This window comes from Hyalella azteca, unplaced genomic scaffold (genome assembly GCF_000764305.2).
Source record: "Hyalella azteca isolate HAZT.00-mixed unplaced genomic scaffold, Hazt_2.0.2 contig8315, whole genome shotgun sequence".
NCBI classification, from domain to species: Eukaryota; Metazoa; Arthropoda; class Malacostraca; order Amphipoda; family Hyalellidae; genus Hyalella; species Hyalella azteca.
The window spans coordinates 171,697-237,486 of record NW_025938412.1 but is presented as its reverse complement, the minus strand read 5'-3'; the positions used below and the strand labels follow the sequence as shown (position 1 = coordinate 237,486).

The following is a 65,790-nucleotide window of genomic DNA, read 5'->3' as shown; positions in this document are numbered from 1 at the left end:
TATTTACATTTTTTTCACATGTGAATGCATTTCAATATATTTTCTATATATTTTATTATTTTATATTATGAATATTTTATTCAATATTTTCAACCTTGGCAATTATCACCGAGCGAAATCATTCCGATAATTCTTATTTTCTTGTCCTTATTCAATCCGAATGAAGATCTGCTTAAACTAAAACCGATGTAACGTTAGCCAGAATCTAAAACGATATGTTGCATGAGTTATTTGAAAATTTTCAAATCAAATTCAAATTAGTTGCAGTCGGCACTTAAGTTTACGCATGGCCGTTAATTGCCTGCCGTTTGATTATAATTTAAATGAGACATTATGAGTTCACTGTATATATAAGGGCAGGAGACATAGTCCACATTTCGGAACCATGTAAGTAATAACGATTCATGATTCTCGAATTTTCGATGAAGTTCAAGTTACCGTAGCGGTTATGAAGCATTATGTGTATTTATACAAAAAGTGCTTCCAGGGAATCAGGAATATCGACTGGTCAAAAAAGTGATTTATTAAAAGTTGAATTGCGTCAATGAGCTTAGATGAATAAAATGTCCTCAAGCGAGAAGTTGCTCAGCGACCTCAAGTTTGATACTCATATTCCACGCAGCAATAATTAACGAGTTGTGAACCGCAATAATAATTTCCAGTGACAATTAAACAGACTAAACGAACTTATTGGTAGTTTGTAAAATGAAGCTAGAAAGGAAAATAGTTAATAAAACTCGATATTGCAACATAGTTAGAGAGCGTCAAAGCTTAGTGTATTGACAACGATTAATTATTCGTATTATATATTTGGAAGCATTAGGTGTGCTGTATAAAAATACAATCGCAAAACCACTTGTGCAATTTGAAAAGAGTTGCCTCTTTGAGAAGTTTTGAAAGGAAAACAGGTGTCGAAAACATTCGATTTTCACTCTTGAATTTATACCTGAATTTCACAGAAACGCTTCGATTGCTTTCCTGGAGTAATGCGTTGTAAATGCTAGGTTCTTCAGGAAGAAACATCAACTCTCGTGCTTACGACAATTTAATGAAAATGCAGAATTCGATTTAATTTTAATATTATGATTGATAATAAACATCTCTATGACTGTGATTTACATTATACTTGTATCGTGTTTCGCTAACGTCGAATGTAGGAGCAATCGCCCAATGGCACCAATATGCACTAAAACTGGTCATGATATGCCAGGTCACTTAATTATTATGCCATTAATTTTCTCGGATTGCTAATTGTGACTGTGTATAAGTGCTTCATCCAGTACATAATTTATTACCCTGGGCATTCGTTAATGTGCTTGGAAACTGGTTTTGGTCTAAGCGAACCTATAATACCTAAAAAATAACCTTTACACACCTACTAATGTTTAAGATATCGGGTGATTAATGTTTAGAGTAAAATTGATTAGAGATGCTATTAATTTTATTATTGATTTCACTGTTTCGAACATGGAACTTGAAATTATGCCCCTTGAACAGTGAGACGTTGCATGTTGTACGGCACTCGTTTGTAATAGATTGCGGTTACATACTATTCCATTTAGTATTGCTATTTGTAAGAATACTGAAAAAATTATCCTTCGATCATTCTAAAGTATGATCTATCAAAATGAACCGGAATTTATTATATTGAGTTATAAAGAGAATCATTGTCGCTGAAATTTTGACGATTCTTGCAACGATGCTGAAATTTTTGTTTTCGTGAAGTGAGGAGATGAAGCTGCAACGTGTGTTTATTAAAACCAATAGAACTGAAACACCATTAAGTTAGCAAACATCAACCCAAAGGCAAACGAGTATTTCTGCGCTTAAAAGTTCATAAGTTCAGAATATGGACTTTATTTGATTTTGGATGAAACTTTTTTGAACTGTTGAATGCAAAGCTTAGAAGCAGCGATGCAAATTCATGCAGAACGACCAGGATCGTCATTTTTTGCAGGAAATATTCTGCTTTTACTAATCACTCCAAAGTCCAACATCTATATTAGAGATATTTACATTATAAATGTAATATTGCACTATGCCAGCCAACATATGTAGAAATTAGTTACTTATTGCAAGACTTATCATTTAAACTTAAAAGAAATATTATTTAATTAAATTTAATTCGGTGTGAAACCGTATGTCTTGTCTTATAGAAAAGACATAAATATAGGTTTCATTCTGAAGATACTTAGTGGGTCTATTAGTGCAGAAGAAACATTAGTTAACAAATATGAGGAGGCTCTAGTCTAAACGATCAATCATTTTGATCAAAAGCACAAATCAATTGCTTGACTCATTGACCGCGTAGAAACTTGTTGATAAATGATAATTGTGATTGATAGAAAGATTGATTGATGGAATTGATTGATAGATATAAGACGAAGATGAATATTTCCGTAATCGAAATCATTGCTCATTACCAAAATCAACACAGAAGCTCAACAAACAACCTCAAGCGCATGAATAACAAGTGTGCACTGATGCCATTTGCGTTGATGAGGAGAGGTTCAGATCAAAAGATTGGAGGCCTGATTGAGATGGATTAAAGAGCGCGTCAATCGTTTCATTTAGTGGGTTGATAGTTTGAGGCCTCCATAATTCCTAGAATATATGGTTTTTGGATGCAGTTCGAAGGCGGTGTTGGTATATGATTGGTTGATACTTCCTTATGGCACACAGGACACGGGAAGCGTTTTGGCAGGCCTTCGTGGTAGAGGTAGGCATGTCGTTGGAAAGAGTAAGACGTTTTGAAAGTTTTATTTATGTGGATCCTTTCACATTCGACACATTTGTACACGCCGTTTTCTAATCTCCCGTAGCGCATTAGGTCCAGGCCTCGGACCTTGATACCCATTTGTACGCCAGCTTCCTCAAGTCCATTACAGTCCATTCCAAGCAGTTCTGTACCGGGCAAAGACATAATTCCCATTGAAATTGAAGATGATAGGTTAGTATTTAGGCAAGTAGGTAAATTCGACATTTCTTCGTTCATTGTTGACGAAGTAGAATCGCCAATTTTAGTCGCCGTGTTTGATGAGGTAGATGAGAAGTTTGGCTTCTTGCCTAATTTCATTGATACTGTTGATGAATTTGAGTATGCGTTGGTTGTTTTAACATTGCCCGCATATGTTAAAGAGCTGGAAGAGGCGTAAACATCATTTGATGATCGATGCCTGCTCGCTGATGGGTTGGACAAAGCCATTGAATTTTCCAAGAACAGACTTGGGTCCTTCAGCTCTGGAAAATCCAGTTGCAGATCCAAATTGTTAAGAGAGAGCGGTGGAATAAGGGAGACTTCTGGGCTGAAAAGGGGAATTGACCAGCCTGCGGATAAATGTACAAGTTATTAGAGAATAAAACGATCCCGTTGGAATTATAAACAACTGAAAATTTGCAAATGTTAAGGTCTTGTTGACGATTTGGCAAAATTTTCACAATTGATGGTCATCGCTGTAAATTTCGCTTACCCATTTTAACGAAAACCAATTGTAGAGAAATTCACGTCTAATTCGGTTCAAAAACCATGCAATATTATTGTTATTGATTTTGGAACAAGATCGTGAGACGGTCAATATGAGATTCATTTTCTGCATTTTAAATATATAAACTTGGTTGATTCAAGATTGAGCGCAAATTGAGGCTCGTGCACTGAAATTGAAGAATTAGAGAATAGAAAATGTATATTTTCAAAAATATTTTAAGTTTGATAAATTTTCGACAATATGCAGATAATCGTGTCCCATTTATCTTTTAGTTTCGCCCAAGTTTAAATTGGGAAATTGAAATACTGTACACGCATTCTCTACCAGACTTTCGAGGTTATTGAAGTTTGTGTTACGGTAGCATTGTTTGTACAAATTTTTAATGACCTAACGGTTTTAATAATCTAATACTATTGAGCCTCAAAGCGATGAACATTTTGGAATCGCGTACTGTATCGTTTTTACTCAAATTGACGGACGCATGGAACCAAAAATAGAAACTCAGCTTACATGTTCGGAATATATAGGAATGACATTTCAATAATCGGCAAATAGCAGATCTAACCAAAGAAGGAGTACTTTAATATTAGTTCCATTTATCGAAGACCATTAAATTTTGCTTGGTACTATGCATAAAAAGAATACCGACTACAGGTCATCGAAAATCGGCTAACGCAGTAAACTTAACTGATACCAAAATTTTGCAATTGTTTGATCTGAGGGCGAATAGGCTAATCTAATAGTCAGTCGGAAAGCATACGGCAGCGATGATAACTCTTTAATTTTAATATTATTATTATTCAAACCTAGAGCACGGTGGACATAAATTGAAATTGTATTAACGTCGCCAATTACAAAATTACATAAGAGTCAAGTGAGAGTATAAGGGTAAATCGAACTTAGAACAAACTCGAAACCTGTACACAATAAACTGATAATACGTTGAAGGGTATATTGGGAGTATCTATGATACTCACAAAATACATAATCAACTTGAATCTAGACACAATAGTGACAAAATTGTTTTCAGTTTTTTAACTTGAACTCATTATAAATGGAGGTTCAACTGAGATTGGGACCCAAGTTTTTTAATTAAATTTTTGAGGCATCGCGAACAAACTTGCGAGCTTGACTCGGAAGGTAGTCGATGGATGGCCGTAATCGAGGGCGTTCGCCTTGTCAATGCGCAGGAAGAATTATTTATATATATTTTTAATTATCCGCAAGAGTCTGGTATTTAAAATATTAATTTGTTTTATTAACTTGTAAAAAATAAGAATTATCCTGAATTGCACTCACAAACCTGAAAATTGACTTTGAAAATCCGTAAATTTTGGAATATATAAGAATAATTATTTGTTGAATGATGTATTAAAATGAACTGATACTAGACTTATATTTTTTTAAAAAGTTTGTGTACAAAATTTTCAGTTAACATGTGAATTTTCACATTCAAACCAAATTTTAGTCGCCTGAATTCCAAAAATACACGAATTCGTTGTACGAGTTGATTTCATATCAACTTTGTTGAGCCTTCCAATGATGAAAATTTGGTGATAAAATTCGAAAAATTAGCTATAAACTCAAGCCAACTCTCATACAGCCACCTGAAAATATCGTTCAAGAGGAATTGTACTTATTCAGTAGGAGAAGAAAATTCAGTATCACAATCCGTTTTATTACCTCAAAAAGTCACACTACAAAAGTAAAAAGGTGCCTACAGAACATCTATCCATTTTCGTTAGCTCCTGGGCCGAGGTGCCCAGAATCGCTGTTCTCGTTCTCTCCCGCTACCCGCCACTAAGGTAATATTTGGTCAGAGTCTATAAAATACCAGTAGAAAGAGGCGATGAAATTCGCATGAAAACAAAAACTTTTTGAATATGTTTTCGAACCTGAAGAGTTTGAAGCCGAAATTTTCAAGGCAATCCCAATTTTTGATGTATATGAATTCTAATTAAAGCAATACGAATCCATTGTTTCCAATTTCTCAATTATTTTCCAAGGCCACATAAAATTTCACTCAGTTGTTTTAAATTTTAGGCCTTTATTGAATTTTAGGCCTTTATTTCTACGGAGAGAGGTTACAAAAGAATTTGCGACTCTAGTCTAGAATTGATCACTTTCCGAGCTCGCATGCAGATCGAGTCGAGTATTGTTATGATGACAAGACAGTTTCAGAATTGAGTATTGAACACGTTCATCCCAAACATGCGCTGATAATACGCAAACAAATGAAACAAAAAATATTGTTTAAATAACGTGGCACACTGCAAATAAATATTAATAATGTAAGTAAAATGTTGATATTCCAACAAATCCAATAAACTTTCAATGACTTAAAACAGGCTGTTTCAATAAATAATAAAGCAATAAAACATTGAGTGCGTTTCATAAAAAGTGAGCATCGTACATCATTTCCGTTGTTCATTCACGAATTCAACTCTCGTTTGAGGATTGAGGAATATTAATTTAGTTACTATTACATGCATATTAAATATTTCAGGAGCAATATTTAGGCAGTGCGTATTTTCATATTGTTAAGGGGCAAGAAACTTAGGGAAATCAAATTTATTACTATAACGAATGCATGCACCTGCGATAATATAGAATAAAGTTAAATACAAATCAAAAGACCGAATTTTCTTCTCGCAATTTTCCGTGCAATTTGAAATGTCATCCGAGGGAAGAACAAATTTTTGTTCTGGTAGTAAATCAATTAATATCGTTAGCAGCCGTTAGAAACATAATCATTGATTAATTAATTGATCATTAACGAATAAATCGAGGCAATCTCCAGTAAAAATTTTTTTATATAGAATATCATGTTTTGATTGTTTTGTATAAAGAAGATACCAGTGCTTCTTCACATCATAAATACTGACATGAGCGAACAGAAATATGATAAACGCAAAGTTATGAAAATATGCAATAAATAAAGAGATTTAGAACAATATATTAAACTCTCTATACACGTCAACATAAAATATACTTTTCTTGAGAAAATGTAGAAGAAACGAACAATTATACACAAACGGTGACTAAACTATTTACAAGCCAACTACGAGAACTGAAAGGCAAGATCTAAATACCCACGAAGTTGTCGAAGAAAAACTAGATGACTACGGCTGTTGCATATTGTAAATAAGGAATAAATCTGTCTGTAAAATAAAATAAAAAAAACTAACGAAACAAAAAGATCTCTCGTCTAAAACTACCATTGTGAACCAACTACCTACAGCCTATTCTTTGAGTGGGGCCAAAATCTTATATATAACGTATCTATTTTAGTAACAAAACCATTGGTCAAACATCACACTCACGCGAAAAACGGCGACTCGAGAGGCGGTAATTTGTTGATCATTATTCGAAGAACACTTTACGGTTGACTCGTTCATTCTTTGTGTCATGAGGAAAAATTTTCGGGGAAAGGATAATTTGCAGCTTAACTCGCAAAAATTAACAGCTCAAAATTCGAAAAGTTTTCTCGTATTATAAGAAACGAAAGAACACTTAATGTGGGGTGTTGATTATTCCCATGGATTTTTCGGAATTTATTCGGTAATACTTAATAAATTGTATGGGAAGTAAACGATTCTACCCTTTTGCTCAACCGCGTTACTTGCTTGATATTAAATTTGGCGAAGAAAGCTTATGTTTGCTGTGCTATTAATGCAGACTTAAAATACATTCGTGAGAAAAGAAAGGGGATGAAATACTAATGCATCGGCAACTAAATTTGATACTAGGCCAATTTTTGGTTAGTGAACACAACACTCATCACACTTTATTCTTACATCGATTGAACGAAGTATTGCTGAAGAACTACAATAATCTTCAGACCATTCTCATTTTCGTAGGTAAATCCCGGGTCTACCTTAACATCTTGTCCAAGTTGTGGCAGGATGGTAATCATTCTGCTCTTTTTCAGTCAACACATTCATTACATCCGCAAATTTCATTGAGGAATTAGATAACACATCGTTTCATAGAGATCAATAAGGAATAAAGTATACTCCGTATATGCAACGAGCTAATTTGTGAAGAGCGGCTCTTCTGAACATTGAATATCATTCAGATTGGTGAGCGTCGGCAGTAACGTTCACAGCAAAAGTTTGTCATGGCTCTTACTTCATTTCCTAATAACTTTGTAAATGGATACCTCGTTGAAATGTATCCATGGTCATCCTTTTCAAAAACAAACGCTAGGATTGTTTTGTTAATGTAAAATATATTGAAATTTGTGTTTAGCCGGATAAAAATTTCCAGCAGTACAGGATCTGCGTACGAGCAAGACGAAACGAGCGATTTACTGCCCTATCATCGGAGGATGAACTTTCTCCAATTTTATTGCATTAATTTCACAAGATAAAGAAGGCGATACAGAAGAAACGTCTCTATAAATTGCGTGGCCCTCTCGACCAGGCCTATGTACAGATCTCATATGCGACATCATGTTATCTTTTCGTTTGAACTCCTTGCCACAAACAGTGCATTTGTGATTTCTCCTGTCCGTGTGGACTGTGATATAGTGCCGATGGAAGTTCGAAGGATGAGTGAAAGTTTGGAAGCACTTTGAGCATTTAAATCCATTGTCCTGTATGCAGTAACTCATGATTGGAACTGAGACGGACTTGCTGTTGGTATTAGCGTGGGAGTTGGGAATACCGGCGCTTCCATTAGCACTGCTGCTGCCGTAACTGGACTTCGCGCCCCCATGAACGCTGGACGCCAAAGATCCCGGTGAAGGCAAAGACGTAGACTGGGATGGCTTCTGTGGAGAAGCATGGGGTGAATGTGGGGACGTGTCCATGTAATCCCTTTCGAGGGCATCCCTTTCCCCTGAGTATACCCCTTGGAAGGGTCCGAACTTCAGAGGTGACCGCAGACTTGCCAGCAGGATGCTGCCATGCAGGTTGTTGTCCCCTTTAAGAGCATCGTAAGGATTCTTGCGCATGGCAGCTTCCAGTAAGTTTTTGGTGTAGTACAGCTGATCTATGTCAGTTACAGGTGAAGGATGCTTTGGTATGGGGGCCACTAGGGCCAGAGGAGATGGATGACTCGTTATCCCCGACAAACTGCTTGAGTCGTCCTGGTCATATTCGGGCATCGGCGGTGGATGCCAGGAGGTTTCAGGATGATGGGCTGTCACTGCAAATTAATTTGAAATTAGTTATGACGCAAAATTAATTTGGTAGTTTCAATTATTTCATGTTGCTCGTCAATTTGTATGCATTAGTTCTAATTATCAATTGTATTCACAAATTCTTAGACACTAAGGAAATATTTCATTGCTAATGTACGAATAATATCGTTTTACAATGAGCAGAAATGGATATTGGAAATCATGCGAAGCAGAAATTAGGTTTGAAATAAAGCATTTTACACGACATGAGTATCCAAACAATATTCGTGAGGCATTCAGCATAAAGAGAACATATAAGCATCAAATAATAAAACTATGTGAAGAAAAGAGATTGAGCCAGAAGGAAAAGAAAATAACTAAATAAAAATGTATTAAATAACAAGAAAGTTGTGAAGAAGATAGATTGAATCAAAAGGAAAATAAAATAACGATATAAAAATGTATAAAATAACTGGAAAATTATGTGAAGAAATCGATTGAACTATAGGAAAATAAAATCGAGAAGTAAAGAGCATATTAAGGGTGTGCAAAAATGTTAAACCACTAACAACACACGAATGCAAATCTTCAAATAAATTCTAAACATAACTTCACCTAATACATGCAAGAAATAAGATATAGAAGTTTACAATAAACTAACCGAAGGAACCAAGATATGAATTTATTATTATTAAGTATAAATGGCTCCTAAGTATGCGAAAACACAAACAAAAATTAAATTATACAATTAAGATAACGGCCCAACAGCCGAATAAATTAAAGTAATAACTCACATAAATAAACGAGTACGCGGCAAGAAAATACGGTACACACCAATAAGCCATGACAAATAACATTTAGTGAATGGAACAAAATATTAAACACATCGAATTAGCTGCTAACGATCCTCACCTTTTGTCATCGGTTAGTTTAGCATGTTAGTCGAAGCATGGAATTTAAGCTATAAAACAGTTGATAATTCGGTCAATTTAATTGTTTCAATCTCACTCATTTTTTTCCATTGTTTGAATTGCCTTAAAAATAAGTGAACTTTTGTTCCGCATCCAAAAACGCAAACGTCACATATCGCTTAAATTACTTAGAAAATTACACTTCGCGTTCATAGCCGCGAAGAGAGAATTCCGTAAAAATTTTTCGGGCCCAATGATATTATCCCCTATTGGAAGCATCACGTCATCAATTTCTTGCATAATATTTTGATTTGTGGTTTCAAAATGGACAAAGAACTTTATTTAGCTGATACCGGAAATCAAAATTGTTTGAAACCACTGCACCGTTTTTTCACGATTTGAAAAAAAAATATTTGGTAATTGAATAATACCATCTGATCCGAACCACAGTAAAAAAATAATTGAAAGTCAAATCTTAAGCAGAATATTTCAATGTTTTTATAGTTTTTTAGGGGCTTTGAGCACGTGACCTGACTAGTCATATCTTCACCAAGTTCCGGCATTGTATGGCGCGCTTGGCTCATGGAAATACCGATGAAAACTATGCAAAAACATTGAAAAACTTTCTGCTCCATGTTGTATATTCGGATATTTCGGATATTTGTTACTCGAAACTAATTATCTCTCAAAAATTTGTTCTATCATTTTAATATAAATGAATATATAAATAAAAATCAAACTGATCTCCCAAAGTAACACTGAAATGCATCATTTTATGACGTCACTGTAGCGCTAAAAATTTGAATGACGCGCTAAAAATTTGAATGACGACGTGAGGTCAACATCTTCTTAAATTTATCTGTTAGAAGTTCTTTATTAGCGAAACCTAATAGGGACAGATTTTCCTAGACGCGTAGATAAGAAAGATGTCGCCGGTGACGCATGTACGAAGCGCAAATTCTCGTAAGCCATAACGCATATCAACAATTAAATTTGCAGATACATTGGCTCTTTTTTTTACTAAACTACTAGTATTTTACCACAACGCGGGTCTCTTTACAAGTAAAGTTACCCAAATATGACTTAAATGTAGCATTTTAAAATAAATTAAAATATGGTATTGAGAGTACCTTATTTTGTCACTTTCATTCCGCTATAAAGCCTTCAAAAATGAATTATTACTTCCTACAAAATGAGTTATCAAATAATATATATACCTGCGAGAACGTGCATACTTAAAGGTTCTTATGTCAACTTATGGTTAAATTCTTCGATGTATTTTCGGCATGCGGTTATTTCTAGCTAATAATTAGCCGAATATTATTATTTGTTAGCTAACATTGTTATGATGAAATACAGCCATGAATTTTAATGTTATTTTCAACCTTCAACACCATAAAAAACAGTCACAGAATATAAGCACCGTAAGCAAAAAACCATGGTTAAGATCCCACCAGAAAACACCAGAGCCAATGAAAAATATACATTCCTTTGTGGAAATTGTAAAACCAAATCTAGACCAACCGCAAGCGTTTTGTTCAGTTATAAACTATTTTTACCCCCAAAAAATTCACCTATTTCATTCAAATGACTCGATATTTGTTTGGAAAATATATTCTGATAAATTTATAATTCTCTCCGAGAGAATCACAATTTTATACGGAAATATTGAGGTTCAAAACATAAGTTCTTCACCTCCATTGTTCAAACTATACTATTTATCTTATCCAGGGAGAAAAAATCTAGAAACTTCAATTGAACACACTTGTGATTGGTTCTTAGATTTCACCTTAAATTTATTTACTTAATTTCCATGACGCAATAATATTTAGTTTCCCCTACCTGAACCAGGAGATTGTCTTATACTTTCCGAGTCTTCAGTCGATGATTTGCTCAAATCTGTTGAAGGAAAATGCCCGTGAGTTTTTTAGCGCAAATGCTTGCACTGATTTTGTATATATAAATTCTTTCATCCATCAAAATTGCTTTCATGCATCATTCATTCATTGATCATTCATTCATATTTTTGGCAGATTGCAGCCAGCGCAACAATGCTATAGCCCAAAAGTGGTATATGACCAATATTATTTTGGCTATAATGTTAACTTCAGTTAATTCAAATTCATTTCGAACCAGATATGATTTTTGTTGACAATAAAGCTGGAAATATTATGTATTTCTTCATTTCTTTATTCAAGCGGAGGAAATTTTCGAGGACACGAGTTTGCACTCGCCTCATAGTTCTTGGTGCTTTATTACTCGTCAAAGTGCGAAATCATCCTTAAATATATCAAAATTTTCACAAATTTCAAATGATAAATCGGACATGGTTTCTCAAATTTGAAGTTAACAAGTATCGACCTTATTCAAACCTGACACTTCTTAAATATTAGGAATGATTTGTCATGAACAGTTGAAAAACATTGAAGAAATATTCCTTGATCAGAAAGTTGATATGTTATAGAATATATATTATATGTATATTCGAGAATAATATATTATATACATAGATATTGATTTTTTCCAATAATTACCACCCCGTCCCTCAATTACATAAAATCGTCCCGCTATTGACTGACTTATAGAATATATTATATGTTGTAGAAATATTTTCGCATGAATAGAAAGTCGTGAAGCATCAATTTCTTAGAGAGATTTTCTCTCATGTCTTTCGATGGAACATAACCGATATTACTTTTCCATAGTTCATGCCATCACCGAAATGCTTTAAATAAATTTTTAGCCTTCGCATTTTTCGAAATATTAAATATAAATTTTAGTGCCGTTATGAGATTATTTAAAAATTTAAACTCAATGCAAGTAAACAAATTATTCACATTAACTGTGTTAAATTATGCCAAATAAATATATAATTCCTTCTGCAAAATTAAAATCATCATTCTGCTAGAATTCATAAACAAGATAGAAGGCCTCAGACAATTTAAAACTAACAGATATTTGTGATGATAGTAAATATGCTACTATATTTGTTCGGATATTTTCGTTCCTATTGATACTAATTTATAATAATTTATACATCATCGTGTACGTCAAATAGGTAACTCATTTTAACGAAACTTTGTTTAAAGTTCGTTTTATACGTAAAGCAGCGAAGCAATTCACTTATCCCTTTCTTAGAAATATTTCAGTAAAAGTTAACTCAAATTGGGCGTTTTGGTAAAAATATTTTGAAAAATGCAGGTAATAAGAGAATTTCGCCGAATTTCCCGGTAATGAATAGTGAAATTAAATCAGTGATATCAATGAATTTCATTCGTTGATTTAACCTATTGTTATTTATAATAATATTTATGGGTGGAAACTACCCTTTTATACGCTAAACTGAAAACGATTAGCTACTAATTGTTATGCACGATTAAAACTTTTCGGAACGCGGAAGTGAAATGCTGAATATAAGGTCAGTTATTTGTTAAAAATAAATCCATAAGATGAACAAGCGATTGAAAGTGAACAATTGCATCTTCAGGAATATATGTTAATGAAATTGAAAATCATAATATAAGTTAAAATGAGGAGGCAGATATAAATTAACTGGATAAATTCGAAACCAGGAAGCCTATTATGTAGTCTGATATATTCGAATATAGGAAACGAAAAATTTCGAATACGAAACATCTGGATAATTTTAGATAATGATCATTTAGGAGGCTGGAAAAAGAATTGGGATGCTCTTCTTATCTATAGCATAAATGTTCAAAACGAATAAAATTCAATCTCTCTTTCTTGGTTATCAGAGTCAACCGAGGTAAACATAAAATACTGACACCTATTGGAAAAAATCGACACGTAGAGGACGTGAAATATCAATGGAAGTCCAGATTTGGAATGAAGGAGGCCATCTCTGTCGGAAACATGGAAGGGGGATGATATCTTGAGATTATTTAGACCTCGAGGTATGAAGGTCGCCCCATCAATGCTGTTTCGAGAGAAGTTTAAAATGAAATTAGTTATTTAAAAATATAAATTTTACTTGCTCGGAGATAATGCAATTTAGATGTAATGAATTAAGGTGGTTAAATTATTTGATATAATATTAGTAGAGAAAAGTAGAGCATGATACTGCTTGGAATCTTTTTTCTAACTCGTTTCGTTTTTCTTTCTTTTTTTTCTTTCTTTTCTCTTTCTTCTTTTTATCATTTGGTTCCCCGCAGGAATAAGAGCCGCCAATAAACTGATTATTGATATCTATTCAGAAAGATCTAGAAGTTTAATAATTATTTGGTTCGGCATGAACCGAAATACGGGACGAGAGTGGAAATATTAATTGACATGAAAATCTTCAACGATTTTTTAATGTCTTCGATAGATTCTATAAAGTTTAATAAGAAATGTGTAATTAGCAAGAAAATATTCGGGAAAAAATAACATCAACGGAAAATATAAGAGATAACGATGCTTGTTTAACTTTAATTTAATTTTTCGTGCCGTAAACTGTTACACATACCATGTTCATAGACGAAACTTTTAATCTGAGAGCAGAAATCACGACAGAAACATTGTTTTGCGGGAATTTATCGCACTCAAACTTAATAACAAAAAATAATTACCTGAAATAAGCAAGCATTCTAATGGATATTTGCGAAATTTTTCAGTAGAATCGCTAAATCAATCCTTCACGTTTCATCCTTAGTTAATTTACACTTACTACGATAATCGTGATTATCACTTGACGTTGTCTTAAACCAAGATACACAATACTTTCCTCTTTATGAAAATGAATAAAAAGAAATAGTAATTCAAAAGATTTGGTTAAACGTTCGTTCGCATTTTCGATCGTAACTTTTTATTAATGATTTTAGGCAATTGATTTTCACTTCATGATATAGATAAAAGTATTTTATCTATATCATATTTTTAGAACTAATAAACTTAATTTATATTTTTTTAGAACTGATAAACTTAATTCATAAGTTGAATTCGTTTCATTGGTGCTGTATGAGGATTTATTTATATTTCTGATGGACGAGTTCACATTCGAGAAGTAAGGCTTAGTAGCTGAATTATCTAATGACTTTCCTCATAATTCAACAGTAACGATGAAGAAAATACTGAACGCTGCCATGCATGGAGTGAGTGCCCTACGGTGAATAAAGACCACAGTATTCAACAGATTATGTAGTCAATGACAGAATGCTTAATTAAATGCTTAGCTTGAAAGCTAGTATTGATACAGGAACGTGGGCATTGCGTGCGGGCATTATGCCTGGTTGACACGTTAGCGTGCCCGACACAGACAGAATCTTATGCCTTGGTTCGATATGAGGTAGTTTGGCTCTTCGTATAGATTTTTGCCGTAAACGTTAGTTCACGCATAAATCTTCGTGCTAGGCTCACTTTTGTTCATTCTTAATGCTAACGCCTGAACGATGCGATGAGGAATACATACTTTGCGCTGCGATTGATATATGCGGTGAAGGTAAAAAAAATATTAAGGCTTAATTATTGTAGCGAATTATTCGTACATGAACTATAATAGCCTTATGGCTAATGAATATGCAGCTCCTATCATTTGAATAACTTCGCTTTGTTCAGATATAATTAGGCGGAATCATCGAGAAAATTTTACCGCGTCGCTCATTAATTCAGGGGAAGCGCCGGGAAGCGCCATAAAGTTGTTATATTGGCGCAAAAATTAAAAAATCGGCACTCTATGATGGGAGTCGATACAGCTTCCAGGGAGTTATGGGAGTTCACAAATTTCTTGCCACAGAATACTCACTCGAAAATTTTAAAGAAGGAAGTCATGGTGGAATTTGCAATTGATGTTACAAATAAGTAACAAGGTTGTTGTTTTGTCGCTATGAGGTTCGCATATCGGAAGCTAACGATGAGGTTGCGTTTTCGCTATTCGTCGCTATCGACGTCTGGTGTGCCGCACTCGCTTGCATACAACGGAATGTATACTTGTATGTATGTATACATGTATACCCGCTTGCATACAACGGAAGAAGCGTGCTGGGTATCGACCAGCCTTGCGTGCCCCTCTGTCGTAGAACATGCAAGTCCGGGGTATTTATTTGTGCTGAGTGAGAGAACCGAGACGAATGTCATGTATATATAAGCATTTGCCTATCGCAGGTACAAGATCCATGGTCTTTAAAGTGGGAATCGATGCTTTCAGTGTTCTAATAAAGGAAATATTTTTCAGAAAATTAAGTGTAAAAAGTATGTATAATAAATTCACGCAAGTAAAAATTGCAAGACCATGCAAGTCCGGGGCATTTATTTTTGTGCTGAGTGAGAGAACCGCCCCGAATGTGATGTATATATAAGCATTTGCCTATCGCAGGTACAAAATCCATGGTCTTTAAATTAGGAATCGATGCGTTCAGCGTAGTCACTGGTCTACACACAGAGGATTACCTTGTGTACACAATGCAAAAAATTGTTGCACAAAATATGTTGTCATTTGGGTACACAGTGCAGTCTGTTACATCAATGAAACTACAGTTGATCCGGAAATAATAAAATCGAATAATTCATTAAGCAACGAACGCTCCTTTTCAATTACTAAGCCCACTATTATTCACGCATGTGGCTATTAGAGCAATTCGCTCCATAATTTGTATGTGGCAATCGAAGCAATTCCCTCCATAATTTTGTCGCATGATCCAGTATAAGATAGATGGAATCTTCACTATGTCCTCAAATTTAGCCCCATGATTGTATCGCCCTCCAAAACCTCATTAATTCGTATGGCAATAGTCTCGTGAAATTGACACGGCCACGAGTAGAGGATTATTTTCAACGAGACATTATACATGGGAAATATGGGAATGCGAACATCGATGAATTGATTGCTTTTTACTAATAAAAATTTTGCCTCGCTTGATCAATGAAGAAGTTAAAAATTCATAAAATAATTCTTGAGATGATACTGCGCTGACAAGAACGACTGTTCATTGATATCATTGAAAAACGAGTTAAATTCGAATAATTTTTCTTCAATATTATTCAACAATACTGCATTTAAAACGCGACGCATTAATCAGTTGTAATGGGCTAACTTACAGATGAACAGAACACGGAGCTCTAAGGCGGAATGATTGCCTTCGATCGAGCGCCAGAGTTCAGGTCGATTATCGTCAAACTTTGAACAAAAGCGCGCCGACAGATCGCTCTGATCACGCGTGACTTCCAACTTGCGAAGGAGTTCATTTCAAACTTGTTTCGTCGGTTTCAATGTTTTTCGTGCGTCACGTAAAACAATTCTCATGCAGAATTGCAAGGTTTCTATCGTTTTACCTTGCAATTAACCGTATATTATTTATTTTGAGGTTTGTATCGAAGACGGTTTGAATAACTTGTGCCGAGTTCCAACAGAAATACAAAGATCATCGATTGCAGTCGATTGGTTGTTCGATTTGAAAGTATTTGCCCCAGAATTGGCCGAACTCTTTAGCGATTCTTTTCAGTTTAACCGAAGACTGCGACAAATTCCTGCATGGCAGAGCGAGGCAGTGTTCACCATTCAGTACCCTCCATGTTCCAGATTGAGAATGATGCCCATGTAGTTAATAAATATACTGTTAAGAATTAATTAATGTTAGCATTGAAAGAACATAGTTTCCACAGCTAACGATATGAAATAAAAAGTTCAGTAAAGGTTTTTCGTGTATGCGGAATTAAATTGAAAATGTAAAATAATCATTAACCACATTCATTTAGTGTAACTTATGATCTAGTCCGGGGTAAAAAACGAGAATGTTTTTTAATCAAACCTCCAAAAGTTTCGACTGCTATTAAATGACTTGTAAACGACTGGTCTGCTGGATATAATAGCGCAATGTGATTTCTGGTCAATTAATTAACACAATTAAACGCAGCCGAAACTTTCAAAAGACCTGCATTGCAAGAAAATAACTGGCTGAATTTTGTTTTGCTCTTCTGGGTTGTACTTGAAACCCCGTATAATTCTGGGTATCAATCAGTGTATATATTCCGAGCAAAAAACAACTCATGTTATGAATAACTGAACTTACTCACGCAAATTAATATTATCATTCGTTCAAATATGCTTTATTTTATTGAAATATGATTTCACACCCATCCTTCCAGTCATTGAAAAGGTTAGGCACCAATAACAAAGAATAACAAAGAACATCGGATCGCATTTTATGGATGTTTGTAGATAATGCGATCAAAATACATACTTCATTAACTCTTATTAAACCAATTTTGAAGCAAATTCTTCGGCAACCAGCTGTGTTAATGGGCGAGATTAATAATACTCTTCTGAAGACCTGATGAATCGATTGCTGTGGAAATATTTCCGAGACACTAGTTCTAAAAACTTCAACCAAACTTCCGCATTTCTCGCGAACAACACATTTGCGTACTTTGATAGCCACATTTTCGTGCTTAACTTTGGCGTGATACGAAGAGCGGAGAAAAATTTCAAAGAGAACGCGCGCGGTGTTCGATCTGTCTCTTATACACATCTAGATGTGTATAAGAGACAGGTACAGATCTCATATGCGACATCATGTTATCTTTCCGCTTGAACTCCTTGCCACAAACAGTGCATTTGTGATTTCTCCTGTCCGTGTGGACTGTGATATAGTGCCGATGGAAGTTCGATGGATGAGTGAAAGTTTGGAAGCACTTTGAGCATTTAAATCCATTGTCCTGTATNACACCGAGGCACAAATTCACCAGAATATTTAGCGCCGCACGGACCGCCATTCTGGCCACCGCCTGCGACGACGCGGGACTGCGGTGTGAACCCGTGAGTAGCGAGCCACTGTGGCACCGAGTGGCAAGTGCCAGTGCGTGATGTGGGGCATGGAGTGGCGAAAGGCATGGAGTGGCAAATGCTGGTTCGTGGTGTGGAGAATGGAGTGGCAAATGTCAGCGCGTGTTGTGGAGGATATAGTGGCAAATGCTAGTGCATGTAAAAGGCCTGGTGTGGCAAGTGCAAGCGCACGGTGTGGGATATGAAGTGGCGAAAGGCATGGAGTGGCAAATGCCAGTACATGTGTAGGGCATACAGTGGCAAGTGTCAGCGCGTGGTGTGGGATTTGGAGTGGCAAGTGTTAGCGCATGTGTAGGGCATGGAGTGGTGAAGGGTATTCATGACAAAGGGCATTCAGCGGAGAGGTACAAGTATCAACGATACCTATACATTATTGAATGAGTTATGCATGAGTTATTGTACGATTTATTATCAACGTATTATTAATTATTATTAGTATCAACGATACTTGTGGCACCTTATTAGGCAGTTTGTTCTGTAAACATACTGTAATAAACCCAATTACTACTGCAATCCCTGCATTGTTTCTTTCTTCATGCCACACACACTCTTACTACAGAAATCCGTCCTCCACCCTCATCCACCAGTTCGCCTCCTACACATTCACCTACCATTCCCCTCCACCACCTCAACCCCCAGTCCCCATCCTTCACCTTCACCCACAGTCTATCAAGCTAACCTTCACCCACTATCACTTCCTCCACCATTTCTTCTTCCACCATCCCTTCCTCCGCCATCCCTTCCTCCACCATCCCTTCCTCCACCATCCCTTCATTCACTTTCACCCCTCTGCCCTCTCCCCCGGCTCGCGGGAAGGCCGTTCTCGGTGGATCGTTCGCGGGTCCGCAGCAGAAGAGGCGGGCGGTCCGCGCAATTTCTGCCCCCAATAAAACACGGCGATAAAAAGAAAACGTGCGCCCAAGCCAGCCAGCCTAGGTCTTTGAAAAAACAACGCAGTATAAATAGGGAGAAACAAAAAGAAACCCACCGAAAGTAAATTGATAAATAATATAAATAATAATGATACGGAAAAGAAAAATAAATTTAATACAATATTAAGTTTGAAAAAAACATCTATGGCAGTTGAAAACATCCAATCAGTAGGTCCCCGCGAATAAGAAACAAAAATGAATATACATGAAAATTTGAAAAAAAACGTGCAGTAATAAACTATCAACAATTATTTGTATTAATACAAACAGAAATGGGTGACTAATAAAATTTCAGTTAGGTGGAAGCTTGCAGAAGTTAGACGTAGGACGTTTTCAGAGAGATTGGACCAACTTCCTTGGTGAAAAGTAAATCAATAAAGAATATTACGCGCGTTGTGAGACGTCGAGTCAATAGTAAGAGTAATGGAGTGAGCAAGTGTAGAAAATTGATAGTCATTTGTAGTTGCAAACGAGGCAAGTGAAGAAAAAAAGTAATATGGAAGACCCGATTTTATTTCTTGCGGAGTGCACAGCATGCGCTCGTTCCTGACTCTTAAAATAAGTAATATGAGGGAAAGTTGTGCATTAAACAATTAGTATAAGATGGCAGTAAATGGAGAAATTGGTACAAGATGGCAGAAATTTCTTGTTTACATGTGTACAATTAATGACCAGAGAATGCATTTTATACTCTCTGAAAATTCTTTTTATATTTTCATTGGAAATAATAATGCATTCTCTGGTCATTAATTGTACACATATAAACAAGGAAAAGTGAAAAAATTAAAATAGAGGGATGTGAGGGATGAAGTGAAGGGGAAGAGAGAGTGAAGGCAAGGGAGAAAAAGAGATGAAGGGAGAGAAAGAAGTTTGTGTTATTGGACAATGTGAGGAAGTGAGGTAAAGTAGCAGGTTGAGGGGAATAAGTGAAGGAAGTAAATGGGAAAATTCGAGGAAGAGAGGGAAGGGAGTGACGGAAGGAAGTTGAGAGGGAAGGAAGGGAGGTGCACTGGTTGTGCTGCAGTACCCTCTACAGAAATACAAAGATCATCGATTGCAGTCGATTGGTTGTTCGATTTGAAAGTATTTGCCCCAGAATTGACCGAACTCTTTAGCGATTCTTTTCAGTTTAACCGAAGACTGCGACAAATTCCTGCATGGCAGAGCGAGGCAGTGTTCACCATTCAGTACCCTCCATGTTCCAGATTGAGAATGATGCCCATGTAGTTAATAAATATACTGTTAAGAATTAATTAATGTTAGCATTGAAAGAACATAGTTTCCACAGCTAACGATATGAAATAAAAAGTTCAGTAAAGGTTTTTCGTGTATGCGGAATTAAATTGAAAATGTAAAATAATCATTAACCACATTCATTTAGTGTAACTTATGATCTAGTCCGGGGTAAAAAACGAGAATGTTTTTTAATCAAACCTCCAAAAGTTTCGACTGCTATTAAATGACTTGTAAACGACTGGTCTGCTGGATATAATAGCGCAATGTGATTTCTGGTCAATTAATTAACACAATTAAACGCAGCCGAAACTTTCAAAAGACCTGCATTGCAAGAAAATAACTGGCTGAATTTTGTTTTGCTCTTCTGGGTTGTACTTGAAACCCCGTATAATTCTGGGTATCAATCAGTGTATATATTCCGAGCAAAAAACAACTCATGTTATGAATAACTGAACTTACTCACGCAAATTAATATTATCATTCGTTCAAATATGCTTTATTTTATTGAAATATGATTTCACACCCATCCTTCCAGTCATTGAAAAGGTTAGGCACCAATAACAAAGAATAACAAAGAACATCGGATCGCATTTTATGGATGTTTGTAGATAATGCGATCAAAATACATACTTCATTAACTCTTATTAAACCAATTTTGAAGCAAATTCTTCGGCAACCAGCTGTGTTAATGGGCGAGATTAATAATACTCTTCTAAAGACCTGATGAATCGATGGCTATGGAAATATTTCCGAGACACTGGTCCTTGAAACTTCAACCAAACATCCGCATTTCTTGCAAACAACACATTTGCATACACTGTTAGAAAAAACGGTGAAAAACGGTCCCACTGGCATTCTAGTGGCCGGTCGCCCCGTGAAAATAAACTGTTTCGCCGTTTATATGAGATGTTTCACGGATTTCTAGTGTTAAATTGGAATAAAAACGGTGACACGATGTTTCTTTTCACGTGCCGACCGGCCACTGATACGCCGGTAATACCGTTAACGGTAATTTTTCTAACAGTGTACTTTGATAGGCACATTTTCGTGCTTAACTTTGGCGTGATACGGAGAGCGGAGAAAAATTTCAAAGAGAACGCGCGCGGTGTTCGATTCGCTACGCTTTTGAGACCTGCAGAAGTTCGTCTTCGTGTTGTTTTCTCGGTTATCGTGGGATCGATGGTTGACAGGCGGGAGTTTAACGACACGCGATAGTACCACACTACATCAACACTTGAAAAATGCCATAATCAACGATTCTGTTTCTAAAAGTGAAATAGATTTATTTGAAAATTTCAATCGCCGGAACTTTTTTGGCATGACATGATATAATTAACCGAGTGTTTACACGATAATCGATATGTTCTGCAAATGTTTGAGTTATAGAGTCATTGACGAAATAATCGAAGCGGAAACCAATAACGGACATAGGATTCGATTAAAGTATAATTTTGCCTCCGAATTTCGTAGCAATAGTTGCTTTCTGTAAATAAATGCACGCGGCACGATGGCTGAAAGGTATCAAGTGAAAAAGGTCATTTTAATTGAATCCAAACTTAAAAAATTTTTTTTAAAGTTTTTAGAGCTTAAATTTGTCAGATAGATTTACCAAAATTTATGGGACCCGTTGGAAAATTTCGTTCACGATAAACCTTTGCTAGCCTTTTTTCAAGGTACTAAAAGCTACATTCCGCACACCGCACCTTATGTATTGCATATAACTGTCGTTTTGATTACTTATTTATGTTTTACTCATTTCCTACAGAAGTAGTGAACATCTGCAGTTATTATCATCAGAGTTGTGATAGATTGCGATAAATAAGCTGAGCGAATAAGTTTTTTTTTGCCAAAAAGTGCGAACTTTAATCAGCCAAGTGCGCATGAGATATTTAAAAAATAATTATCTTTTGCTCTGTGGAATGCTGTTGGCTTTTATAGTAATAAATACAATACTCTAACGTTAATTGTGATGATAACGTAACAAGAATTTCTTTTTGATCGATAATTAATTGCCTTGATATGCGAAGCGAGCATATCCCTGGAATTTTAACAGCTTACAGCGCATAATACAGTACTAAGCTTATACAATTATCGCTATCTGATACGAGTGAAAAAGTTCTCACCTGATGAGATGGTGGACGCGAGCCGTCCGAATCCTTGTTGTCCATCGGGTCATCAGCCTCGACTTTGATTTCAGTTTCAACCCTGACGCTGCCAGGCACGCAGCCTGGAACGCTTTGTCCACCAACGCTTCCTGACCTGCTCTCTTCGTCATGGCTAACACCGATATCGGTTTCAGAATCTTCGCCGGATATCTTAGGCGGCCGACCTCTTCTTCTTTTAGCACCAGTGCCTGATGGACTCAATGGGGGTCTTTTCAGAGGGGGCGGATCACCAGGTAAAGGCGTTAGGGGGGCCATGGGCAATGTGCTGGGGGGTGCGATGGCTATTCCGCCGTTGCTGACGTTTGTACTATTACTGTTGTTGCTGGCGACGCTCGTATGCAAACCCTGTTGTATTAGGTACGGCGAGGGTATCGAGTCGCATCTCTTGTCGCCTACTTCAGTAAGGCCTTTAATTCTTAGGCATTCGGCGACACGGAGAAAAGTCTGCAGATTCTCCTGATCAACGCTCGCTTCGCCTCTGTACATGAAGTCCAATAGGTCCCGCATGTCTGTGTAGCGTACGTCCTTCAGTATCACGATGGGGTGCTTGTCTGGATGCGATGCCAGCACAGCCTATCAAGAATGGTATTCATTAACTATTTGGTCCATGCTGGAAAAATACATTATTCAAAACTGGTACAATCTCGGGACTGAATCCAAAATATGTTAAGAAATTGGGTAGAGTCGTAACTGTAAGGTAGAGATGTAAAGTAGCAACCCAGATGTAGAGATTGAAACAAAGTTTGATAATACCCGCGTGATGCGCGTAAGGAACAATTAAATATTTTTGTGACTAATAAGTATAAAGATTAAATAATTATTGTGTACTCAAATGATAGCAAAATTAAACAAGAAATAGTTGCAAGATGCTCAAGCCGGATCCCAATCTCAAAATACTGACTTCAATTCTCTTCGTAAATTGAGCTATATTATTGAAATAAAATTGTAGATTGAAGTAACTAAAATGAAATTCTCTTTGTGAGTGACGAGTTTTGACAGATTTCAGAAATGGAATTGATATTGAATACACGATAATTTAATTTTAATACTTGAAAAAATTATTGAGTAACATGCATACCTGAAAGTAAGGGCTGCATGCTGACAAAACCATCTTGTGGGCTTTGAGCGTGCGGCCTTCCACAGCTATAGTGACGTCGACGAACTGTTCGGTGTGAAGAAGTTGTTCGAAAACGGACACGAAGTTTGACTGGTGGTTGTTCCACCGCAGACAAAACTGCTGCGGTGACATCGCCATACGGATACCGCCTGAAGCCCTGCACGAAATAAATCTCGTTAGAAATTTGATTTTAATTTTGTTTTAGAGATTCGAAATTCATCAATGTGCGTTGGAAATTATAATCATTAGAGTGAAAAAATTGGCATCGTGCAGCCAACGAATGGTGCACGTAGAATTAAATTGTTAACGTGCCCGACGGCTACTCGCGTAATTCGTTAACTCTGCAAACTAAAAGCTTATAAGTAAGAAAACTGTGACAAATAATAAACGTCTTCCACTATAAATTTAGCACATATGACTAGTTGATCGAATGTTATAATAGAATATAAACTACAAACTCAGCTTTTACCGTTATAATTTTGCGAAAAATCATAAGAAATCGTACTCCAAAAAAAGCTCGAAATAATAAGAAATCTTCCTCAGGCATCTATTAGTTTCTGTAGAACTGGACTACACTACATCACTGTATAAATTAAGAAAAAGCAAATTAAAGTAAACTACATTGGGAAAATTCAAAAGTATTTAAACAATTAGAGGTAAAAAACTCCCATAGGAATATATGTAAACTTCTGCAAACTTTTACCAACCAATCTAGTTACTTTCATTGAACCCAAAATAAATAATAGAAGTAGGAGCCCACTCATTCCAACCTCTCTTTGATCGTTGTAAATGTAATACCTCGAACGGAGTTTAATTTAACTAGACCTTTCGTCATCTATACATCATCAATACATTTCATTTCTGTCTCATTCTGTGAGGTAAATATCTTCAATAAGACAATAACGCTTGGATCTATCCCTGTCACCACGCATGTACAGTTACTCATTCAATGCCTGCCGTAGGGCGTTTTTTAGCGCATTTCTCATTTATGGAAAAAAGTCGCTATTGTGCTCGTCATGTCCATTCGTCCGTCCGTCCGTCTGTCTGTCTGTCTGTCCGTCCGTGACTACAGGTTTTCGTCGACGAAAAAATGCGCTCTCTGTCTCTCACTGCAGTGAGTACAAAGTTATATTTATTTTATACCAGCCTCGTTGCCCATTTTTTGGGTCAAACTACAACGGAGTTCTGCGTATGTTAATCTCATCTTCGATCAACTTGGTACAGGCTGTCAAAGTATCATGGATACCATCGCTACCGTAACTTTGAACATAGTTATTTATCGCCGACTGCTCAACTTTCAATTTCGATTTTAAAAGAAACTGCAGTATAAATTCAACCGCAATGGCTGGTCATTAGTAAGAGCAAAAAAACTGAAGCAAGAAGATCGACACAAATTGTATCGTTTAAGGAACTTTATTACTGCATATGTTTTTCCTACTGAAAGATTTTAGAAATTTCCTGTATAGTTTTCCATCACAAAAGGGTAAAAGTGTGAGAGAATGTTTAAAAAACATAAGTTTTCTTTGCCAAAAGCAAGCAGGAGAGGAATAGTACGTGAATTTCGATCAGAATATAACATCAAATACTAGGTTACAGTTAAGAAAATGAGCTGCCAATGTAATGAAATAGAATAAGAAAATGCATTACTTCATAAGCATATTCCTATGTCGTGACTCAAAAATGAAAAAGTTGCACTTTTTAGTACTTTTGAAAGTACTACAAAGAACATTAAAATAAATCAGAGGCGTTCGTCAAAAAGGATAACGATTAATTAAAAAATTAGGATCTAGAAATATAATCGAGAGATGTTGGCAAGGGGGAGCAGATGATGCATAGAGGAAAGTATTTGTTTGATTCACAATAGAATTAGGAAGTGTTGATTATCCGTAATACGAAATTTCATACGTACACTTTCAAAAAGTTAACAGCATTTGATGTGAGATTTATTATCGCTTGTAAATGAATCGAAAAAAAATCTGAAGATTTAGGCAAATCTCGCAAGATATCGCCAATTTATCGAGTATTTAAACTATTCAAAGCATAAATTGCAAGCAGAAACAAATTGTTACGAATCGCGCAGATTTTTTTAGCCTGTTCATTATAAGCCCAAGCGTGTGCTGCCAATGTAATGAAATAGAATAAGAAAATGCATTACGTCATAATCCAATTCCTATGTCGTGACTTGCAAATGAAAAAGTTCCTCTTTTTAGTACTTATGAAAGTACTAAAAAGAACATTCGATAAAACTCATAGAGGAGTTCGAAACTGTCAAAAAAGGATAACGATTAATTAAAATATGATGATCTAGAATTGCAATCAAGAGATATTGGCAAGGGGGAGCAGATGATTCATAGGAAAGTATTTGTTTAATTCGCAATAGAATTAGAAAATGTTGATTATCAGTAATACGAAATTTCATACATACATTTTCAAAAGGTTAACAGCATTGTATGCGAGATTTATTGTCGCTTGTAGATAAATTGATAAAAACTGTAGAATTAGGCAACATTCATAAGATATCGTACAATTTACCGCGTATTTTAAACTATTCAAAGCATAAATAGCAAGCAGAAACAAATTTTACGATTAGAGCAGAATTTTTTTTCGAGGCTGGTTCAAGTCCAAGCGTGCAAGTGAAACTATAAGAAGTATAAACGATATCGAGAGGATCTTAAATTTTTGTACGAAAAATTGGCACTGCAAGCGTCAAGACTGAACAACTTACATGGCTGGATGGTATCGCGGGGACATTTATCTACATAATTTTCTTCAACACGAGTTCAGCTTCGTGTTCGATGTCATCGTCTCCCGAGCGTACGAAGACCTCAAGTAATGTCAGGGAGCCTTGTGATATCGGAATAGAGTCGTTCATAATAATGTCTTCATCATGGTCACAAATTTTGCTCGCATAAAATGTACAACCCTTCACCACTGGTTTTTTCTTAGTTCATTATTCTCTATCTTGGTTTGAAATTTCACATTTAATTTTCGAGATCCAAGATTGTGGACACAATACGTTTTAAAGTTTTTTTCATTTATCCCCACTTTCACTTTCAGGGTGAAGCATTACAGGATTTGAAGTGGTTTTCACATAGATTTACATTTTAGCACAATTTAAAAAAGATCACATTGAATAGCGTTTCTTTGTTTTTTTTAAATGATTATACACCAAGCCGAATGTCAAGCATTTTTACACCTCAGGCCAGTTCAATTTTTAAGGCATTATTTTAGTATCGCCTTATAGCAAATCACCAACTTAAAGAAAAATTAAAAAAGCTTTTGTAATGTAGCGCAATCAAAATTAATGTAACTATATTTTAATTGTGATTCGACCCGCAGATTTAGTTTTATTATTATGAATCTTTCCTGTATTTTTATAACTTTGATAAGCATTAACGATAACAGTTTAATTCACAAATGCACGCTCTTCAACCCAAAATTCGAAAATGCATCAATTAGAACTAATTGATACATTTTGATACGACTAATTTATCCAGCCTGTATAAAAATTATGATTCAAGATGGGTTGTAACTTTTGGTCAAGTAATTTCCATTTGTCCCTACGTTAAGGATATCGAATGAATCTACACAAGTTCTAATACACGCATTTTTTTATGACCTTGGATATAACCCATTGAATTTATTGAGGTCCTTCTGCAGATTTCTTTCTTAAGTGAATGATATATTTTATTCAAGCATCCGAAAACCAAATAATACGTTCGTTTAATGAATAAATTACTTAACAAATTTCCGCATTATGAGGTTATAACAAGAAAATTATCAATTTGAGCGTAATAAGTGTTAAATTGGCCGGTAAGGAACGTCATTATCCCTTGTTTGCCTAATGCAACATTGCATAACGGCAAGAAATTAGGACCTTCTCAATCCAATAGATGGGACAAAAGAATGCACTTGAATCGAGTTTCTTAATTTCAACGATTTTAGAAGGATAAGCGTAGGAATGATAACGATAGGCTCAAGTTCACATGGCCTCCGGAGACAAACTTAACAAATTATGCCAAGTTCGCATGTTTTGATGGCATGCTTATTTTTCATTTGGTATTTTTAGTCACACAGTAATCATTAGTTAGGGTTCACGTCTTGAAGCAATTAGGGCTTCCTACCGAAAAGCTGAGCTAAGATAACCTCACTACAGCCCCGCCATTGACAAAAAAAAAAGAAAAAAATACTGACTGTCAAAAAGGAACCGACGTCGTTGCAGTAGAAATAAACTTCGCAATGTTGAATCACATGAAATAATTACGTTCGAAAGAATCATTAACATTAATATCTTAAAGCTAGCTGGATTTTTTGAATCAGATAAGTAAAAATTACTGGATTCGTGACGCGTGATGAAGTTATAGTGTCTATCGGTTGCGAGGTCAATCCAATCAAGGCTGAGCGATAGCGTGGAAGTTTCGAGCTGATGAAGGCAACAATCAATGAGACGGCGGCTGAGCTATTGGCAAGCGTGAGCGTTTATCGCGGAGCTCATTATTGAAGAGACAACTTCGTTGTGACACGCTTAGCCCTCTCTTGTACAAGTGCAAATTAACTCGGTTGAGAACTTGAAGCGGGTACCGAAGAAGTTGCTCGAAAAATCTCGGATTTTTTATTTCAAAAATTTCAAAGCGAAGAAAATAGCCAGAAAATTCACCATTTCTTAAAAAGGAAAACGTTTCGGAGACCAGCTCCATCATAGGCTCAAAACCTTAAACTTTTTTTTATTTGTTTTGGAGCATCGAAGATAGAATGTAGGACCTATGCATTCATTACTGCTATTATTTAAATATCTATCACTAGTCTCACTTCGTAAAAATTCATGAATCATCATACGAATAATAATTTTTACTCGAAATTTTTACAGGTGAATTATTGAATACGATTATTAATTTTAACACAAATTGAAACGACAAAAAGGATTACCAATTTAATTCTAGTCATGAAGTATAGCGGTGTAACTCCATGAAATTTGTGTTAGTAATAAAAAAGTAAGGAATGAAAAGTATGAAGCTGAATGCGTTTTTAAGGATAGATAAGATTAAGAACACTATACGTTTTATTATATAGGGAGACTGCGATATCGTCTTCGAGCGCAAAGTCTGCGGAATTTACTCCGAACATTTAAGTAACTCGTGTATATTGTCACTATAATTCTCGAGGTCTTTGTGATATCTTAACTAAAAAAAACAGCGAGCCACAAAAGGATAAATGATGAAATAAACCGCCAGCAAGTGCAGTAAAGGTTGAAGAAAGTTCAGTTAATTTCTCAAAATCGATCTTTTTAACAATTAGTTTCTGTACAAATTCGTATGGGGATATGAACTCGGGCGCGACGGAGCATTTGTGTTAAGACTCATTCAAAAGATAAAAAAGGTTATTAGCATACGGTTAATTTGAAATGCAACGTAATTTTTTCACTGGGCTATTTCGTTTGTATTACGAAACAGAAAAAAGAACTTTTTTCAAGAATACTCTGGATTTTGAGATAACCTTGACCAAAAATCACGATTCGCAATGCAATTTTGAATAATTTTAAATCCTAACAAACTCGTGGCCGTCTTCACAGTCACTAGTCGAGGAAACCTGACAGCATTCGAATGAAACACTGAGTTTGGTTCAATTCACAAATTTCGAATTTTAGATTCAGTGATAATGCCATTTGTATTCACGAGACCTCTTTAGTACACCACAATTAATAAATTTGTAATTTTCAATTCATATACGAAAAAACACAAACACCATCATCACTGTATAATTTTACCTCGAAAAACAGTTTTGTACAACTGTATTTATATTTTCAAGCAGTATCAGCAACACTGAATCACATTTTCACACCACAAACGTTCACTGCTGCGACACCGAGGCACAAATTCACCAGAATATTTAGCGCCGCACGGACCGCCATTCTGGCCACCGCCTGCGACGACGCGGGACTGCGGTGTGAACCCGTGAGTAGCGAGCCACTGTGGCACCGAGTGGCAAGTGCCAGTGCGTGATGTGGGGCATGGAGTGGCGAAGGGCATGGAGTGGCAAATGCTGGTTCGTGGTGTGGAGAATGGAGTGGCAAATGTCAGCGCGTGTTGTGGAGGATATAGTGGCAAATGCTAGTGCATGTAAAAGGCCTGGTGTGGCAAGTGCAAGCGCACGGTGTGGGATATGAAGTGGCGAAAGGCATGGAGTGGCAAATGCCAGTACATGTGTAGGGCATACAGTGGCAAGTGTCAGCGCGTGGTGTGGGATTTGGAGTGGCAAGTGTTAGCGCATGTGTAGGGCATGGAGTGGTGAAGGGTATTCATGACAAAGGGCATTCAGCGGAGAGGTACAAGTATCAACGATACCTATACTACATGGAGTGGCGAAGGGCATGGAGTGACAAATGCCAGTGTATGTGTAGGGCATGGAGGGGCAAGTGTCAGCGCGTGGTGTGGGACATGGAGTGGTGAAGGGTATTCATGACAAAGGGCATTCAGCGGAGAGGTACAAGTATCAACGATACCTATACGTTATTAAATGAGTTATGCACGAGTTATTGTACGAATTATTATCAAGGTATTATTAGTTATTATTAGCATTAACGATACTTGTATAAGGTTATTACAAGAAAACGACCAATTTGAGTATAATTGGTGTTAATTTGGCTGGTAAGGCACCTTATTTAGGCAGTTCGTTCTGCAAACATACTAATAATTAGCTCCTCCAACACCTTCACCCTCCATGTCCCCCACACTCAACTACTACTGCAATCCCTGCATTGTTTCTTCATTCATGCCACACACTCCTAATACTGAAATCCTTCCTCCACCTTCATCCACTATATCGCCTCCTCCACCTTCACCCAGCATTCATTCCCCTCCACCACTTTCAACCCCTATTCCCCATCCTTCATTTTCACCCCCAGTCTATCAAGCCAACCTTCACCCACCATCAATTCCTCCATCTTCATCCACCATTTCCCGTCCTCCATCTTCACCCATCATTCCCCCTCCCACATCTTCACTCATAATTGTCCTCCTCCATCTTCACCCACCTCTGCCCTCTTTAGACGTAGGACGTTTTCAGAAAGATTGGACCAACTTTTTTGGTGAAAATTAAATCAATAAAGAATATTACGCGCGTTGTGAGACGTCGAGTCAGAATCAATTTTATAGTAATGGGATGAACAAGTGTAGAAAATTGATAGTAGTTAGTAGCTGCGAACGAAGCAAGTGAAAAAAAAAGTAATATGGAAGACCTGATTTCATTTCTTGGGGAGTGCAACGCATACGCTCGTTCCTGACTCAGAAAAAGAAGTAATATGGGGGAAAGTTGTGCATTAAACAATAAGTGGAGAAATAAAAATAGAGGGATGTGAGGGAAGAAGTGATGGGAGAATATAAAAAAAATGATGGAGATGAAGGGAGAGGAGGAAGTTCGTGATATTGGAAAATGTAAGGATGAGGGAGGTAAAGTAGCAAGTTGAGGGGAATAAGTGAAGGAAGTGAATTGGAAAATTCAAGAAAAAAGTGAAGGGAGAGTATAAAAAGGAACTGAAGGAGATGAAGGGCGAGAAGTAAGTTTGTGATATTGGACAATGTGAGGAAGGGAGGTAAAAGTAGCAGGTTGAGGTGAATAAGTGAAGGAAGTGAATGAGGGAAAATTCGAGGAAGAGAGGGAAGGGAATGACGGAAGGAAGGTGAGAGGGAAGGAATGAAGGAAGTGAATGGGGAAAATTCGAGGAAGAGAGGGAAGGTAGTGACGGAAGGAAGTTGAGAGGGAAGGAAGGGAGGTGCACTGGTTGTGCTGCAGTACCCTCTCGCTGGCACTGATCAATAATGCCGGGATCAATAGTGACACCGGCGCGCCAGCGTCAGAATTAAAGGCCTGCCTCTAGTGCCTGACTCTGCCACCAGTGCAAATAGTGCCAGTGCTGTTAGTGCTGGTACAAGTAGTGATCGTAATAGTCTTATTGGTATTATTTAAGCACTTGGTATTGATGGTGTTTTATACAGCGGGAGTAAAGAGAGTTATTGAGATGAATGGTAATTATACGTATCGTGTGTTTCTGTAATTTTAATGCTGGTATCAATATCAATCGATGCATTTACTTTACTTATGAGGGAACTGGTAAGTTATCAGGAGCGTAATCCGGCTACAAATAATCCACTGCTCGATGCTGCTTAGGAGCTGCCCACATATCTGTTTTAAGCGTGATTTAACAGATGATAAATCAAGTTCTAACAAAATTAAAAGAAACGCGTATTTTTATAAAGTAAAATGCCATAAAACTAGACTCGCCGCGACTGGCATAATTCAAACAGAAAAATTATACCTACCTACCTTGCTTGTACATGGACAAATCGCGAACCGGATTGCTATATCAATCAACTTATCGTGACCCATCCCACAGGTAAGCCATTAATTAACCCGTAAGTTAGTCCGGCGTCACATAATCCCGTAGGCATTGAGGTGATTCCTACAAAGGGGAATGAGTGGGGATGCGCCGATCAATACGTTGCGACCGCGGCCGATTTTCAAGCTGACGTCAGATCAATACACGCGGGCGGTCGATGATGGCTTGGCACTGCGACATGTTACGCTGGGCGCGAAGCTAGGGATCGCAATGCCACAAGTTGAAGAAATTCGAGTATGAAAATTATGGTGCTGCCACAAGTTGAAGAAATTCGAGTATGAAAAATTATGGTGCCGTCACAAGTTGAAGAAATTCGAGTATGAAAAATTATGGTGCTGCCACAAGTTGAAGAAATTCGAGTGTGAAAAATTATGGTGCTGCCACGAGTTGAAGAAATTCGAGTATGAAAAATTATTGTGTTGCCACAATTATGGCACAATTATGGCAATTATGGTGCAAATTCAGCAAAAACTGGCTATTTTTTTGAGAAAAAAACACGATTCAACGCAAAAAAAACATGTTACGCTGGACGTGAAGCTTGGGATCGCAATGCCACAAGTTGAAGAAATTCCAGTATGAAAAATAATTTCAATAACCTAAATGATGAACAGAATTGTTTCAGACAAAGGAAGCTCACTTGCAAATTAAATTTGAGCCAAATTGAACAAAAGAGACACCGGAGAATGATTTCTACTGCCAAAAATTTTATATGTCATGCGAACAGTGAAATTATACAAAATGTACGTAGTTATTCATGTATGTTCGTTCTTTTGCAGAATTGGTATGATTCCGCACTATGAGCATAATTTTACGTAATATTACGACAGTAATGTTCATTATCTGACATAATCTTGACCACTTACCTGCTTGAGAAGCGAATGAACGGTATTTACTTAGAATTAGTCGTTATTTGAATACTAAAAGCAAGAATTAGAAAAAAGCGCAGTGATTTTTAAACTCTCTAATGAGTTTCTATGATAAATAATTAATAGAATTTTTATATATGGAGAAAAATGTTTGCAATACATTTGGAACTGAGGCGGGATTCGCAACAAGTAACAGTAATACAGTATGGCAACTTATATGGGATGCACCGCATTTGGAATTTCTTAAGTAATACTTTTGAGTTGGACACCGCTGGTTCAAAACGCTGGTTCTTTATTCTTAATTAATTGTATTACAGTTTGGAATTGTACCAATTAATGAATTATGGTGCATTTTCAGCAAACACTGAAATACTGACTGATTTTTGAAAAACACAATTCAGAGCAAAATAATCTTACTCAAAAGCCGTTGCACTATACGTACAATAAATTATTGATCATTTATAATTACATACGTCACCCCTCAAAGTTATTCCTGCTGAAGGTCAAACAGCGTCGGAGAGAATCTTCTAGTTGTTCTCAATAAAAAATTCATTTGAATGTACATCCAATGATGTAATTTAAACTTTTAAATTTAGAATCGATCATTTTTTATACATGGACTAGCCATATTCAAACATGAAATAAATTCTGGATAGTTTAACTCGAAGATTTTTCAACTCAAAAGTTAATTGGTAATATTTTACGTTAAAATCCAAATTTTATCATCACCCTCATTTTACCAACCTTCAGGTCTGGAGGAATAATGCTGCGTTAAGTTTGACTAGGTTTAGGCACAGAAATTGCATTTTTTTGAAATGAGATTACATTGCATGCAATGTAATCCATTTTTCTAGTCAATACAGCGAAATCAGAGCCAAGTTTATAATGCATTTCCCTATTATTAATTGCTATAATGAAGTGGAAACTGTAACACTTATGTAATATGATAGCTATCATCTCTTATGGTACTGATCCTAATACAAATTATGAAAAGAATTATAATTATCATAATTATATGGAAAAAGACAGTGGAAAGTCAAACTTCCGTCATTTGTCTTGAAAATCGTAGCAGGAAACGAATTGATTACACCAAGAAAATTAGTGTTACCAACACTACAATTACCAATTGTACAATTACAACAATTACAACTTTTATTTGTAATTACAATTTTTATTTGTACAATTAGCGTTTAAATAAAAATTAATGTTACCAACTATAATTAGTGTTACCAACTATAATTAGTGTTACCAACAAGAATTGGTGTTACCAACAAGAATTGGTGTTACCAACAAGAATTAGTGTTACCAACTAGAATTAAAGTTACCAACAAGAATTAATGCAACCAACAAGAATTCGCGTTACCTACAAGAATTTATATAACCAACAAGAATTGGTGTTACCTTCCTAGCACGTGCCGGTCTACCACAGCATGGCTCTGAAAAATCGATCCGTAAGAAGAGTTCAATGACCGCCGGGAAAAGCCAACCATGGCCGAGGCCTCGGACGCGCAAGTCAAAGTCGGACAAAAAGATTTGATCGACGAAATCTCATGAAATACCAGCGACATATTCCTAACATTAAATAATATGATCGCAATTTTAAAGAGAGAATTAAGTTCTCGGTTTCGTGGTTTTACTCGATACCAATGCTTGCCTTCTGAAATTGCTAGTAGGTTTCATGAATGAGCAACGAGACAAGTTCAGCAACATGAATACTTAAGAATATAACCCGGACGCCTTTCAAGCACACAAACGATGTCGTAGGTGACGCTTCGTGGGAACAACTATAAATCTTTGATTGAAGAATTGTTTCGACTTGTGAACGATTGAATGATAAGTGCGCTGTTAGTTACCGAGTTGTGGAATGACAATGCTTGAGCCCGAGGTCGATGAAGCAGCGTGTCAAGTCAGCCCTATCGTAACGATTGGATCATGTGTATCTTGACCACTGATACAAAACTCGTAACGATGACACCAGGACAGCTAGATTAATAGAATACACAGAAGTAGTTTAATCAGCGCATTAGATTTTGTCAACAATAATGTGTTAATGAATTTGGATGCTTGGATTTCACTTCAATAATGTATAATTTCAAATAAAAATTTTGTGACACGGTGCAAACAGGAATCGAATAAAATATAAAAAATGATTTAAAATTGACCTAACTCGAGAGTTTGACCTAAATCGACCTCGAGAGTTTGACCTAGCAACTACACAAGTTTCTCATCCACCCCGATGAGAAGCTACAAAATACATGCAATGTAACATATAAAGAACCAATGCTTGCCCATTACGGAAATAACAAATCAATACGTTAACTATAAATTACAATTAGCATTATTCGACATTCTGCACTTCAAAAGACCAAGGTGAATAAACATCATTGGCCCTGTGAAGGTCCCAAACGGTGTCAACGGATGCATGAAGGCTGCACGTTCGACAATATTAAATTGTTTTAAAAATATATTCCAGGAAGCGACTCGATTACTATTTTGTATGGGATTAACCTGAGACATATAAATAAATTATAATTCCTTACAAAACTAATTATTTAGCACTCCAAGGAACACTATTAAAGAAAAAAAATCACACACAATTTCTCAGGCACAAAACGATGGTAATTCTATTGAATTCCAGCAGAGGAGGCAGAGAAGATCCGTCCTACCCTGGCAACCCTCACTCCAGTTCTAAGTCCCCTCTATGGCATTTTCCTTTATCCGAGGGAAGAGAGGGTCGCTTTGCGTACTGTGCAACCCTCGCCGGGCCGCAGCTGCTGCTGCTGCTCAAACTCCCTCGCTCAGCCGCCCTCCCCTTGGCAGTGGAACGACAGGTGAACTTGCTCCCGGAATCCAAATAAAAATAACTAACAAATTATGCAAAGAGAAAATAAGAGTATATTCGTACTCAAACGACATTTCATGTTAAAATTACCTTCAGAGGAATATCGGATAAGCCAAAGCTAAAACCCAACTCTCAAGTATACAGCGCATACATATGCTGATAATGAAAATGCAAGCCGATCTTGTATTAAATTAAACGTGCATTTCGGCAGATTGAACATCAGAATATAAACTCGAGTAAGTTAAGCAAGATAGAATTATTAAAAAAACTGTGAATAACGCAGATAAATAAAACATTCCAGTATTTTTCATGGTAACTAAATGTTAATACAAATCGATAATAGACGAAATAGTTCTCTTTAGAAATTAATCTGATCTTTCGTTCGGTACTGACTATAGTGCCTTTACTGCTACAACTGCAAAGCAAACTCCCCTCGCCGCTTCCCTTGTTTGAGCGACGGCGTTCTTTCATCCCTCGAAACAGATTCCCCTTCCTCGTTCCGCTTTTCCACTGCTCCCCTCACCGCGTTCTCAATATTCCCCCTCGTTTCGCATACCCCATTTGCGGCGTTCGCGTCTATAGTTACCCTCTGCCCAGTACGTTGCATAGCCACGCGTTCCTTCACCGACAAACATTAATTCCGAGCTGAGCATTGAATTGTACTTGGACTTTTAACCGAATAGTATTTTAGTGATTCCTTGTTATTACAAAAGCGAAGGTGATTGAATAACAATAATTTTCTTTGGTAGTCGATTCTCGCACTTGAATGTTTGGCGTCTTGTACGATGTTAGTTTTATTTTGAGTTTTGAACTTCTTTATTTCGAGTTTTGAACTTTCCGCCTGATGTAGAGATCAATCAATTGTATGCATCAACACCAAGTACCTCGCTCTGACCTTAATTGTCTTGGAATATAGGCTGAGCGATCACTTATATTCATTTCCTGGATTGGCGATTTCTTTGTTCTTAAAGAACTCATCGATTTGGTTCAGCGCTAATGAACGACCATCTCTATCACTCGCTTCCAAATTTCTTTCATGTTAGAAAATTTAAAGTCTATATTTCATTGTGCATCCAGGAGCTCATATTCAATTATCAATGTTAAATATTCAACTTTCGCAAGCCAATTTCGTTTAATTTATTGTTTTCAATTAACATAGTTGTATCTCGTATTGGATGATTTTTTATTTTTCTTCATAATTAGAATAATATTAATTCAACGAATTCAACAATTTTCCCGATTAAAGAAGAAACTCGAGTAATGAGCGCGTGCCGCTGCTTAAAATAATTTCTAGTTAGCAATTGCCCAAGTTTCATTGAAAGAATCGTATTCAAATCAATGAAGGTTCGAGCACACGTGTGTTCATGTGTTCAACTCCACGCAAGGGCATTCAAATCATCGTAATCGGCTAGAATTTCGTTCAACCAACTTTTAGAATTATTAAAGTATTCTGCATCAATATACTCCACTGATAATTGGAGTTCACAAGAATTCTGAGTCTCGACACATGAGTAAATAACAAATTGAGATTGATTTTTTCAGAGAATAAAGTGCACAAATATGCCAGGACTGGCTTATTAGCATAGTCTTCTCCAAGGTCGCAATGATAACGTACATCTGCCAATAAATTTGCATTTAAAATTCTACCGGAAACTTCCAACACTTGCTTTCCAAATGCCTAATGAACGTAAAAGTTCGGAAAGTGAAGGAAAAAACATGCTTTTTCTTTCTTAGCTTAACGTAAAGTGCAGAAGGTAAAAGAATATTTACTGACTGGGCTGTTCAATTGAATGTCTGATACACAAGACAAAAAGATCATCGGCTCAGCTTGAATTGATATTTTACTTTTTGGGAAAATTCGAGTGAATGAATGATATGCGCTTCTGATTGTATTGAAACAGCAATATAAAAAATTGCACTTCCGACAAGTGCGTGTGTAGAATATTGCAGGGACACTTGAGTACTGAGTGAACCAAAATCAAAATTTTTGGCACACACATATATAATAATTGTTTAAAAATTGACGCGATTTGCGGGAATAAATCAGGAACCGAGCAAAATAGTAGATTACTGGTCATTTTAATATAAAGGCCATTCTCAAACGGTACTTCAGTTAATTCCTGCCACAGAATTCGAACACTTTCACACGCTACTGAACAATTCATATAATTTTTCAGCACCGCGAAGAGCAGTTCAAATGAAGTTTCGCGACGATATCGTAAATTTCTGTAACGTTTCCAGTATCCGGAGTTTTCAAAAAGCATGCGCGCGGCTCAGCATAACGCGGAATTACGCACTGAAACTCACACCGGGCGAAACTAATTGTCATGCCTAAAAAATCTATAAACTGTCGCGATATGCGGGAATACACCATGAATCGAGAAATTAATTATGAAATTAATTAATTAAATTAAGAAATTATGTATATGCGAAGCAAGCACGAGGGGGAGTGATTTTTCTATTTCCTTTTTTCTTTTGAAATCTTTGGAGATTTCAAAATGAATAGGTTTAAAATTAAGGGCGGGAAGACAATTTTTATGATCAATTTAGCACAACGAGCGACGAAGACTACGTTCTCCACTAGCAAGAGGGCTTCAAAGTCCGCCATAATTGGGACAATTCCCGTGCAGCATGTCTCTAGAAGAGCTTAATAATGATGGTCGACTTGAACGACTTTTCGATCGATTAGAATGTTAGGTTATTCATTCATAACGTAAGGCGAGGCATGCTTTTGGTGGTTAATCTCATCATATTCACCATATGACATCCTAATAAACTTTATAATGATTGAATGAAAGCGTTTTTAAAGAGTTTCTTCATAATGATTGGCTGAAAGCGTTTATTTTTTGGCAGTACTGCCAAAAAATTATTTCCGGCATCACTGCCGCTATATATTGTAATTTATTATTCGCAGTTTTACAGCTTAACAGTTATTAATAAAAAGGTCTTTGTCTGATGAATGAGGCATTCTGCACTTCTAACATAGTATAAATCTTGAACCCATATATTTGCCAATTAAGGAATTAGAAAAACTGGACCTTATGCCGCGGGGTATAGTTCGGTCGACATAAGGACTCGAAATGTCATCAAAAGCAAAATTAATTTCGGAGCATCTCTTAACTGAACTTAATTTTCCGTGTTGTTTTCAATGTTTTTGTTTTTCTAATGCGGGCGTTTAAATTGCACGTTTATTCAATTCACAAAAGTGCTTTGTGTATGATATCGTACTGTTGTAATTGAACAATATTTTAGTACAAAATGAATCGCTAAGGATGTTAACCAATTTTAACGTTCTCTGAACTTCAATCGGACGGGTTACGGAAATAATTACCATATTGAAAGTCCCGCAAAAATAACTATATTTTACACATACGAGTACAATGCTCTTCCTGCCACTTTTCAGTGATAACGACAAGATAACTCAATCCTGTTTATAAATTGTTCATGGACAATTTTGCAGAATTCAAGAAAAAACTACAAGCAAACTGCGCTCACTATAGTGCACAAAATTCGTTTATTCGTCTAGGATAGTCAATAGCTGTGGAATTTTCTTCAACGGATCTTCGATTGCAGTGCACATGAGCTTGTATGATATCAAGCCGAATCAAAATAATAGTTAAGGAACTTATTTTAAGCAATCGATCGAGTTTGATATGTTTTTGAACGCAAATAATTTCAATTTTGAGTCTACGACGAGTATATGATTTGGTTTGTGGTATAAATGATAAAAAAATATCAGCATTGATTATCAATTTTACACATTACCATGAAGTGTAACCGTGTACTGGCTATAACAGATTAAAAAGAGGTACCATGACGATCAATTATAAGTTTGATCCAGTGACTGGACATTCAGTATAAATACTACAGCTGATGTTGCAATTGGTACTAATGTCTCGGTTTGAGAAGGCACAGCGCTGACAAAATCAGAAACTAAACAGGAACAGCAATATTAGAATCCTTTTAACAGTCACAGCAACAACCTAGAAGCAGTGCCTTTACTAGTATCTAGGAAGTGGCAGCTGCAGCAGCAGCCGCAGCTACTAGACTACCGCCCAGTATTGATCTATTACTAAAGGGAAGGAGGGAATAGAGAAGGGTTCGAGGGGAGGTCGAGGGGATTGAGGGCCTTTCGAGCACGAAAGCCCCAGCAAATGGGGAACTAGGTGAATGAGGAGGGCAAGTTACTCCAAGAAAATAGGATTAGCACCTAGGAAACGTCCTGTGAATGAAACTACAAACTTAATCGCGGGAAAGAGGAATTTTCTGGAGCTAAGAAAGCTTAAGTGTGAGACCGAATTTATCCTGAAGTGTAGGCATTTAATAGAGAAACTGTTGATATTATTTATTTCAGAACTTGGTACTGTAGGCTAAATGACAGCATCGATTCAAATATGACTTTACAGAATGATTTGGTAAACTTGATTTCTGCTGAAGGTTTAGCAGAAAATTTTCGTGTTTGAAAATAACGGATATATAATATACCCATCATATATCAGAAATGCAAGCATAAATTTAATTTCGAAAATTTTACACCGTATTCTGAAATTCTGTATATATTGCTTAAAGTTCTGCACCAGAGACAAATTTGGTTAATTAATTGATTTCAATCACTAAAAATTTAGATACAATCACTAAAAATCAATTAAAAAATTATTATTCGATATTTTACAAGTCAAAATAGAACGTAAGGCCAAATTCATGCATGTTATTGTTAGCTTGCACCAGCTAGATTATTTAAGTCTTTTTATTTTCGAGGTAGCGCACTTGCAGTGATGCATGTTGTTATTAATTTCTGTTTAAGTGAGCGCAGTTTGCTTTTAGCTTTTTCTTGAGATGAAGTTTTTCATTAGTTTTTATTGAAGTGATCGCATGTTGTTATTAGTTTTTAGTTAATGAGCCCATGTTTTCACCAGCTCTAATTGGCGTAATCGCATGTTGTTAGTTTTTAGTAAGTGAACCCATATTTTTATGCTCTGATTGAAGTGATCGTATATTGTTATTAGTTTTTAGTGAAGTCGGCCGATGTCTTTTATCAGTTAATGTTGAAGAGAGTGCATGAATTTCGTTTGTATTGGGTAGAGCTCATTTTGCTACTATTTTCTATTGAAGTAGGCGATTGTTATTATTTTCCCTTGAAGTGAGCGCATGTTATTATTGGTTTCTTTTGAAGTGAGCGCATGTTATTATTGGTTTCTCTTAAAGTGAGCGCATGCTATTATTGGTTTCTTTTAAAGTGAGCGCATGTTATTATTGGTTTCTCTTGAAGTGAGCGCATGTTATTATTGGTTTCTCTTGAAGTGAGCGAATGTTGCTACTGGTTTCTTATGTTATTATTGGATTCTCTTGAAGTGAGCGCATGTTTTCATTAGTTTCTCCTGAAGTGAATTCTCCAATTTCTATCGAAGTGAACACATTTTTTTTAATTCCTTTCTAAATGAGCGCATATTGTTATTATTTTTCTATTGAATTGAGCACATGTTGATATCAATTTCCACTGAAGTTAAGGCATACATTATATGCTGCACTTTGTTTTTCCGTAAAAATGCTGTAAAAATGGCCTCTTCGAAAACCACTGCGACCTCTAGTTACATGCAGAAAAATTTTTAAAAACAACATAGATGTCAATGAGATGCTTCTTTTGAAAGCATATAGATATGTCATATTCTTTGGAATGGACAAAGACTAGCTTTCACGTGATCCCTTTGCGCAATAAAACGAGAACGGATAGAAAATACTTAAAATATCATTTGACACCTAAATTTGAACCAAATGGAAATTCGAAAATAAATAAAAATAGATTTATTTCGTGACAATTCCTAAAATATTACTACTTTTCTTTTTCCCACAATCGACGTACCAAAAAGAGATAATCATGCGGACTTTTTTTCACGGCACCGACGCACAGAAAACACGACGCTCTCTTTCGAAGGAAGCCGCGGCAGTTGAAAAATCAATACCAAGCCTGGCACTGCGATCGATGGCAGCGTGGCACTGTCGCTGCCGCCGCTGCTGCAAGAGTGTGGCAAGTCCATCCGTTGCCACAAGAAGCGCATGCCCTGAGCGCGCTAGGCTCGATACCAACATGCCACTCAATATACGAACATGCCACTCAATATACAGCATGCCACTCAATATACGAACATGCCACTCAATATACAACATGCCACTCAATATACGTCGCCACACGAGCCACAGCAATTTATACCTGCTCGATATTCGAGCAGGTAACACGCAATTGCAAGTCAACTTTGGACACCGCTATTAAATTAGATCTACAGACACGTGCATACAACCATAACTATTTACTCAATACTAACTGTACATAAAAGTGCTTTTCAGTTTTTTTTCGTGCGGCAAAGACGGAAAATAATTCAGAATAAATGTGAAGCAAACGGAAATAAATCCATAACGGTTCCAAATTTGTATCTTTTGTTAGTTTATATACAATGAAGATGCTCACCGGTTTGCGGTAAAATAGGGGCTCATTTAAGCAATTATACAGTTGAGCATTTTAAAATGCCACCGATCCATGAATATGTCAAAAGAGATGATATAAAATATAAAAAACAAAAAGTAAACAACAAAGTAAATATAAATAACAACATGGAAACTTCAATTACAATTGAAGTTCTTTATCTAGTAATGAAATCAAAATAAAATGGATAAACCTACACCTAAGAAGGTTGACTTGACTAACAGATAAATGGCTCCAAAAATATAATACAGGAACGACTTCCACAAATCTGGGGCAAGTTTGGAACTGGTGCCGGTAAAAATTTGTTTGAGATATGGCGCTCAAGAAAGAAACGCTAAATACAAAGATTTAACAGTCATCCAAATAGACTGGGAACTGGGATAAATAACTGGGGGACTGGGATAAATAGTCCAAATAGACTGGGAACTGGGATAAATAACTGGGGGACTGGGATAAATAGTCCAAATAGACTGGGAACCGCAGAGCATCATAATTAATGGGGGTGGGATGGCAGCATTTAATTTCGCATCACTCACGGAGGCAAGTCAACGAAGTTAGGCAGGACATTAGACGGTGCTTGAGTACAGCCAACACTTGTCAGCTTGTCTGCCGTCGCTTATTAAGCTAGCGATGCCAAGAAGTTTGCCGAGGAATTTGCTTACATTTAAATCATTCATTTTTTAGTTTAAATGCATACATACATTTAAATCATTTATATTCAAGTTTAAGTGCATTTAAATCATTTTTGTCTGGTTACGAGCAAATAACAAAAAATTGTGTAAGACAAGAGGAATTTAAATCATTTTTGTCTGGTTACGAGCATATAATAAAAAGTTAGTGTAAGATAAGGCGAATATTTTTGGATATGTAGGTACATTTTTGTAGGTAGAGGCAATAGGTCATATACATATATGTATTAAACAATATTTGCGAAAGAAATCAAGAAAGTACGAAGAAAATTAAGAAAGTACTATCGTGGAGTTGAAAGATGCACAATTTTTATGAAGGAAATATTAATAACATTGTGGAAGACATATGCAAAAATTTAGAAAGAATTATGAATAAATGGATTGAACTGTATGAATTAAATTTAAACGAACATTAAATTCGTTTCGAATTTAATGTGTGCACGAACACAGCCGAGTGTGATCATAATAGTGAGGACTACAATAGTAGCAGTATCAGCAGCAGCAACAACAGCAGCAGCAACAACAGCAGTAGCAGCAGCAGCATGCAGCAGAAACAGCAGCAGCAGCAGCAGCAGCAGCAGCACCGGCAGCAGAAACAGCAGCAGCAGCAGCAGCAGCAGTGCCGGGCAAAGTATTGAGCGGTTGCAGCTATGCCCCGAACGCTTCTATTGAACGCCTCCTTATATTGAATCGCAGTCAGACGTTGCTTTACATCGACTGCTTTACATCAAATTGAGATAAAAAACCTGTCTTCTAAAGAGATTCAAAGGTAGAAAATTCGATAGTTTGCCGCCCATATTATGTCAAGTGCTTATTACGTTGAAATACGAAAATGAATTTTCAAAGTAAAATCTACGCAAAAGACATGAATATTTAAAATTACATCTAGTCCGGTGGGACGAAACTTGTCTTCGGCGGTGAAAATGTATTTCACATCTCTCAGCTTAGCGTTCAATCACTGGAGTCGTTCAAAATAGTCCAACTGAGCTGCGAGCCGGAAAAAATTTACTAAATACCAAAAATTATTTCCTTGCAGACGAATTCTTATTTTTATAAACTTTGCTCTTCGTGATAACTCTTCTTCAAGTACCTCTAAAACTTTTTCAAAAATGACGTTTCGGCTAGTAATTTCATTCTTGAGTAAATCATTCTTGAGTAAGTAAATCTTCACAATGATAAAGCACTGGTTTCTGCACTTGTCAATTAATTTACACCATATCTATTACCGAAGAAATTAATTACATTAAATCATTTTTATGCACCAACTTTACGATAAATCACAGTCATTATGGCTACAACAATGCGTGTAGGCTTACACTGCTCACTGTCTTACTGACCTACACAGCACAACACCCCCAATTTTCACCCCTGTCATGCTGACCTCCCGCCCCTCCCAGGTGGGAGTCATACCCCTCTCTTGAAGGAGATAGAGACCACCGTGTGGTGTGCAAAACCTGTGACGTCATCGGGCCATATCCGACCACAGCACAGCCGTCCTCCTATACCAATCGATCCTCTACAAAATTGCTGAAAATATACGTGTTGCCCGATGTGCGACGCTGGCAGTGCCGTGCTAACACAAATCGATCAAGGACGAAATTGCAGAAAATGTGTGCAGACAATTTTTGCGAAATTGCAGAAAATTTTTGCTCGATGTGCGACGCTGGTTGTGCCATGCCAACACAAATCGATCACGGACGAAATTGCAGAAAATGTGTTAATTCCCCCCATTCGCCCCCAAAATGTACGAGTTTCCCGAAAAATATACGTGTTGCCCGATGTGCGACGCTATGTGCCATGCCAACACAAATCGATCACGGACGAAATTGCAGAAAATGTGTGCAGAAAATTTGTGCGAAATTGCAGAACATTTTTGCTCGATCTGTGACGCTTGTACTGCCGTACTGACACCAGTCGATGTACATAAGAAGAGCACAAAATGTACGAGTTGCCCGAGGTTGCGGTGTTCGTACGAGTACATCGTGTCTTAATTATTCGAAGGGATAACTCAATTGCTTAACAATGAAGCACGAGCTATTCGCGAATGTAGTATCCGTATCGACACTTGCCGTGAATCGATAGTGAGAACTCGAACAAGTGAAATATAACCTCGCCTAGAGCAACCTAGGCGGCGATCCCCTCTAATAATCGATTCGGGAACAGAAAATCGAAAAAAATAACTTCCGTGCTTCGAATTGACATAAATTCGAACACCCTTAACATAATAATAAAAGTAGATGTTGCGCTTAATAAAGTGTCAGTTTTCAAGGTTTGCTTTGTCACTATATAGAAGGACTTCATTGACTAACTAGGAAGCATATGACAAACTAAAATTACTTTTATTTCAGAGGTCTCCCCTCCATTTGCAAGACAATATTTCAATAAATTCTCACTAAATTTACAAACCTGATCAAGCCCACTGTGTTATGGAAATAAGAGAGTGCACTTCGTACACTTAAATTTAAATTTATGTTAAAATTAAATTGCTTTATATATGCGCGTCCAAAACATCCAACCTCATTATAAGCTGTATTCGAGGTCATTTCATCAGCCAAAAACTAATGTTATTATAATATATTTTATCAATATTAATAATTTTTTATTATTAAATTCAAATAAATTAAATGTATCCTATCGTTTCTTATAATGATTTAGGAAATTATTATACTTGCCTACAATCTTTGTTAGATTCCGTGAAGAGATAATAAATCATTTATATTAATTCGATTGAATTAGTTCTGGACTTTTTTACGTTGACAGACGACACTCACACGGCCACTAAGAAATAAAAAAATTAATATTTGCCGCGAAAAAGGGTTATTTAAAATGAGCGCAGGTGTCACGATGTTGGGCGAATTTGTATTGAGGACATAGAGTCTTAAAATATTTTGCATTAATATGAGGAAAACTGGAAAAGTATTTTTTAATTGGCATTGATGATTCTTTATTACTGTTTTTCGTTTTCTTGCGTCTCGCAACTTCCGTAAGACTTCCACGGTCAAGTAGTCCAGCTTGCTATTCGTCTTTGTTTCAGTATTAAAAGCTAACATTTGTGGTAAGTAAGTGTGACTGAAATACAGTCGCAGTGAAATCTTTCACATAGGAATCTAGGATTCAGCAAAGCGATGCCATGTAGATGTGGCGTAGGAGCTGTGATTCTGAGAGGTTCTCACTGTTGATTTACGCTCGTTGATTTTCGAGATTAACGGAGGCAGGCAAAACGGTCAACATTTCAAATATTTAGTCTCATCTGAAAAAATTAGAGATTATTGAATTATTTTGAAAAATCAAACATTTAATTCTATTGGGTTGCTTCTAAATATCGTTGAACGAAGTTTACTGTTGTAAAGCAGAATGTTAAAAGCGGAATTCAAGAAGCTCATGAGTATCCGAATTGCATGCCCCTAGAAAATATAGATCACACTTGAAAACAATGCGGTGCATTTTCACTTCATAATCTGAATCATAATTATTTTTATCCGGTAGTAAGCAGTGAATTACCTTGAATGCAAAACATTCATGAATATATGTGTCATACAAAGCTAGTCCAGTGAACGAAGAGTGAATCATATGATAATCAAATTGGAAACATTATGATGGTAAAAGATGCTTGATATTGAAATATTATTATAATAACATGCTGATATTTGTTTCTATTTATTATATGAGGGAAGCAATAAGTGAATGTTGCTGATTTATAAAAATTACTAGAAAACTATAAATGCAAACAATAGAGATTCATGCCATGCAAGTGCGTCATTGATGCAAGCAAGCATCAAAATCTGATGAATTTAACATGGGCTAGCTCCATTTCACTGTTTAAGAGAGTTTATGCAGTAATTCGTTTTCTTTTTCTTTCAAAGAAAACTGTGCCTCTGTGAATCTGTCATAAATGCGATAACATTAATTCTTTCATGCCCGAGCCCAATCATCAATCAAAGTACATAGTTAATTGATGCCTTATAATAAAATGAGAAGCCGATATAAATTGAGTAAATAATTATTTTATGTGTAAAAAAAGACTTTTCGTCGAAAAGTCTACTCGTTCCTGGATTACTGGGTCAAGCTCACTAAAAATCCGCATCCGCAAAGAAAGAGCTCTTAAGGCCGTTATTATGAAGAAATATTCCAGATGTCATGAAATCATTTCCGTTAATAAATACATCAGAAATCAATTTACGCTGTTTAGTCGAACACAGAAATTTTGAACTTCGTATACCATTCATCAAGATGTTCAGGCTCCTCACATTCGATTTAGGTCCCGGCAGTCAACCTCAAACAACTTTGACTTTCGGCCAGACCTGTGCTCTGCTGAGGACGTTTTTCCTTGTCTTTCAAAAGCAGTCATTACTTTGGAGACAGTACCTCTAGAAACGTCAAGCATTCGGGAAGTTTCTGTCACACTAGCACCTGCCACACGGGCACAATATGGCTTCTTTGAAAGTCAGATAGGTTTGCCATTTATAGGTTATAGGTTAGGTTATCAACACAAAATCTACTAAAAATATCTGTGCAAAGATAAAATATCAATTAGCAGCAACAATAAAACAAAAAAAAGATGTCTCGTTTTTATTTTTTATATCATGCTTAAAAATTCAATATCAAAATGTCAGGTGTTTCCCCATTATATCCAACCCGTGTACCATTCATTGCACTACAATAATTTGCAAATCATATGAGCGAACGGATTCAACAAACATGGTCGTTTGAAAACTGTTGATAGGATCGCGCATGAAATAGCATGCGAAAAGTTAACCTTAAAAAACGTTGTCATTCATTCATATTCAAGCTCATGATCATTCAACGAATGAATTCGAATGTTACTATTTGGTGAATTAGGATGAAAAATTAAAATGCCAACATTATCGATTCATTTCCTCCTTTCGATAGCAGGCTACAAGAAGAAAATATTAAAAAAAGGCTTGGATTAGGTTTATGATACTCATTTTAAAAGTAAAATAATTTAAGATCGCGATTAAAGAAGCTGGTGGCAATTCGAATTGAAAGTAATCGAAACGTACCATACAGCTGCATCGCCTTGTAGAACACGTTGAAAAAGCGGTTAACAAATTATTTCACCAAAACTAGTACAGATACAAAATATCAATGGAAACAACATAGTAGAAGAGAGCCTGCGAAGTGCGAACGCCAGGCTGGACTAAGCTTATCCACAAAGAAGTCAGCCGACGTGGTCAGAGAATTTTTATGGGAAGCGCGAGAAGCTTTCAAGCAGCACCCATCAGGTAGCGCTTTTCCGCGCGTTTTATTCGTCTTTTTGCACTGTTTTACGACCGAGATACGAGATCCGTCGTTTTCTAAAGACCTGCATTCGCTCACGAACAAGAGCGCCGAGTGTCACGTAAGATCTCTGTACTTATTAAGATGGATATCACGTCCGAGAGACTGGACAAACGCAGGGGGGCCATACTTTCAAAACTCGCTAAGTGAACGTAAGTACTTACGCTCTATTTTCTTCTCAATGATTGGTGGATTTTGCTTGAAAGGCCGTCAATGATTGGCTGATGAACTTACGATCTCTTAACTTTTTTTGAAAGTATAGGTCCTCGTTTTTAACGGAGTCACTGCAGCGTCGTGTGTAGGGAAATTGATTCACAAGCATGTACATTTGAGAACAAACAGGCTCAATAGACCGAATTATTTACGGAATTTTAAAATAATTTAGAATTGAAACCACGGTTGATACTGAAATTCGTTTGAACCGGAATCATTTGACATTATCTATAACAGACACAGTCCAACTTATGTTTGTATCAATATTTGTTATTTTAAAAAATGAAATTTTTTAATAATGAAAATTTATAATTAAATCATTTAATTTTACTTAACAAATTTTCTCATGATATTTGACAGTAACACATGGTAGCCGAAGGAGAAAAAAACGAGTCCATAATGATACTAGTTATTGATCTTGAGCTTATAAAAGCCTAAACAGGTCAGAAGTTAAACAGGAAGAAAAGTTTTTCCAATTTGTTCGCGTCGATAACAAATCATCTTATGTAAATTAATAGACACCAAATTACTTTCAGAATGGAGTCGATATTAACATTTTTACCAATTTTCGGACAAATGTTGATTCTGAAAACTCATTGCGAAGCCTGGAAAATTCCCAACATTCTCTTCAACGTTTTCCGATTATCTCGAACATAGTTTATGAAATACGAACGTCCGAGAAAGGGATCATATGTTTTCTAAGAGGTTGTTATTCACTATAATATATTATATATACAAACAAGCTTTGCAAATTCAAGAATTATGGAATCTAGATCAGGTTGGAAAGGCTATTGCTTTCACTTGTCAATAAAAATGCTCTCAGTACTGATCGATGAAGGCGATAAATTGCCAGTTCCAGCGCAAATAGGTAGCGTTGGACGAAATTAATTGCCTGCCTACTTTCGGCGCGCTTGAGAAGAGCTACTCACGAACCCAAATTAAATTGGTTCGACCGCAGTCTCGGTCAGCTTTAGGCTTTCCCTTCATTTGTTTCGATTTTGCTTCGGTTTACGAATTGCGCGATCGAGAGGCTACGCGATCGAGTGATGCACGTGACATGATCTTGACGACCGATCGCACAGCGTCGATATCCAAAATCGTGATCTGATTGGAGATTGTGCCAAGATAACGGTGCGAGGAATAGTTTCTAAAAATTTTGAGGAATTGTTTTTTATTTCATCGATACATTGAATAACTTGTGTTATTTTAGTTTCACTTGTCAGTCAACTATAATAATATGGGTAAATTATCCATTATATGCACCATGTAAATAATTATGGTTGGCCTTTGACGTGACACGCAGCTGGTGGGCCGTGTGACACGCAGCTGGTGGGCCGTGTGACACGCAGCCGGCGGGCCGTGTGACACTCAGCCGGTGGGCGGTTGCGTGACATTCATACGAACAGTTACGCTCATCGACGCGCGTAAATGAAGTGCGACGGCGGCGCGTAACTCATACTGCAGGATAACATTTCGATACGCTGGTGGTCGAAAAAAATGACGACCGTTTTAAGGTTGGAATCATAACGGCAGGCGAGAGATGCGTAGTGGCGCTCCACTGAACATGCGCGCCTGCAATCACCTACTTCAATGCCTGAAATAATGATGCACTAATCTGTGTTTTATCAAATAATCTGGAAGTCATTCGTCAGATATTAACTGAATCTATTTATAAAGATTTTTGTAACCTTTGTTTTAGTTCAGTCAATTGTCTACTAACAGTAGTGCCTGGTGCTAATGAAATTTAGGTGCTACTGAAATTAAGATAAAAATTCTTCGTAGATTTCATGCTAACTAATTCAACGGATCAGATTCCAAGTTCTCCAAGATAAATTAATCAATTAATTAAACACGAGATGGTATATTACTACTGTGATCAATATTATTCAGTATTTCCATCATTCCAAATAAAACTTTGAACAAATTTGCAGAATAAGTTTGGCAAGTTTTGTACATTTTCATTGGAACGACGCACAAGTAATTAGATATTTAATAGATATTGTAAGATGAATGATCGAGAGCACCAGTCGTGAGAGTTACATTAATCAGTTTTTATAAGTAATTCGATGTATAACAGAGATATCGTACGAATGATCGATGACAGCATTCGTGAGTTACATGAAACAGTTTTTATAAGTAATTCGATATATAACAGAGATATTGTAAGAATGATCGAGAGCAACAGTCATGAGAGTTACATTATTCAGTTATTATAATTCAAATTATTTTTGAAATTAACAAAATAATTTGTGAATATAATTAATTTAACAAGTGAAGTTTCCATTACGGTGCCGACATGAGACCCTTAATCCTACCTGGGTTGCTGCCTTGCCCAGTCCAGGGTAATCCTAGCAGCTGTACCTGCAAAACAAATTAAAATTTTATTTGCGAATAATAACTTATCTAGAGACGGTAAAATATATTTGATATGACTAAAGACATTCAACAAAAATTTTTGATGTACGGTACACAATTTTCACACACATATACAATATATTTTGAGAATTTAAAATTTACAATTGACTAAGGCCAATAATGGCCCAGATGAAACTACTTACCTTGAGCAGCTAGCAACCTTCGAAATTTTTGTATCATTCCGAGTATTATATTATTGTATTGTATATTTGTGCGCATTTAAAATTCATTATTCTTCCAAAATTGCTTCATCGGGAGATGAAAAGCGAGAGGAGCGAGTCATTCATGCAGTTGATAAAAATAATGCATCGTCAAGTTTCACGGCAGACATCATTTCTTGTGACGTGGTACGTGCATGGTGTTAGAATTGTAAATTTAAGGCTAATCAAAAAGGAGTCTAGAGTTCAGAACGGATTATCTCAAAATTTATTCAAATAGATCAATTAAATAGAAGAGCAATGTTTAAATGCGCTAACTTTACTTAATTATAACAAATAAACTGCACAAACTTACGCAAGCCAAAAGCATTCAACTTGTCGGCTATTGCTGCTGCACGGTACATCAAAGCCCGTTTTCCTTTCGCTGACGATATATATATTTTTAATCTCGCCTTCAATCTCATCGGACACGTTTATTACCGCACATTATTCAACAAGAAGATGGCCCATAATTGCATTCATTACTCGGTGCATACTGAAATAAAATACGAACTCTTCATCACTGATCGGAACGGCGACTGCAATTCTCGAAGCGAATCCGTTGTTCAAAAACGTGGACTTTCGTTACATTTTTTCACGTCAGGATTCTCAGCAGCAGGAATCAGTGCATATCCTACCGACAGAGGAAATCTTACGGGATCCTGATGACTTTTTGCTGTTCGGCCAACTTTTGTCGAAGCGGAAATTAAAGGACACATGAGAGAAGCCGTTAGAGGAGTAGAAGCGTTGATGGCTCAGATGTAAAAGAAACTTAAGGAATTTCCGAAAAATAAAGATTTCCTTAATGATTAGGATTGCTGCTCAAGCAGACCGTTTGAAAGCAAAATTGATCGTTTCCTTCATGCCATCGAGATCGATCCTCAATGATTACCTATTGTATTTAATTTCATACAGATCTGATCAGTAAATATATAATCTGGAAGGGAGTTATTTGGGAAAAGTTGCATAATATCTACATCCTATGAAGAAATACATTTTAATCCAATATTGTTACAAATTTGCATTATATTTTCATACAAATTTAGGGTCCTCACTCAGGAAATGAGGTCTTAAGAAGCCATTGGTATAAACGCCCGCTTTGTTAACTGACGGAATTAACCTAATCTCTCGGTCAGCTGCTCTCTTTATGACGTAAATTATATATGCATCCCAAAATACAACAGTAATTTTGAAGAAATACGTAGGTTATAAATTGGATTTCTCTTTTTTAATCGTTACAGCACGTCTCGTTTTCCTGAGTAAATCATTTTATTTTGGTGACCTTCTATATTATGATACGAGAAAAATCCGCGTACTATAAGGATGAGGTATCATGTAATATCCGTTTTGTTTGAGAAAAATTTCAGCTTTTGTTCACATTTCGATTAGAAAATTTTACACCACCACACGCCTGCTCTCCATGAATGAGGGCAAAAATTCAGCTTTCGTTATTCATGGATAATAGAAAATCTCCCAACCGAGCAGTGTATGCGTTCCATGCACTTGCATAGTGGTCTTTTTATTGAAAATGGACGATGGATTCTTAAGAGAACTGTCGAAAAACTCCCAGTCTAGGCTACGGTTGGACAACTGCTAGTCAAAGACCATTAAATTTTCCCCAGTCCCGGGAACTTTCATGGAACTTCTTTGAATTTCTCTCCCATTCTTTGTCACCAATTCAGCCACAGTTCCAGTTCTTTTTAGGAGATGACAATGGACCTCTGCAGTGCGTCTTCCAATGGTAAGAAACACGAGAAGAAACTCAGGTAGCTGCTAATGAACGAACCCAGACCCCTGGAGAGATCCTCTCATGTCACAGTTGCTGGCACTTGGATCAATTGCTCTTAGCAGTCGGCCTCAGCTTAATAATGAAGGGTGGCGAAGGTTGATGATCTTGCCTAGGCGAGTACACTGAAAATCTTTCCCTCGGACTCAGTTCAGCAACGAATGGCGCTGAAGGTTGATTATCTTGCCTAGGCGAGTACACTGAAAATCTTTCCCTCGGACTCAGTTCAGCAACGAACGGCGCTGAAGGTTGATTATCTTGCCTAGGCGAGTACACTGAAAATCTTTCCCTCGGACTCAGTCCAGCAACGAATGGCGCTGAAAGTTGAAAATCTTGCCTATAGGCAAGTACACTGAAAATCTTTCCCTCAGACTCAGTCCAGCAACGAATGGCGCTGAAGTTTGATGATTTTGCCTAGGCATGCGCACTGAAAATTATTCCCTAGGACTTAGTTCAGTAACGAATGGCGCTGAAGGTTGACTATATCTGTTTTGGGCAAGCATCTTTTTCTCCAACCTTTCTCAATATGCAATTGCTTGTCGTCGTTTTAAATTATTCGTCATTCAATTCATATGTAAACCAGTCCTAAATCAAGATGGACAACGAAATGATGGATTTGTCGAGAATTCTAGGATGGAATAATTATCCTAAAATTACTTTTAAAAACCATTCAGTAATGGGAATTTAGGATAAACCAACTTATTTGCCAACACAAGAAGCAAAGGATATAAAATTCAAATCTTAACTTTCAATAAATTGTGACTCGATTCCTGTAATGTTCCGAGGGTCTAGTTTTACCAATATTTTAGAAATATCAAAGAAATAGTTTTGGGTGGGTTTACTCATTATTCCAGCAATAATTGAGCAAGCATTATTGCTTTATAAATGACTTTAGCTTATACATCAGCTGCTTTACCCACTTCTTAGTCGTCAAGAACGAGCCAACCTTTCACCGGACTAACCTCAATGTCGGCGAATGTACAATCTTTAAGGTCGCATCGGATATAGGATATAAATAGATAGCAATCACGGAGACAATTAAGCACTCCTTTCAATAGTTAAAGGAACTGGACAGGCCACTTTCATTGCCCAACAAACAGTGAAGACAGAGGCCAAGCCTTGAAGGGAGTGGGCCGTTCAATGTGCGTTTGGGTTACAAAAACCTGCACTGCCTTTCAGATATTTAGAACTACGACACTAGATGAAAATCGGTATTTCTATAATCGAATGACATCCACACGTACGCCAGTTTAATGTGGTTCCATGCAGAAGAACAGCCTTTCAAGTGAAGCTTTAGATTATGAATTATCTATCGCTAAGAATACTTCGCGTGCATTAATTTTCGTTTGCGATGAATCCGGCAGGGTGCGGACGATCTGTGACAATTCTTCAAATTTTGAGTAAAATGAGACGCTGAGTAACAATAGACTAATGTTAAATAATAAATACTTGATAAGTGTAACTAACTATATGAATACCAAAGACCTGTGTTGAGTAAATGTCGTTTAATAAATAAATAAAATGATGGAAAAAATTACTTAGAAAAGAGATTGGATACGATCTTATACGATTTTATTGTCACATTGACGTCAGATTTCGCTGATCAATATTTAAAGCCAGATGAATCAATCATTGCTCAGGGTAACAATGCACCGTTTGTGAGAAGCTTATGATAAATTCAGGTCAGCATCTTCATAGTGTAACAATTGAGAATTCAGAAGAGCTGTCAGGGTTTTACCATTCTCAGCCATATGCAAAATGAATTAATTATTGATTATTAATATTAATCGGCGGTATCGAAGTAAGTACCTAGTTATGACCACTGTAAGCATGTTTTATATAAATGACTATTCTGTATAGCATCAATTAAAGTTACATAGAACAAAAATTTAAATAGATTGTTAAGGTTGTTTGAAGAAACTGTTGTACAGAAATATAATTATTCAAAGCATTTATATAAAACAAATCAAGCAACAAATTGATGCCTGTATAGAGAATAATTAAAAACGGGTGTAAATGAAAGCATGACTTAAAACGTGACATGAACGTTTGGCTCATTAATTGAGTAATAAATCTCAAACAACGTTGATGAGAACAAAGATGCATGAGAGACAAAAACATACCAAGACAGACTTAAGTTTATTTTTCACCGCTCTGTGTAGCGATGTTTAGGTAATTGCCATTTAAAAGGACTAAATGAAACTAATATGCGAAATGTTGCAAAGGAATCACCTTAAATATAAGATTCCAATTTCCTGCTTCAGGATAAATTCCTTTGCTTCTTAGACACACAGTGTAGATTTATCTGCATAAAACTGACAAAAATAATAAATAAACGACATGAATACAATAGAAGCATTAAGTAACAGCAAAACACAAATACAAATCCTAAAATTCGTCTTTCCTCAATAATGTAAAAATACTTACTGCAGTTACTCTGAATAAGTTAACTTAATCGAAAATCATATCAATCACTCACCTATTTCAGTCGTTTGAAACATAGAAATAAGTAAGTTCGTATGGACTAAATAAATAAAATATTTATTTCCAATAGAATATTTATTTAAGTACAGGCTGAAAATCTTTCAAGGAAAGTAACGCTTCAATTTCCAGGTCCATGAGAATTGAGAAGTTTAGATTAAGCGAGTGAAGTTATTTTGATTACGTTTGAACATGGACAATGAAGGCTATGAACTTATTGATGAAAAAAGTAACATCTCTGAAAATAGTAGAATTTTTATTATTGAAGCAACTAATTTAGGAGTAAAAAGAAAATATTTTTATACATGGCTGTTCATAAAATTTCAACAACACTTTACAAGGGCTTCGATTTTCCGATGTTGCTTCCAAATAATTTGCTTAAAATTTATACTGTACTAAAATATCTCGGAATTAAAAGCAAAGATATTATATATGAATTTTTTAATAGAATAACAAACCTTTAATTTGTGAAAAAATAATTACATATTTTGATTGTATTTTAATTTCTATTATTCATTGCATAGTTTTCAATTCCTGCGAGTCAATCAAGTTCCTAATATTGCTCTTAATTAACGATGATATTAGCAATATTATTATTATTCTTATTGCTCTTAATTATGATTAAAGATGATATTGCCCAAAATTAACGATGAAAAGCCCATGAGGGGTAACGGAGTTGGTTTATCAACGAGCAGTCGGGATTTGCGACCACCACAGCTCCCGGTCACTGCATGCAGTTCAAAATCTAATGAAATGCAGCAGTAGAGATTGAAACCGACAAGATGTGAATCAGTTACCTTCTTGCAACCAAAAAGGCGTTCACGTCTGTTTTACTTCACGGTACTGCGCTCCTTCTTTTCCAACCAAGCACAATTTAGTCATCGAAATGAGCACCATTTACAGTCGCACGGAATTCATGGATGGAGTTCGTTAATTGATTGTTACATCTTTGCCTTATTCCTGTTTTGTAAAAAATGCCTTGATATTAACAATTTCTAGTTATAACACGGCAACACGACTTATTCGATATCGCATTCCCACACATCTGAAGTTTATCATCAACAATAACAATATCCATCACTTAGAATGCACACCAACGGTCCCTAATTGAGCAATTGCCGTTGCCGGTCACCGCACCTCGAGCCACGGAGCAAGGCTGTAGCCCAACAAGTTGTTAACCCGCCGAGGCCTTGAAGGCGAGTGAGTGAACTACCGCAGTACTGGCTTAGTTACCCTAGTGACGTCGTGTAATAGTCACGTGCATATCGCCCCCCTCTCTTTCCTAACTATCTGGACGCTGGCTCCGGTGTCACTGCGCTCCCATGCACCTAAAATTGTATGAACTTCGCAGTAGAACCGCATTAATGGTTGGCCTAGCGCTAATTATTCAGTGGCTGGAATCAAATAAGAAAATCGTGAAAAGTTGCGCGTGAAGCATCCACGCGCACCAGTGTTCAGTAGAGTTGATAAACATATCTACTAAAATAGATCAGTACTCACTGAAGTGACTACAGAGAATACATTTTCTCACGTCCGTCCATCCGTCACGGACAAACGGACGGACAGACGGACGGACGGACGGACATGACGAGCACAATAGTGCATTTTTTCATAAATGAAAAACGCGCTGAAAAGTGTCAGAATCAACTAATGATCGACTTGACATCACTTGCACTCTATAATTATCAAAATAAAATATGAACGGCAAACAAACAAAATCTAAAATAATTTTTCTTCAGTTTTTACCTACAATGGAATAAGAGACTCGTCCACATTTCCTGAACGCATTAACAGAAAAGGAACTTGAGCCTCTGCCGCGAGAACAATAATCGCAGTAGAACCGCATTAATGGTTGGCCTAGCGCTAATAATTCAGTGGCTGGAATCAAATAAGAAAATCGTGAGGCCTAGCGCTAATTATTCAGTGGCTGGAATCAAATAAGAAAATCGTGAAAAGTTGCGCGTGAAGCATCCATGCGCACCAGTGTTCAGTAGAGTTGATAAACATATCTACTAAAATAGATCAGTACTCACTGAAGTGACTACAGAGAATGCATTTTCTCACGTCCGTCCATCCGTCACGGACAGACGGACGGACGGACCGACGGTCATGACGAGCACATTAGTGCATTTTTTTCATAAATGAGAAAATGCGCTAAAAAGTGTCAGAATCAAGTTATGATCGACTTGACATCGCTTGCTCAGTATAATCAGCAAAATAAAATATGAACGGCGAATAGACTAAATCTAAAATAATTTCTTTTCAGTTTTTACCTACAATGGAATAAGAGACTCGTCCACATTTCCTGAACGCATTAACAGAAAAGGAACTTGAGCCTCTGCCGCGAGAACAATAATTTATTAATACCAGCCCGAGTTTTCCAAGAGGCCTTTGAGCCAATGTCATAACTTAGGTGGTCAGTTCATCTTCTGGAGAGCAAGAACAAATTACTGCAATTAAGACCGCAGCAATTATAGCTTTGCCAATGTGTCAAGAATAATGTGAACCTTGCGTAGACTTCATTTTTTGCACTTTTCAATGAGACTCGAATGACAAACGCTAAAGAATTTGGGGATTCTTGATTTAAAGCTCAAGAGATGCTGCGTTAAATTGAAATAATATTTACGTTACTGTATCAATGCTTGAATTGAACCATCATTTGGTTGATTAATTCAATCCGAATTAATAAACATTTTTTTCAAACAACTAGCAGCCTAATAGATTTTCTTTATGGCGGGAGCGTCAAGGAAACTACATATATAGCAAATTCACAGATGCAGAGGTAAGTGAAAAATACTATATGCAGCGGACGGAGAAATTAATTTAAGAATATCAGGGTAATAATAATCTATTTTTGAATAATCTAGGTAATTTGAGAATTATTTCTAGGTAATAATACGAAATATTTTCTCAGCACATTGGACTCACAGTTGTTAAGTAACTTGCCTACCACAAATGTTTGAAATAATCATACATCAAGCATCGTAGCCATGTATTGAAAAAGAAGAATTTCTGCATTCCTTGTGAACAGCTAATGCGCCAGTCATGAACCACGACGAGTCTCCCCGAAATATTTTTAATCACGAGCGGAATTCAACGGCGGTTTTGCGGCGGAACACTCTGCTGAATCACGGCTTACAGTCTCCCAGTTAGAGATCACGCACGGCAGAGACAACGGTACATCCTAGCCCGCCTCTGCCGGACAATATGCTACGTGACACGGCGAAAATACGCTAAATTCGGTGCGTGCGAGACTCGAATGTATGTGGCTTTCTTCTCTGCCATGACAACCTCTTTATCCAGCGCAGTGGAGGATTTACGTGCTTTGGTTTTGCAGTTTGACAAGTTTAAAAAAAAACATTCAATTAGCTTTGTGTGCAGGCTTTGTTTGCAAGGAAGTAAGAAAGAAGAGATGCGGCACATAGAAATTCGTAGGGTGCAAGAAGAACATTCTTATACAGAGAAGAATTAATTTAAAAACTAATTAAATAAAACACAGCGCCTTAAAGTTTTATTTCAGTGTCATTTGGAGGCCAATTGAGCTAAGCTGTTCGTGTAAGCTCTCTAACACGATGTTCTACTCAAATTAGAATGAAGAACATCAGAGCCGATTGTAACCAAAAAAACTGTACCGCACACATCACATATAAATTGATGATGGATTGCTACTCCTTGTCATTTATTGAAACCAACATCCCATTGAAGTATAGTTTCAATATTCTTAGTCAGGAAATGTCAGTCAGCTATGACCACCTTGAGCAGGGATTAGTCGACGAGCTGCATCAGATGTTGGGGATTGACCTAGAAAATTATGTTTTCGTTATTATTCATTAAAAATATATCGAAATAATTTTTTACAAACCACCAATGCAACTCTGAAAGATGCTCTAAATACGTTGCCTACGCTATTAATACCTTTCAATCATGTGATTTGAGTGAGGCATTGAAATATTGCTTATTCCGCAGGCGCCTCTACTCTCAATGTTGATCTTGATCGCCTTGAATTAATTCATTCCAATTACACGAATAATAAACTGCATGGTGTGCACACAAGGCGCCGCCCCTTGCGTTTGCGTTAACCTTCTCGCCAGCTATGAAGATCCTTGACCAGTTTTTTTACGAACTAACATCCATCCTTAGGAAGCTTCCAAACGTCCTTTCAAAATGGCGAGGACTCCTATCGCTGCACAGTGTACGTTCAATGTGCAAACGCGCCTCAGAGTTCAGGGATAGGAATATCATTTATCATAACAAATGGCAGCGGCGGTGAGTTTTTGCCATTCAGGCGCGTTGTTTGGATAATGTACTTGGTTAATGAGGGTATTGGTAGAAGGTCGTTCTGTACAATCTTGACTATTGTACGACACACCGGCAAGCATATGATGTTCTACAACAAAATTATGATGTCAGTAGTTACTAAAGCATGCAATAGCCAGGCTCTTTAAAAAAATACAATGGAAACAGACTACCTTTAAGGACTAACAACAGACTACTACTACTTACTTTTCATAAGGACTACTTTTAGTCCTTATGTTAAAATTTTCTTGAAACCTTGATATAATAATTAATAATTTCTTGAATAATAATTATAGTTTTTTTTGCCATATTAGTGAATAATTGTGAAATTGGACGCTATTTCACTCCAGTGGCTGGAGAGAAGCATAAATTATCGCCCGAAGAGGTTCTTCAACGCAAAGAACATTAATGAGCATGGCATCGCCCATGCAGATTCTACTGGATTCGATCGATTTTAAGGTGAATAGATAAAAGCCGTGCTTTCGAATGTGGAATTTAAGACTCATGCGTAATATTAAAGTAATGCATTAGAAGCCTGTTAGCACATTAAAAATATGATGCACCTGTCCACATTTTTTTGAGTGAAGAGTACGGGTGAACGGTCTCGATGAGATCGAATGAACTCTGTTTGGATCAATTCTTCCGGCTTCTAGTTGTCTCAGGACAAGTTTTTTGACCTTGATCGCTAGAGTTGTGTCCTAAAGCTACCCGAAGGCAACACGATCCTGCTAATCTTTAGAGGCGAGAAAATGACAAAACAAAAATACGCTCCTCTAAATTGGGCTGAGAGAACGGACCGCTCTGCAGAGCACGGCTGGGAGAACGGACCGCTCTGCAGAGCACGGCTGGGAGAATGGACTGCTCTGCAGAGCACGGTTGTGGGGCTGGGAGAAAGGCACACGAACGGTAGTCACGATTGTCTAGCGATACAAATTAACTGAATTAGCTTCGGATGGTGCAGGGAGTTTTCTCAGAAAACCGCCAAGCAATTTAGTTCAGTAGTTGCAAGCTCGACAATAGATAAGCAACAACAGTTCATTGAAACTCTCATGAAAACTGTCATGGGAGAAATGAGAAATCAGAAACGAAAACAAGACTTTTTAATAAAATGAAACCTATTAAAATTTAATGTACCTCGGTTTTCCGGGTAGAAACAACTGAAAGTTGAGCGCACTCAAAATTTCTATAACGCATCACCGTAACAAGCTGGCAACATTTGAAAAAAATATATATATTGAAATAATTAAAACTTCGATAACCTTCAGTTTGGGGTAACTTTCTCAAAATTTAGAATAGATAGATGAAAACAGAGGGGATAAGATTCTGATTTTTAACTTTTTTATTCAGATTTTTTATTTATTCATTTTTTTCCTTGACGGGTGAAAATTATCGACTATGCCGATATACCTTCAAACTTCTATAAATAACAAACAAGAACTAAACTAAATAAATAAATACAAAACTAGAGTAAAAACAAGAGAATAATTAAAATGTCTAACGTAAGACAACAACGAACAGGTAAGAATTGAAAATTCGCATATTTCTTCAGGTCGTGGTTTTCCAGTTTTTTTTTAATCGTCCAGTTTTAGGACGGACGTTAAAGCTCCCAAATTCCCGAGCAGCAAACAGTAGCAGTGGGCAATTCATATCGCCGACAACGCGGGGATTTTTTGAACTTCATTATCATATCATTTATCTTACTTCAATCATTATTCAAGAGGTGGTTTAGATGCTAACGAGCTCAGGCATGCCCCATAAAATTCAGTGCATTTCTAGAACAGATTCTATTGGGGTAAGTGAATTTGCCAGGGAGTAATGCCACGGCCCACTTAACTTCATACAAATGGCGTTCCCCTCTCTTCCCCATGTCTGTCTGCATGCAACAGAAATTACCAGTTCGGGATAGCAACTACAAATTGGAGTCCTCTCACCAGCGATGAGAAATCATTTACGTTTAAGTGGGAGAACAAATTATGCCTACCGGTCACAGCGTTTGGACGAGACTATGCTAGGCTGGACACAAAACGAACCTCGTACCTGTAAACTTAGGGTAAAAGAAAAGAAAAAATAAGTGAATATACGATGAATATTATTCTATCAAATCGCGATTCAGATTTGGTAAGATTTTTTTTCGATCAAGTTTCGATCGCTTTTCGATTACAAATCAAGTTTACAAGTTTCGATTACAAATCTATAGTACATGCGCGTAGAAACACCAATCAGCAGGAAAAAAACGATCGAGAAGTCTCATAAATAAACATCTTCACACCGAAATTTTCTGGCAATTCGGAATATTTTCGCGATGAAAATAACTTCAGAGACGCATACCGTCTAGGCCACAGCGAGGCCGTATAAATATAAGCGAGGTAATGTATGCACCAGCGGGCAATAGGACTTTCTTCACCCTGTCAGGCGGTTAGTTCCAGCAAGGCTCCCGTAACGAGTCGGGATAATCGATGCAAGTTGCGCACACTCGCCCAAGTGCCAAACACAAGCCCGGGCGACTGCGCGGGAGAGGAGGCAATGTTTATTTAATGCGTAGAGAAAATTTTAACGGAAACTTAGGCAATGTCCATTGAGCCAAACAAGCGAAACAAGCAAGTTAGATTTCCGAACGCAATCCTAGTATAGAAGGCAATAGGCAAATCATTTGCAAATGAAGTAAGCCGCAACAAAATAGAATTGGCGCGCAAATAAATTGTTGTCAAGGTGCTTATTTATTTCATAAAATCACTATCATTATAACAGGTACATATCATGGAATATCATGCCTCTCTTCAGTAATGAGCTTTAATGGTATCTCCCTCTCTCAAGTAACGAGCCTTTATAAGGGTATTTCTTCCTCTTTCAAGGAATGGGTCTTTTTAAGGGTATTTCCCTCTCTCAAGTAATGGGCTTTTTAGCGCATATTCTCATTTATGGAAGAAAGGCACTGTTGTGCTCGTCATGCCCGTCCGTCCGTCCGTCTGTCTGTCTGTCCGTCCGTGACTTCGCGTTTTCGTCGACGAGAAAATGCGCTCTCTGTCACTCACTGCAGTGAGTACTGAGTTACATTTCTAAAGGGTATTTCCCTCTCTCAAGTACCAAGCCTTTTTAGGGTATCTCCCTCTTTCAAGTAACGAGCCTTTTTAGGGTATTTCCCTCTCTCAAGTAACGAGCCATGAGGGCATTTCCACTCGCCAGTAATAAGCCATTCTGGGGTAGTTTCCTAATTTCATGGATGTTAGGAAAGACGAAAGCTTTCGCCTAGAGGATCACGACTTTTCAGTTGCTCGCTCGGAGGCGAACTTTTGTCTTTGTCCTGACGTGCGTGACGGAAGTCGACATCGAGGAAGAGAAATAATAGCAGGCAATTAGTACGAGATGACAATTGCAAGGGGACATATGGCGGGGGATTTTTCGTGACAGCACGAAAAAGGATGGAAGGGAAGTTTTGTATTTTTTAATGTTTATTTTTAATTGCAGGGAGTAATTTATTTGCGAGGAGAACATATACTCAAGATTTCGTCTTGATTACTGAACTTGGGTTGAAATTTGGAAAAAAAACTTCATCATTTACATGGAATATATAAATACTGTCTATGCACGTTAAAACAAAAAGCAATATTTCTTCGAGAATTATGGTTCTACACTTCTTCTTAAATGATAACCATTTTTCGCAAGGTGGACCCCATATGAAATTTTGCTTCAAGGTTCAATACTTACGATAAGCTCATCAGAAACGAAAACATTTGTAAATGAGCTATACTACAGCACCATGTACGAAACCAATTCAAGACATGAAAATATTTTTTATTGAGTGCCGATAAATATAAACTAAACGGAATTAATTACCTAAGCCCAAATGAGTAAATTTATAATGAAATAAAAATTAAACCCTCGTCTGTAATGGTAATCCGTGTAAATATCCGGTGACGGCGAGAGATAACCGTAGACTTAATAACAGAATGAAGCCGAGGGCCCTGAATAGCAAACATTCCTATCGTTAATTACCAGACGAGGTTGGAATATTAATGTGGCGGTAGTGAATGGGCGTCGTAATGCAACAGAGAGACGCCAGATAAGAGTGACCTACAGGCATTAGTTTCAATAAAATATGGTTCCCCTAGGTTCCCCTGGAAATATCTGTTAGAAATAAGGTTCCGAATGAAAATATACTAGTGGGAACCTTATTTCTAACAGTTATTTCCAGGGGAACCTAGGCATGGGCTGTTGCCTCAACGTGGATGGCGTCTCGTCATCATAAAAAGATGCGATAGCTGCGAAAATATGATAGCGGATACGTGAAAAAAATCAATCCTCCTACAGAAAAATATTTCCTTGGTTGTTAAACATTTGTGATTTAAATAATGGAGAATAAGCGGACCGTGGAAAATGCGGATACGTGAGAAAAAAATCAATCCTCATACAGAAAAATATATCCTTGGTTGTTAAACATTTGTGATTTAAATAATGAAAGCGTTTAAAGTGATGAATAGTGTTGAAAATATTTATGAAGAATGAAATAACTGATGTTACCATTTGTAACTCGTGCAGAGCCCAGATTCAGTGGGATATGCTAGCAATAAGATTCTCTAGCGGTCTCTAGCTGTTTAAAATAGGCACATTTTACATCATTTTTTCATCTGTGATTAATAATGTCATGTACGTCATGTATTCGATATGGCCAATCTGACACATTCGAAACGTTTTGAATGCTACCCACTCTTTCGATGAAGCAAATAGATGAATTTATTTATTACTAATTGGATGATAAGGAAACACATAAAATATGCCTTCAAACGAAAAAGTTTTCCTATTGGAATATTTGAGCCAAAATTGAAAGAAACTTTGAAAACGACAATCGAAAAATTCACACAAAATTACGTACGACACAACACAATTACAGGTAATGTCACCACGATGTGAAAGGCAGTTCGTATATCATACGTGAGATATTCAGAAGGATTGAAGACTGGAAATGATTTCATTACATGCGCAAGGCAATGTTTAGTTCCCATTCAAGGACAAGTTTTGAACTCCCCCATGAAAATGGTCCAGCGTTAACACGCGTGAGGTATAGGAGGTCCATAATAACAGAAACCATTCGCACGTAATGAGATAAAAACACAGCCTATGCAGAGCGTTTAGTTAAGAAAAAAGCGGTTATTGAGCCGAATCTACCACTTTCCAATGATCCTAATTATGCCTTCAACTCTTCGATGAACGCTAATGCTATTCGTTCGTGGTAAATTCGTGGAAGGTACCAATAAACTTAGTTGGTGGGGAAAAAACGGCCACGACGAATCAACTTTCCGAAAAAAATGTAATGATTGGATCATAGAGTCTCACGAAGAACGGAAATTCGTAAACGGGTAAATTAATGAATACTCGTGACCACATATACCACCTTCGATTTTTTAAGGTTTTCATTAGCGATAAATGGAAGTGACTTAATTTGTGTCTTTAAATTCATAAGCAATATTGGTCCGTAATAACAGAAACCAGTCGCACGTAATGAGATCAAAACACAGCCTATGCAGGGCGTTTAGTTAAGAAAAAGGCGGTTATTGAGCCGAATCTACCACTTTCCAATGATCCTAATTATGCCTTCAACTCTTCGATGAACGCTAATGCTATTCGTTCGTGGTAAGTTCGTGGAAGGTTCCAAATAAACTCGAGTTGGTGGAGAAAAAACGGCCACGACGAATCAATTTTCCGAAAAAATTATTGATTGGATCATAAAGAGTCTCACGAAGAACGGACATTCATAAACGGGTGAATTAAGGAATACTGGTGACCACATATACCACCCTCGATTTTTTAAGGTTTTCATTAGCGATAAATGGAAGTGACTTAATTTGTGTCTTTAAATTCATAAGCAATATAAGCATAAGCAGGTAAGATATCTAGAACTCAAAAGTCAGAGATCAGGGCAATAACTGCATATCTCGCCGGGCCCAATCAATAAAAAATATTCGTATTCATGTCATTAGCTTGTAACTGAATGGGAAATTTTATGAGATAATTTGCAACAGTAGGACCTAGTTGTGTTGAATTTTTATAATTGACAAAGTTAAACATTGTTTTATAGAATTCGAACCATACAGA

At 36.7% G+C, this 65,790-nt stretch overlaps 1 protein-coding gene across 1 annotated transcript; it reads right to left on the bottom strand.

The window, feature by feature from the left end:
* Positions 1-5,149: 5,149 nt before the first annotated feature.
* On the bottom strand, positions 5,150-55,456 carry LOC108677975 (zinc finger and BTB domain-containing protein 17-like). Its single transcript, XM_018166293.2, has 8 exons — positions 55,403-55,456; positions 50,841-50,886; positions 23,709-23,904; positions 22,589-23,203; positions 22,479-22,503; positions 18,977-19,174; positions 11,364-11,420; positions 5,150-8,636 (listed from the first exon to the last, which is right to left on the bottom strand). The coding sequence occupies exons 1-8, from the start codon at positions 55,422-55,424 to the stop codon at positions 7,795-7,797; spliced, it is 2,001 nt and encodes a 666-aa protein (XP_018021782.2). The 5' UTR covers positions 55,425-55,456; the 3' UTR covers positions 5,150-7,794.
* Positions 55,457-65,790: the final 10,334 nt, after the last annotated feature.

Excerpts from the sequence above, each read along its gene's own strand:
- LOC108677975 (XM_018166293.2), bottom strand. The coding sequence starts at position 55,424 with ATGTTTCAAACGACTGAAATAG. Across the intron at positions 23,905-50,840 it reads TGGGCAAGGCAGCAACCCAG|GGCTTCAGGCGGTATCCGTA; the intron begins GTAGGATTAAGG and ends TATTTCGTGCAG. Across the intron at positions 11,421-18,976 it reads GGAAGTGATAGTGGGTGAAG|ATTTGAGCAAATCATCGACT; the intron begins GTTAGCTTGATA and ends TTCCTTCAACAG.